General features: G+C 41.8%; 2 protein-coding genes across 3 annotated transcripts; one reads left to right on the forward strand and one right to left on the reverse strand.

Moving 5' to 3' along the window:
• The first annotated feature begins 1,813 nt into the window (after positions 1 to 1,813).
• On the forward strand, positions 1,814 to 32,282 carry SYTL3 (synaptotagmin like 3). Its single transcript, XM_086461158.1, has 15 exons — positions 1,814 to 1,933; positions 3,324 to 3,539; positions 6,827 to 6,891; positions 9,495 to 9,546; positions 10,908 to 10,980; positions 11,947 to 12,019; positions 15,411 to 15,535; positions 19,767 to 19,910; positions 22,637 to 22,815; positions 25,043 to 25,145; positions 27,199 to 27,369; positions 27,578 to 27,677; positions 28,859 to 28,967; positions 29,894 to 30,099; positions 31,188 to 32,282. Exons 1-15 carry the CDS (start codon positions 1,824 to 1,826, stop codon positions 31,316 to 31,318), a joined length of 1,857 nt encoding a protein of 618 aa, XP_086317284.1. The 5' UTR covers positions 1,814 to 1,823; the 3' UTR covers positions 31,319 to 32,282.
• A 1,021-nt stretch (positions 32,283 to 33,303) lies between these two features.
• On the reverse strand, positions 33,304 to 50,818 carry EZR (ezrin). Of its 2 annotated transcripts, XM_009953143.2 has the most exons (12): positions 50,741 to 50,818; positions 46,486 to 46,581; positions 45,510 to 45,784; positions 44,646 to 44,729; positions 43,873 to 44,019; positions 40,577 to 40,673; positions 37,331 to 37,494; positions 36,256 to 36,386; positions 35,387 to 35,547; positions 35,001 to 35,093; positions 33,804 to 34,055; positions 33,304 to 33,468 (listed from the first exon to the last, which is right to left on the reverse strand). In XM_009953143.2, exons 1-12 carry the CDS (start codon positions 50,801 to 50,803, stop codon positions 33,304 to 33,306), a joined length of 1,728 nt encoding a protein of 575 aa, XP_009951445.1. In that variant the 5' UTR covers positions 50,804 to 50,818. The 2 variants fall into 2 exon arrangements, with proteins under 2 accessions (XP_009951445.1, XP_009951446.1); XM_009953144.2 differs by lacking the exons at positions 45,510 to 45,784; positions 46,486 to 46,581 and having other exon boundaries at positions 50,741 to 50,799.
• Positions 50,819 to 71,756: the final 20,938 nt, after the last annotated feature.

The raw sequence follows: 71,756 nt of genomic DNA on the forward strand, positions 1-71,756 counted from the left end.
TCTTAAAAAATTGCTCAGGCTTGTTACATTTCAACTGAGTAATTTCCTGTGAAATTGCAGTTGGTAAGGAAATAAAATGTGATTATGCCTATCTCTGTCTTTTTTGTTTCCACAGGAAACCAATCTTTTTTTTTTTTTCCTTTGTTAACACTGCTTCTGTGAAATGGTTTGTCCTTTTGGACCCTTGTTGAAAGGTTTTGTGAAAAAATAGAAAAGAATGGAATATGTACTGTTTATAAATACAGATTATCATCTCCTGCTTTTTTATTTTAATTAAGTAACTTAATTGGGGAAAGATGTATGTAAAATAATTCCCTGCACTGACAAAAATACATTGTCACTATATATCTGAAGTTTTGGTGGATTTGTTTTGTTTTGTTTTAACTTAAAACTCACAGTATTTTAGAATACTGATCCAGCAATGCAGATAGTTGATCAGATTCTAAGCTGAGGTCCATCAGTGAAGCATCAGTCACTGCTTTGGGAAAGCTTTACCCTTCTGTCCTAGCATCTAGACCTTCTGCCTGGAGCCTGACTGTGTGTATTTAGTTCAGATTAAGTTTGAAGCACTTAACCAGTTCTCAGATACACATCTTTAATATTTGGTGTTCCATAAATGGAAATCTCTTACATTTCTTTTATTGCACAGATGCTAGACAGTAGTATTAAAAGTGAACATGGTGTGTAAGCTGAATTATGCTGAATAATCATTTTCTTTCTTTACTTCACTGAAAAGTTTATTAAAATTATTTTCTGTTTTAGTGGGAGCTTTACAAAAGTGAAGGTCACAGAATATATCTAAAATAGAGTTGTGCTTCTGTTTTAATTTATGCTTCTCATATATTTGTACATTAACATAATGAGTTTGGTGCCAAGATTATTAGTGTACTGAGCTGGAAATAACATGTATCTTAACTTTTTCGTGTTTGTGTATATTGACAAAGATAATAGCATTACTGGGTATTAAACTGTTTATCTAGACTTAACAGACATAAGTAATTGATAGAGTGACTCTCAGAGGGTGTGTTTCCCTTTTTTCTCTTAGTCTTGTGATGTTTTGTCTTTCAGTAAGATGAGAATAGAAAAGGATACTTTTGTCTCAACTAGTATGACTTTTCCAGTCATGGGGCCTGTCGGCCTGTGTTCAAAACTGACCTAAGCTTCTTTATTGATTAAGTTGCGTGTACAAAAAATGTGAAGGTGCATGGCTGAATGTTAATGGACAATATGGCAGGACTATCTTAAAACCTCTCCTATATCTGAATTAGTGCATGAAAGGTCTGAGTATAGCAGAATGTGGTCTTCACATGCTATTTGAAATGTCTTGAAGAGGTGAGGAGAAGAGATAATAACATGTACTCTTTTTTTAATCTAGGCCCAGAAATCCCAAACCTACAAGACCAAATAAAAAAACCCCCAACATTCTCCCCACTCGTTTACTCCATTGAATTGTCCCTCTGTCTGGTGACAGTTAAAGCCCTATCTGGGACCTTGCTGCAAGCTCTCATCTCTTTTGGAACTGCTCTTGGCAAAAAAAAGAAAAGAACAAGAAGTTCTTTCATGTGAGAAGGACAAGACTGCTGTGACCTTGCTAACTGTTCGTATTTCCTGGGTAGCAGAGACACTTAAATGATGACTTACGTGAGGAGAGACACAGTTGTTTTTCTCTTCAACGGTATGACACAGTGAAACGTATCACCACTCAAGTAAGAGCGCAAGCACTTAGTAAACTCTCAGACCACGTTATACTCAGAGTATCCATCGTTCTCGATGTAGTAGAACCGTAGGACAGGAGTCTACAAAATAAGTGAAGTCTGGGGAAAATGGCCTGTGAATTTAATCTAAACTTCCTTAAGGAACTGGAACGAGAGGCTGTTCTGCAAGTCCTGTACCGTGACCAGATTGTGAGAAAAACAGAGGAGGAAAGAATAAGGTACCTCCTGTTCTCCTATTTCTGCTCCTTTTTACTCAGAAGTACTCTTCTTCCTCTTTGCTGTCCTTCCAAATGTATTCCGTTCTTTTTACTTGTTAGCTAATGCCTTTTTATTCTTTGGGAAAACTAAGTTATCCAGAGCCTCTTGTGTTTACCATACTACTGGCTAATCTACAGTAAAGATGAGCCAATACTGTTCAGTGAATAATCTACTTGATGAATTTTACTTCTAGCCTTCATAGAAAGTTCAGTTGCTGCCTGTATTTTTTTTTCTGTGAAAGCTTTATGGCATTCTCGTCGTGTTCCTGTGTATGCCTATATATATAGTCTTGGTAGCACAGAACATGTTCAGGTCTTTGGCTGGCTTAGTTAACTTATGTTAAGACTGGAGTTAAGAATCATTGGATAGCTGCTCATTGTGCTGAATCCATCACTGTCCCTTCTCACATACAACAGGTAGCAAGCACACCACACTGTCTCGGAGGTTGTTACTAGTGTCAATAGTTGTCATTGGTTAGGAAAAGTATTCTACCTAATTATTTCACAGTATGCAAGTATCTCCATTGTGAAGGAAAAGGGAAAATCCTCTAGCATTTTATTTACGTTATATCAGGATACCAGGGCTAGGGCAAGGATTTCCTTGCAGTTTATACCCTGCTTTGTCACATTGCATCCCCATGTAAAACAGGGTATTTGTGTTGCTAAGTTAGAGATTTTTAGTCTCTTAAATATAGAAACTTAAACTTTGTTTACAGCGAACATTTATGTAAGTTTTACTGGACATATTAAATGATTGTGAAAAGTAAGTAAAGGGTTATAAAGAAAGTCTGAATTGGTTGGTAAATCCCTTTCAACTGTTGATGATGTAGTCAACAATTAAGAACATAGATCTTGATTTTTGGTACATGTAGCAGAAGCAAAGCTGATGAAAGGGAGACATTTCGATACACCGGTCTGTGATTTTTATTTAATTTTCAGATGATGCGTTTATGATTATTTTTAGCTCGTAGAAGATTTGATTCTTGGATAAATATGATTAAAAAAATCATCAAATGAAAGGGAGCGTCATTTAGTCTCAGTTTTTGTATGTGAGTACATAATCACTTGCATACACTATGCCCTGCGTGTGCATAACTGACACGAACAGAGCCCCATTTATACTAGACTGTTGCTCTGTTTGTATGCGCAGTTGCGGTTGCACTGCAAAAATGCTGTGTGTGGACACCTTCAGGCAGTGCTCAAATGAGGTCAGACTTGAGGACATATCTCCCACTAGTAATGATATTGCACAATCAGGGTATTAACTTGTGACTTACATGGGAGTTTTGGCCTATTTAATTGTTTGTTGGTTTTGTTTTGTTTTAATTTTGTTTTTAACCTGGGGGATTAGGAAACTGAAACTGCAGCTGCAGCAGCTTCGGTGGAAAGGGGCAAGAAATGTAAGCCATGAATACCAGGAGAGATCTTGTGCTCGCTGTCAGAAATCACTTGGGTTATTGATGAACAGAGGTGCAGTATGCAATGGGTGCAGTCATCGAGTGTGCTCCGAATGCCGTGTCTGCCTGAATCCCTGCCTTTGGAAGTGCACCGTTTGTTACGCTCATGGGTAAGAAGTTTTACTGGTTTGGATAAGCTCTGGTTTGCACTGGTTATCCAGTGGATGCACACGAGTTTTGTATGTATCTGTTGCTTTAAACAATGAAACAAAGCCTCTGGCAGAATGAAAATGTTGGATGAAGTCCTGGTAGCAATGAAATTAATGGGAATTTTGTGTTATACTTCATGTAGTCAGGATTTCCCTCCCTTTATTGGGTGAAATAGACCCCCAGGGTAGGCCACAGGTAGCGTGACAAAGATGGTATGGGCAAAGCATAGGAACAGTCGTTAGTTTCTGAGCTGTAGATAGAACTCCTTCCCCTGACTCAATACTGAACCAGCGCATCCTAACAAGTTGCTGAAGGTGCTGTGCAGTATAGCCAATTTCTTGACAATTTCCTAATCATGATTTTTTTTTTGCTTCCTACTACAGGAGTGAGGAACCTGGATTGATGAATAGTATGAAGCCATGTTTTACATAAGTTTTTATTTCTGGCCACATTTAAACAGTTTCTATATAATGTTATCAATGGGTTTTGCTTTGAATTAGTTGTTTTTTTTTTTTTCTTTTACTGTGTCACCTTGTTCTTGTTTTCCAGGAAACAATCTTTCTTTTACTGTATTGGTACGAGTTTTATATCAAAATAGTCCGTCATAGTCCAATCTGTTCATCAGAAACATTCTAAACCAAACAGTTTAGCTATATTTCCACCTTTGATGAAAAGTAGTATTATGTAGGCAAAGAGAGTTAGTTTTGGAAATGAGTTAGCAGCTGTGCTGGATGATATATATCCCTGAACAAAGAGTGAGGATTTGGATTAAATTTTCCTTTATGCCAACACAAGATTAATATGCTACTTCACTTCCTCTTAAGATGCTGAAATGAGATTTAAATAATACCTGGGAAATGTAAGGCAAGGTACTGGTCTTAAGCTAAATGAATTTCTACTACTAGTTTGAAGTAACTTTCTATAGTTTGGAAGAGACTATACACTATCACTAAAAAGATGTTTTCTGAATCCTCAGTTTATTTTGCTGTTTATACATAAAATAGGCAGATTAGCTTCATCAGTATCTGATACAAAGCAGTCACTAGATTATGGTGACTTTTAGATTTTTTTTTTCACTGTCTGTGCTTCACGCTATACACACTGAATGGAACAGTCAAAAAGTTATCTTTCTGTATCATCCTCTAGGTATCTTCCTCCACTTCCTCTTCTTTTGAATTGGTTTCAAGTTATTTGGTGGCCACAGTGGAAGTCTCCTATAGAGAGTGTCTGGTTGTTAAGCTGCCTTGTATAGTGCTGTGCACCCTTAATTATTTCATAAGCTTGTCCGGATGTTTAATGGTAAAACCAGGAAAGCATTATTTAAATGAATTTAAAGATATTTTTACTTTTCTTTGAGGAAATTGCTTTTTTTTGGTCTCATTAATATAGAGGAATTCTTCAGGTGTCATTGAAATTCTCTTTATAGCAAAAAGACAGCATGTTTGATCTTGTTTTGTTGTGATGCAAAGTCCATTAAAATTGGTCAGACTTCTTCCATTGCCTTTAGTGAGCTTTACATCAAGGCTGCAAATCTGAAGAAGGGTAGGGAGTGCAGCAATGTGGTAAATGCTACTCAGGACCCTTTATTTGCCCCAGTGAGGGAAAAATAGGAGGACTGTTAAGAAACATAAGAGCTGATTTTTCAAGTCCTGAGCAACTGTAATTTTGAATCTTGGTTATGACTCAAGTATTTTTTCCTGAACAAAACATAATCAGCAGGAGCACTACAGAGATTCTCTCCCAGATGCTAGCGTGTTTGTAACGAACGTGCTTAAATGCCTCTGGGAAGATAACGCTGGGTAGTGGGAATAACATAAAGGGAAGGCTGGAGATGAGAATCGAGGCACGATCAGTGCACTATCTAGTGCAGCCGGAGATCTCAGACATTTATTAGTTAATAGATCTACACCCAAAGTAAATAAGTATGCTGTCTCAAAGTTATTTTAATCTGATTGTCAAATTCATGTGTGTTCAGTTATGCACAAGGATGTATGGTTAGGCATGAAAATAAATAGTACAATCTACACAGGTAGTGAGTTTTTAATATTCTGCATTGCTACTACCAAAGGTTTATTTTACATGCCTAAAATGCCTTAAAACCAAGTCATAGAAAGAACAAATGGCATCCTACCTGTAGTTTGTCTATTTTAACACAGAGTAAGTTAAGATGTGAAATGGTAGACCCAGGGATTTTGTTGCCTGGCCTTTGGTAGAAATCACTATAGCTTTCGTGTTTGGAGATTTTGCTTTCTTAAGGAGGCAAGCCCTACATGAATTTTCTGTATGTTATTGCCAATTTCAAGCAATTTTGGCAAGGGAATGGTGATAAAGAGTTTCATTTCATAGAAGGAAATCGAACTACTGGGTGGAGGAGAAAGTTTTAGCAGTTCCTGCACTGAGGAAACTTTTGCAGTGAGACTTCATCGTTTAATAAGCATCAGAAAATCCACAAGGAACAGAGATATTATATATACACTAAAAATTAGTAAGACGTTTAGATGAGAATTTGGAACCTGAGGACTCCAGAGAATCTTCTCAGTTAAAATTCTTTTTGTCTCTGTGATAATGGATGAGTTCAGATTGCAGACTTCATCTAAGTCAGTTGGAGCCAACAAAAAGCAAGAGTCAAATTTGCTGAAAATCTGCTCTTGACAGACCTATTTAGTCTGGTATAATTTTATACTTGTTAATCATTAGTTTTCTGATCCAGTGATCCTGGTGCTTTTGTGTGATATTGATGTCATTGAAGTTAGTCTCCACAAAATGGAGAGAGATGGGCCATGAAGCCATCACACCATTGGGGTTGTGGAGCTCAGTGCTCTGTGGTAGCCATCCCAAGTTCTGCTTGGGAGCGTGTCCTCTGTCATTGATTTCCCCACTTCTCAAGATTAGTCTGCAGCTGTAAGCAGTCAGCACGAGTGCCTGGGCTATATTGCAAGCTGGTTGTATAGACTGGAGTGGACCCCAGGACTCCTGGCTTCAGAGCAACACCTAGAGCAATATGTGTTGCTTTCCATGGGCAGTCCTATATAGCAAAAAGGGCAGGGGGAGGGCGAGGAGGGAATGGAGGGGAGGAATCCTTTGTTTGCAGAACCGCAGCAAAATCAGTTAATGGAGTGAGCAGTCATGAAATCTTAGTTTTATGGTAGGATTAAGAAAGATTGTTGGGTTGTTAAATAGTTATCAAACATTTTAATCAACATTTTCCAGAGTGCATTTCTTCCAATGTCTTTTGCTTGTTTTTCAGAGATGTGAAAGTAAAGGCTGGTGAATGGTTCTTTGAGGAACGAGCAAAGAAGTATCCGGGTGAAGGTAATCACTGGAACAGATCATAAACTGCTGTGTAATGTGTAGTCCTCGTCGAAGTGAAACATAGAATGTAGTCTGCCACTGTATTTAGTGTTTCTTCCACTTGGTGAGAGATTTGTCAGAAATTATCATGCAGTGTATGTGTCTTTGAACTAAACAAAACATGAACACAAACTAGGAGGATGCATTCAAAAGTATAATTTATTTTGTATGAATAATAAGAAAATTACTGGCCATATCAGTTTGAATTAATGAGTGTGTAAGGCTTCTAAGAAATACAATGACATGAAATAAATGTAGAAATGTTAAAATATATGTGCAGGAAGGAAATGATCTTGCATCCATTGTTTGTCAAAGTTAAAACTTCAATTGTTTTCACTGAGAAAGTCCTAAACCTTAAAGAAATGATAGAATGGAATAAAACCCCCCACATTTATAGCTATAAATCAACAGAGAGCTAAACACTTACTCTTTCTTTACTTTCAGCCGGCTTTGCCATTGCCTTGTGTTCAGTTTTTTCAGTGCAATTAAAAATATAAAGCCCTAAAAGAAATTATAGAGATGCGGATGGATTGCTCTATGGGGAATGTCTTTTGCTAGCCAAGGGGCTGTTAGTCTTTGTTTTCACCTATGATGACTAATGAGGTGCAGAGGTTTTCCTTCCTCTTTCCCTTTGAAGCACCACTTCAGATAGACAACTATTTCACTTTGTGCCTGACTGTAGCTAAACACACAGTTTCACTTCCAGTATCTGCATCACATCTAGATGTAGGAGTAGCTGGCAAAATGGAAGGCACTGGGCCTTAAATATCTCTTGGGAAGCTTGACTAGGAAGAAGTTTATAAATGGAAGAAGGTAATCAGACAAATTTTGGGTAGTAAGTATCCATGAAAGACAGCAGGTACCATATTAAGAAACTGAACTACAGTTCCTGCTAAAACAATCCATTTAAAAATTGAAAGATTTCACTGAATTTCATTCTAGCTAACACAATTTCTGATTTTAAAGTTATTAGTTGACTGTTTTTTTTAAAAACATGGTTGTATCCCATAACCATTGTTAATAATTTTTCCTCGTATTCTTTTCGGCAAGTCTAAAGCCGGTAATTTTAACGATCTCTCAGTTATTGGAAAGTGCTGTGTTGTTCTCAGACACTGAATTTGATACTGCAAGGTACTGACTTTCTTTCCAGTAAAATGAGTTATCACCTTGCATTATCAAAGCTTTGTGGGTGCTTGAAGCGTTTTGCTGAGTTAGTCTGATAGTAATATTGTTGAAGTTGCAAAGATCTAAGGATATACAGAAGATAAGCCTGCAGGGAGAAATATGTTTTGTTTAGTTCCTTTGATTAGACCTACTGATACAACTAAAGGGGTTAAAAAATGGCAAACTGCAACACAGCAGCCGTTGTAGTCAAGTATCTTTCAAGCCTGGAGAGACAGTGCCCTCTTTTGGTGTGAAAGTATAACACAAGCGAAGTATTCGCTGAAAAAATACATGTTGCAGAGTAAAAAAAAAGTTAGAAGTATGCTTTTTGTTAATTTTGTGTAGCTTCTACCTAAATAATAAAATTAATATTTTCATAGAAGTGGTAATTGCCTTTACTGACTAATAAATTAAAAATCTAAGAAACTATTTAATGCTGCGATAAATCAAGATAGCAAATATTGCTTATTAATAACGGAACATTAAGCCTGGAGTTCTGACTGAAATTTGTAACGTCAGTAAGTTGATTATTGTTTCTACCACCACCGAGGTCTACTACTGTTATGTAAGTAATTTGTTACAATTAATGACATCTTCAGCAAAGCATGGATCACATGCTGCTTTCTGTATTAGGAATGGTTGGTGATTAAAGCCACTCCAGATATTTTCAGCTGGCCATTTGTTACATGCCTATAACCATTCTTTCTGTTTGCGATCACTCGGGAGCAAACTACGTTTTTATCAGTCTTCATTGTTCGTGCCTGATGGAGCACTTGCTCCTTGGTGTTCTTTACATCATGTGGCTGCTCACCTGAGGAACGTGACATGGTTGCTATTTCCCCACAGAGATGTCCATAGCAAAGGATTTTGCTCGTGTTTGTGAGCTAGTCATGTGTTTTCATGATTGTTCAGGTAGGAGCAATCTAGTAGGAAAAGTGAAAAGCATTTGTCATAAGATAACCATGTGCCTACTCTTGTACGCGTTTTCAAGCTTTCTGTAGTGTTTGAGTTTTATGGTTGAAGTGTGCTTTAGTGCAGTGGGCCAGTGCACTACCTGCCTCCTGGACCTCAGCGGCTTGAGAGCACTTGGCAACCTGTTACCATCTGGACGTGGTTGTCCTCAGCATCTGAACATGTCACCTGGAAGAGGTGAAGGTGAAATCATGATACATTTTGTGATACAGGAGAAACTTGCGTGTTGCTTGGCGTGTATGCCGATATGGCAGGTGGGGGCTGATTTCACTCCTTTCTTGCATTTGCATCAGCTGCTGTAAATACAGGCCAGTTCCTGAAAGGCACTGATTTTAAAGTATTACACAGGTGTTAGTAACTGCTGTTGTTGCTAAATGACCTTTGGGTGGGGTGTTTTGTTTGTTGTTTTTTTTTTTTCTTCTTTACAGGCAGACATGAAACAGTTGGTGCAAAACTCTTGAGATCCTATCAGAAACTGAGGTAAGACTGATAAAATGACAAATGCTCCTAGGATGCTGAGAATTTGTATAGGCTATATATTGTATGTTATAAACCAGCAAGCAGTCTGTAGTTTTTTATTATGAAAAACAAATTTCAATACTTTTGGAGTACAAATGATAAAAGCATAGAAAACGTGCCACTTTTGTCTGACAGCAATCCATAGAAAGGGTCTCAAGTACAAATGAGTGCTATGTTTAGAGTAATAGTGTCTTACTTACTTGAAATGAAAGGATGTGAATTATTTGTTATATATGCTTATATTTTTTGCATAGCTCTTTAAACCATTAACTTTCAAATTTATACATGGCTTTTAAATGATCTAAGATGAAAATTATTTACTGAGTATAATAGCAATAGCATCGTTATTTGCTCAGTGGGATATATTGCTGAGTTGATACCTTCAGAATACATAGTAGACAAGAAGTACTGTATTTAGTAAGACATTTCTAATTGCCAGTCTTACAACAAGTAAAAAATCCAGTTTAAACTGAATAAATACTTTGACTAGAGGCTTAAGTATGACCATACTTAAATTATTACCAGTGACATATAATGAAATATGTCTACTTAAACTATATTGGATAAAAGAAACCCTCTTCCTTAAAAAAACCAAACCCTAACCTAAAATAAGATACAAAGAGATGGCCTCTATTTTATGATAATTACCTGGCAAGGCATACCTGCATAAGACAAGACACTTATAGTCAACTAGATGCAATCCTAACCAGGGCTGCATAAGGACTTGCTTTTACCTAGATGTGGTAAAAGTGAGAAAGAATCGAAAAGGAAGTTCGCTGGCTGCCTTCAGGGTCCGTGATTGTGCTGTGATAACAGATTCAGATAACAGATTATTTTTTTTTTTTACAGACTGGGGCTATTTACAGCAGATGAAATGGCTGGAATGCTGTAAAGGGGCTCTAACAGCTCTGGGTCCAAGCAAGGAAGAATCCTTTTAGTATTGTAAATAGAGATGACTGTTTTCTGAAAACCCCTCTGAAACAGAGATGGGGTGTGTTACACAGGAATTGTGTTTTAACACTCAGGACACAGACTGTAATACTGCCAACTATACAGAAGTCCAAGAAGTCTGTCCCAAATTAGGTCTTTCTGATTGTTTTAAATTAATAACTGACCAGGGCAGCCCAAGATTGAGAAGACAGAAAGGTAGTCCTAATTCTTACAAATGGGCAGTAAGCTTGTGCTGCAGCTCTTAAAGACACAGGATCTCAATCCAGATCTTCAGACAGCAGGAAAATATTGTACACGAACGTGTCTTATTTATCCATATATTAGCATAATATATTAATTGTTGCACTGTTTATTGTTTCTTAAATTTCTAGTAAAATTTCTGTTGTACCTCCAACTCCACCTCCTTTCACAGGATCCACAGCAGGAAGCAACGTGATGGTAAATGTATGTATCTGCAAAATAGACGTACACGTGCACCTCTTAGTTTGTCATTCATATGAAAAGGCCAGCCACTGAAATGCAGTAAAACCTGCTGTAGCATCATATTGCAATATAAATGCTGCCTTATGTTCCTTTGTCATTTTTTTTTTTATGCTACATTGGTGGTAGGAGAGAAAGGTCGGAGGCTATCATCAGGAATTTTTCATTCAGTTTTTGAGGGAAGTGATTAACCACTCTACTTGGCACTAGAATACTGCACCTGGGTTATGGTGCCTCACTACAGGAAGGCTGGACTGAGGTCTCCTGAGCTACCCTCCAGCCTGAAGGATCATCCCATGATCCTATGATACTCGGTAGTCATTTATAAAGTGATCACTCCATGGGTTACTTTCATTACTGAGTGAAAAACAGTGAATTTGATGGTTGCCTTTGCATGACACTTTCTAGTGGACAGAATAGTAGGACATGGCTCAGAACTCATTGAAATAGCACTAAATTACTATTTCAGTTCATTTAGGACTGGGTCCTCAGGCCCTGGTTTTGAAGCTCATTGCAATTCTGTAAAAATTCTAATATGTGCTGACCTGGAGTTTGATGAAACTTGCCTTTGATTCAGAGGCACAGGAGCATCTGTAATAGGACTTTCCTACCTAAAGTATTAAATACGTTACCACAAATCAGTGATGTAATTGGTTATATTTATGAAATTGCTGTGTGATCTTCCTACAAAGAGCTCCACTTATATCAAAGAGTATAGAACTGAAAAGATGATTTTTCCTTCTTCATGGATTAACGTGACAGTTTTCAACCATGTTGGCATATGTCCTCAGATGTATTTGTCTAAAGAAGTGAGCAAAGGGCTGCAGCCTTACCATCTGGTTGTTATGTGGTCTGTAGATATGTGATCATGGAAACTTTAAAACAGCAAATATTTTGTGGTTTCTTAATCTTGGCGTCTCCCATTTGCAGGAACTCAAACAGTCTAAAAGTTTTAATAAATCCGTGGAAAACTTGTTTTTGTCTTTCACAACACATATAAAAAGTAAGTAGCTTTCACTGCTTTGTCATTCTAGAGTAACGTAGTCAAATGTTTCATTTTTTTGGCCAAATTGTTGGCTAAAAAACAGTTATAGAAAAAGAGTATTCAGTAATGACTGAAATTACTAATGCCAAGATGGAGGCAGCCTGAAAAATAACACAGTAAGTCTGAATTCTCCTCGCTACTCTGCACGTTGTTTATCAAGCTGATGATGCCAACCCAGAATACCTTTCTTGTGAAGATGTGAAAAGACTGTATAATGTTATTTTAAAGTTTACTGGGTGCTTAGATGCAGTATATTTAACTTGCGTTAGCACAGCATAATAACCACTTTCTACTGTAGTGATCTTCCTGTTATCTACCTGCCTGAGCCCCAGCTGAACCTGTCAAAGAATCTACCATCTAATGGAAGTCGAGTTTAATAGTTTCATTCACTGGCAGTTTTCAAGAGGACTTCCTTCCTCTTTCTCTTTTTTTCAGTGCATACTTGTAAGAACGAGCCGGTCCTAACAACTCTTCTTTCATTCTGATACTTTTGGTTCCTTCCATTCACTTATGCTGCCTGCTGTTCTTTAGGGTGCAGACTGTGTATGCACCTCCAAGGCTAACTACACTAAGGACAGCCAGCCCTTGTGAAGAACAAATTAAAGGCATCAGTGACCAGAGGAAAACAACTTTTGAGCCTTATGAAAATTACAGGGCTTGCAGATATGCATGCATTTGAACAAATGTTCGTGTTGTCTTACTAGCTTCATCTTGGACAACCCCAAATGTGAGATTAGACCTGAATAAATTTGGCTCTAGTGCCTTTCTGACTTCCCCCCTAACTCTTGTCTTAGCTCTTGTTTGGTCTTTCCTCTAACTTCTTCCACCCACCCTAAAGGCCTGTTCTCCTTTAACTACACAAATTTAATGTTTGTGTGAACACATATTAAAGCTGTGCAGAAACACAATGGCTGTCTCGGAACAGAAGTGTAGTATAGGGTGGTGTAGGATGCTTTGTTACTGGAAGCAGGTAGCTGAGGCAGACCAGAATTGGATGCAAAGCAATTTATTCTGCTTTCTGTTAATTTGAAGCCTGGTCATATCCCACAGTTACTGGTAAAGACTGTCAGGACTGCAGCAAGCTAATTTAATAGTTCACTGCTGCCAAAAGGAAGGTCCTACTCTCCCCCATGTTCTGTCTCTGTTTCTGGCCTTGTGCTGCCATCACTCAACATGAATTAGCACCAGTGTTTTTGGACCCCTCTGGAAACTTATTTATCTAATTAAAAGGCCAGAACATTACCCAGACAAAACACATTGGTACTTTTCTGCTGATTTAGTGAATTAAATAGGCTAAAGTTAGTGTATGTGTTGGAGCCTGCACAACAGAGTGTGCTGGGCCATGTGGCCAGGAGCCAGGGATTAAGGAAGGAAGGGCAGTTGTTGCAGAGGGGGATGGCAGCAAGTTGTTGGCTCAGTTCAGTGGTATATGAAACCCCACTCAGATGCTATCATCCTCAGGGTAGAACCTCTTAGTCTGTAAGAAAATAACAGGCTGTTGCAATCACCGAAGTCAATAATTAAAAAGTATAGGAAGTCTTATAGAGAGAAAGTCTTGGGCCTCTTGATTTAAGAAAACAGCTCTTTCAGACAATGCAACCTCTTAATGAAACCTGGTGCTGTGCTGATAAATGGTTTTGATCACGAGTGTCTGAAGTTACTACTCTATATCTTATCTAGATAAAAATGTCCTGGTTTGCAGAGGTGTTTAGTACACCCAGCTCTTGCGTATTGCAGTAAATAAACCTGGAGAACCTTGTTATGCCTCTGACTCTCTCTGGAGCCAGGGGTGTGTGTGTGTGTGTCTGAGAGGAGTGAGAACAAAGGATTAGCACGTGCAGCACAATGCCGCTGTTGTACAGTCTGCTCTTTATGCTGTTACCTCCTGTTCCAGCATGGTTTGGCAGCAACAGGAGATTGTAGTCCAATGGTTGCCATTTGGTGAATGTAAAATGAGTTGCTGGTTGTAGCTCTGTTTGCAGTGCAAAATCACCCATGTTGGCACTAGAGATATGTCTGTCTTACTGAGCGTTTGGGTGGAGAAACCAAAGGAGGAACAGATATGAAAACGGAACAATCATTTTTTTTTCTCACAGTAACCTGTTCTGTAACCTGTTCATTTTAAGAGAGTGTGAGGCAAGCTTGTGTTTCTGCTTCTGCTGCTGGTCAAGCTATTCGGATTGTATCTCCTCCATTAGATCTCTCACTCCAGTCTCTCTTATGATCTCTGATTTCACTGTGTGTTTTAAAAACCTGGTTTCATTTACAGTCAGAGGTGACTTAATTGAGCCTGACTATGAATATGTCACATGATGCCTTAATGGTGCACACAGTACAGTAAACATCTGAGGACTGATTGCTGCTAAGAACAAAACTAACCCAAAGTGGCTTTAAAAATCACACTTGAGAGTGCCATTGTTTCTGAATACCATAATGATATGTTGTCTGCTGTCTGAGGTTCCTCCACAGAGGCTCATGTTGCGAGAGAAATATTTATTTCTTCTGTATGAATTAAACATATGATAGCTATTTCATGTGCCACTTATAAGTTATTAATTCTTCATGAGAGACTATCTGGGGTTTACAGCAAAGTGTCTGCTGCTGAGCCTGCTAGTTTTCAACTTCAGAAATCATGAATGAGTGCTGCCCATCCCTTTAAGAGAATTTATGACTGTACCCTGAGGAATAAGGAGCGAAAAGTGGTGCACTAAATGTCCAGTTGTCCTATAGACTTATTTGACGATAAACTAGATATTACTGAAATGATAATTCAATAAGGTACTTAAGTATGGACATAAGCTTATCCATATGAGTAATGTTATTGAAGTCAACAAGGGCTACTCATGTTGTTAAAATTATATTTGGTTTGGGATGAGAGTATGTAATAGCTCTCCTTCCATCCATATTTTGGATAAATTTCTAAGTATTTTCCTATATGCCCTGCTTTCTAACTTCTATTGTTGTTTCGCTTTATGTTGTTACAATGATCTTGCTTTTATCCTGAACCAAACTGAACTGCTTTACAAATCAGACTATATATAGGGACTATAACAGCTACTTCTGCAAGGAAACTGTATTTGATAGCATACACCAATTCCTTGCAGCAGCTATAATGATAGGAAGCAAGGAGTATAATTTCCAGTTGAAACAACAGGGAAGATTTAAGTAGGCACAATATAATTATACCAAATGGGACAAGCATTTACCTTTCCATCTGTTTCTTACTCTTAGATCAATACTGAAATTGCAGGATAAAAGTTTGAAAGCTACAGAATTAGCCTATAAATCTACAGGATTGCTTGCAATGTTTGTTATAATGACTTTTCTCTTCTTCTTCTCTTCACTTCAGATATCTCTAAGTCCCAGAATGATATGGCTGACAGATGTCTCCTAACCACAGGTTATGGGCACGATGTGGAAAGAAGGAAGCAAAGAAGGAGCCAGTCTGACACTGCCATCAACATTACAAGCAAGGTGTCCATATTATTACACACAGTCTCTAACTGTAAGGGCTGTTTCAGGAGTGGAATATGTTTACAAGAATCATGACCTACACAGTGGTATTTTGCTTTTATTATACAAGCAGGGCTTAGCTGATCTTCACTGACCGTGGCCAGAATTCTGATTCTTCTTGAGGCTTTTGACTGAGCCTGCACGCTTGATCTCAGCCCAGAGCTGAAATGTTAGACTGAGATTTTCCAAAGACGCTCACATAGGGAGGGAGAGGATGGGTCGCTTTGCTCTTAGGTGCTCACAGACTCTCTTGAGGCTGATTGATGTCTGCTTTGTGCAATTGCTGGGCTGTAGGGAGGTGCTCTGTCTCTTGTCTTCCTCCTGCCCATCTTGTTGCTGAACAGGACCAAGATATGACCATCCAAAACTCATCCTGACACTTTCTGAGCACTTTTCAGTTTGGCAAGGAGAAAACATTGATACTGCTGTCAGATGTTGGGCAACTTCCCTTTTCCTTTTGCTTTGGTTACAGTCTCTAGCTTTCAGTGTTTTCTCGAGTAGTTTGAGAAAAATCCAGTCATCTGTTTTTCCACAAATTGTGCAGGGCTGAAGATGATGTCACATATCTGCTTTAAAGTTACAGTGAAGATTTTGTTTGGTACACTTTTACCTCTCAAGTGGCTGAACTTTGTCCATACTTAGTTTTCCACATGGTAGGTGCTTACTGAATCGCCTTGCTCATCTGAATGAGGTAAATGTGGTCTGCTAAGTGCCTAAATTAGATACTGAGAAAAGCTTTTGCTTTGGGCCAGACCTCATGGCAAATATTACTCACAGCTCCCTTGGTGCACACTTTTCACTTTCTTCTGAAGTGTTAGGTGTTGATAAATGGAAGAGACAGGATGTCAGACCGCGTGGACTAGTGGTTTGAATTGGCCCAGCAAGGTCTGTGAACTCCACGAAATTAGTTCTGGTGTTTTTGTATGCAATTATGTTATAATCAAAATTGGCAACAATTATTAACTATCTGAGCGCTGCTTTCATTGTGGCAAAGCACACTTCAGTGTTACTTTATTCTGCTGGCAGAGAACTGCTCTTTTAATGCACCAGAAAACATCAGAGTTGGAGATAATATGCACTTAAACTATGTTTCATTGCATGCTGATCGCACACAGCCTGTCATGTTTAAAAGATCAATAAGGATTCTTTGGACTGAGGAATGTATTAGTAGGAGATTCCAGATTATTTGTGGGGGGTTTTAATTGCCCATTTAAAGATTTAGGACTTGTCTACCCTTTGCATTACAGATTTTGAAAGATAGATTTCAATGTTTTTTGTGTGTTAGAGCACTATTTCTCTGAGTCGGGGAGGTTTTGTTTCATTCAAACAGTTAGACTGTGTTTAAGCTAGAATTTTAGTTTTGCTGTAATTATGTAAGCTTAAGAAAGACACAGACCTGCTTGAGCAGGTCCAGAGAAGGGCCACAAACATGATTGAGGGCTGGAGCACTTCCCCTGTGAGGGCAGGCTGAGAGAGTTGGGGTTGTTCAGACTGGAGAGGAGAAGGCCCTGGGGAGACCTTATAGTGGCCTTCCAGTACTTAAAGGGGGCCTACAGGAAAGGTGGGGAGGGACTCTTGATCAGGGAGGGTAGTGATAGGATGAGGGGTAATGGTTTCAAACTCAAAGAGGGGAGATTTAGATAAGCTATTAGGAAGAAGTTCTTCACTGTGAGGGTGGTGAGACACTGGCACAGGTTGCCCAGAGAAGCTGTGGCTGCCCCTCCCTGGCAGTGTTCAAGGCCAGGTTGGATGGGGCTTTGAGCAACCTGGTCTGGTGGAAGGTGTCCCTGCCCCATGGCAGGTGGGGTGGAACTAGATGGTCTTTAAGGTCCCTTCCAACCCAAACTGTTCTATGATTCTTCTGTTGATCTTTTTTTTTCTTGTGAATGTCATCTTTGCCATTTAGGTTTTATAAACATTGAAGGAAATTTTACTTGTCTGTCCCTGCACTTACATGATAGCTTTTTGTATCTTTACTGTGGTTTTTAAAATAATTTTTAATCTGTCGGTGGCATTATTGCATTATTCTTCCATTTATTCTTTTCTTTTCCATCTTTGCTTTCCTTTAATAAAGGTAGCTGTTTACATCTTTACTAGAACTATGACTTATGTTTAGGGACAGAACCTGTTTTAAATTACACTTGCAAAACAACTAATTACTCACATTTATAACAAAATATGATGCAGAAATCTTACTTGTTGTGACTTCCACCCTAGAAAGAACTTTCATTTTCAGAGACTGAATCAAAACAGCATTTTTTGTCTGCTAGAAAGTGTGCATTTTTCTCCTAGGAACGACTGGGAAGTAATAGCTGTAACTGACATTTTGAATGTGCAGGGTGTAAGACTGGGGCACCGCTTCAGTCTCAAGAGCGCTATCTGTATCTTAAGTAAGTTTTCCAAACTTGTGATATGTTCTGAGCTTGGTTCCTTCAGATTGAAGTTGAAAGAGACTATATTTAACTTCAGTAATAGTGAAAAAACAATTCAATGGCAAGAACTACCAGCCAGTGTAAAAATCTGGATTTAGGAAGTTAATTGAATAGTGTTTTCTAGGTTCTCTCACCATCAGAATCTCTAAGTTCATTAAGGGAACTGCAAATATACCTGCCTTACTGGGGGAACAAGACATGAACAAGCTTCAGAAGCTGTTTGTGGTGCATTGGTAGCTGTGGGTTACCCCTCCTGTGGCAGCTGCTGCAGACGTTGGAGCTGGGCTAGGTGGGAGTCTTGCGTATGTGACCTGATGTGAAGTTTAGCACTGGTATTATGTTGCCTTGTCAATCACTTATGTTCGGTTTAACACAATAGAGAAGTCTTTATGATCCAAGTAGAAGCTAAAATTCAGTGTGAAGTAGGTTTTTTTGGTTAGCAAGTGAAATTGGTGGTGGTTCAGACTTTTATAAAGCAGAAGACCGTTTCTCTGTAGAGAAATGTGATGTTTTGGTTTTGTTTGGGTCTTTTTTGAGGCTATATTCTGATTGCATTTTCTGTCTGTTTCCTTCTCACAAGAGAACTTAATGTATTCTTACATCTATTCTTAAGGTAGAGCAGTTATTACGCGTAACAATTTCTGTGTGTTACAATCATAGCATGCTGGTTTGGACATTGCACATACTGCTTTTTCAGAATCTCAATATATGATCTCTGTTGTACTCATTCGTTAGTGCTTTCTGCTGCTTGTGCAGGAGGGGTTCCCAGGTTTGTTAAATATGTATTATCTGTTCCTTTTATGCAAGTAAGTCCTGACCTTTTTTTGTTGATTCAGTCGCACTACATTCTTTCTAGTCTTTCAGGTAATCCCTGTTACACAGTTTTTTTAAAAGAAATTATTTTCTTGGGTCCTAACCATGTAAAATTTCTTACCTCACTCTTTTCCTGCCCATTGAACTGTGAACATACTTTTAATAGGTTGTGTTGTCCAGGGGTAGTGGTATGCCAGAACGAGCTAAAAATCTATTTTCAGCGTATGTCTAGCTATATGTGTTAGTCTTTTGGCACTTAATTCTGTTAACTGCTGTTACTGGTAACAGAGGTGGCTGAAGGTGAATCTCAAGGAGTTTTGTTACTATGTATCTTAATTTTTCACAAATTATCAGAGTTTTTATGGGAAAATTGGAAAGGTGAATGGAATTAGTTAAAGCAAAGTCAAGAACACCTCAGAATTTTAAACTTTTTCTATAATCAAGGCTAAATAAGAATTTGAGTCTGTGTTTATTTTCAAGTCTCTTTCAATTTACATTAATTCTTGCATATGTAGACATGGGCATGTGTATACATATTGCAAAATACTATTTTTAATTTTCTGGAAGCAAAAGTTGGTGTTTGGCTGTTTTTTTTTTCTTCCAAAATTACTGTTTTGATAAAGGCTAGCAAGGCCTTTTTGTATACTACTAATTTTGGTGTGTTGTGAGTAGACTGTTGTTAATAGCTGCTGTGGTAGTGATCCTTAGATTAGGTGGTGGTATCTCAATTTTAGAAAATTATGAATATAATGAATGTACTGGGATGAGAGCACCGTAAATCAACATTTAAATTAAGATACTACATTGTCTTTGAAAGTGTGCCACCTGTGTGATAGTGATCAGAGTGAATTGTAGCTATTTACTGTATTTTCTTCTGATAGTATTCCTAAAGGAATCAGGGCATTTTTCTTAAATAAAAAGAAAATAACTTGCTGAATTTCTTACAGATGAAAAGTACACCCAGTCTTCAACAGCTCATCGCTGGGGCCCAAAACGACAGTGAAATTCTGACTAAAAGGAATTGTAAGGAAGAAGAAGACATTACAACCAGTCCCACAAGCGATGCAGTTTTCTGTGATGGCAGAAAACGTGTAAGTTAAAGGGTGAAGCACAACAGAACAGGCGCTTAGTGCGAAAAGATACAAAAGCTAAAATCTTGTGCAAAATGTTGGTGTATTTTGGATTATATTGTAAAATTAAGTATTTCGCTTGAGTTTGTATCATCTGTTGAAAGACTGACTGCCTTTGGCCTGGTCCTTATAGTAACACTGTGAAATTTTTCAGCATAAGCCAGATCAAATTAATAATGGATAATTGATAGATGGATATATCCATTAACAATGAATAATTGATAGATCAGCTTCCTCTGAATTTTGCAACTGCAACTAACATTTTTCCCATTTTATATTAGGGTTAGGATCAAGAACATGGTTCTTTCTAACCTAGTAGCTGGCTTTTTCTCTTAAAACTTCATTTAACAGAAGAGGTTTGTTATTCTGCAAGAACTGTGGTAATGGAAATGTCAGTGGAAATTCAAATGTCAGAATGTCAGTGAATGAAGAGGAAGCCGACAGTGATGGAAGCCAGGGGAGCAGTTCATAGCTTTAGGGGATGGCATTGAATCATCCTCTGATGGATGGCATTTTGAATACTGCAAATAAGAGAGAAGGAAGCCAGATACAAATGAATTCAGCACATGCTTTAAAGCCTCTGTGATTAACTGTGGAAGCTAATTTCTATGTATTAGTGATGAGGTTAAGCAGGGTGAAGTATCCAAAGAATCCATGACTGATGTTGTAAAGAAGGGAACTAGAATTACTTTTAGGGAATCAAATTAAACCAGCCTGCTCACTTTGCAGACACACATAAGGACCTTGGCGCGCTCTCATAGTTTACTGCACTGTGGAGTCTGAGGTGTTAAACTGACAAATGGGTAACAGTTTTGGATGACATTTGTGATTCTAATGACAATCATTTGAACTGGGCTACAGACAGCCCAAGCTTAAAGTGGAAATATTTTCTACTATCTTATAAAGGTGAAGGTCAAGTTCCATTAAACTTCCTTTTATGGGTAAGTGTTGGATGTTGATGACCACTCCGTGAAAATGTGTCTTCCAAAGTATCGGAAGGCATTGCTTCCAGTCATGCCAGCACGAGTGACATGAAATCATTGCTAAATCCCTGTTCACTGAATCAAAAGGATGATTGATTTCTACGTGGAATGTGTGTGACTCCTGATCAGGTGGGAGACATATGTAGTGATATTCAGTCTGAACATCATTAATCAGAACATCTAACCAGCCTCTCTAAATAAATAAGAGGTTTTGTGGAATAAGTTATAGGCTTTTGCAGAACTTTTTTTAGGATGTATGAGCTAAGACAAAAATCTGTTTGCATTCCTTCGTTATGAAGAATTTTGGTGGAAAATAAGCATTTTCTGCTCAGATGAATAAAAATATGTCAGTGAGTGAGCAGAGCTGAACAAAGCTGCAGGGGAGACTGATTATGTTGATACACATCTCATGGAGGGAACAAGATTAAATGCAAAAAGCATCAGGTCAAAACAGGCCTAACACTTCTTGTGACTTCCTCAGTAAGCACTCTGACCCTTGTTTTGTCAAGTTTGTGTGTTACTTAGAGCTTATAAGATAGAGTAGATAGCTTCTTTAACCTAATTAAGCTGTTGGTGTGAATTTTAAAATGAATATTTGGCAAGCTGCACAAACGAAGAAGAGTATCTGCCTGGAAGAGAGATATGATCTTATAAACACTGCCTTGCACTCTTAGCTGCTGGGTTGTGCAATGCAGAACTCCTTGGTTAACTAGTTCCCTGTGGGTTGGTGTTTATTTTCAGAGGGAGGAGCGATCTAGCACAGGTATCTTGGTGATCTAGGGCAATGTTGCTGTGAGATTAATCACAACAACAATTGTGTCCCTGTGACATATGTTACATAAAAACTTTCTAGGGCTTACCTTAAAGAATATCATTATAGATGAATGGAGACCAGACTGTTTTAATTGAGTTGATAACTTGTTACAGTGAAGGCTAGATAGCACTATATGTTAGTGCTGGGCCACAGAAAGGATTATAGCCTCTTCCTTCATTGCAGTTTCATGGCACCTGTAAATGCTAGTAGACACAAATACTGTTTATATATGTGGATGGACAGTGTCCAAACCTTTGTCCCGTAGATGAAAAGAAAGTGCTGAGATGAGCTGGGAAACACCTTCTTTATGCACCGACACGTAACAACTGGATGTCTCCGTATTTTAATCTTTCCTGAATGGTCTGCTGCAGTATGGATTATGTCATTTTTATATGGAGTTGGGGCATCTTGTAGAATATTTACTGGATGTGCAAGGCCACTTCTGTTTCCTTTAATGAGTGATAGAACTTAACGTCTCTGCAGTTATGAGCTGTGTATAGGGAAGTAATATATAATATCCAGTCTAGTTTGATGCCTTGCATGTTCTTTCACTCTTCTTTGCAGACACTTATACCACTTTTCTCATGGGAAGCGACATAGCAGTTTTGTTTGGAGACAATTTCTACATCTAGAAGTTACCTAAGAAAGCATTTTATTAGCCTACAGGGCTTACTGAAGAGAAAAAGGCAAAGCAGTAGAATTGCAATTACAGTTATAATTTTCAGGGCTGTTATGGAAGCAACAGAATGTTATATACAGGTTACCTTAAATCTTTGTGACTTCCAGTAGCTCCATGGTCATGTCTGTAAAGATACTGACCTTTGAAGGAAATAAATGTTTTGTCCTGTTTGATCTGAAGCTACTTTTCCCAAACGTTTGTCTTTTCTTAGGGGAGTTTGTATAGTCTTAACAGCACTTGCACTGAGTCTGGCAATTTCGGCAAGGCTAACGTCACGGGAGAAATAGAGTTTGCCATAAGATACATCTTCAAAGCTTGCATCTTAGAAATTTGCATCAAGGGGTGCAAGAACCTGGCTTATGGAGAAGAGAAGAAGAAAAAGTGTAACCCGTAAGTATTTTGTAGAGAAGGAGGAAAAAAAAGAAGGAAAATACTCTGATTTTAAAATACTTGTGCATGTTGTGATTGAAATTGATTGATATATGATGGTATGCCATATTGGCACTTTCAGAACATCCAACATACATGCCAGCCCTTTTTATGTATACATGCTGCAAGACAAATAGGTTTCATACAGCGCTTACTCCATTCCGATGATTTTCTGCTAGTAATTGTCTTAGCCAACTGCCTGTGACCCGTGTTGCTGAAGAGTACCTTTGGATTTCAAGAATAGCTGTTCAGATTTTGGCTCTTAAGTTGTGCCTGCAAAGTTAATACATAAGTGGCTAAAACATGAGATGTCCTGTTCCTGATTCACCTACTGACTCACTTGTGGGTCACTGGGTGATTGCTGTACTACTTCTGCCCTTCCCTCTGCTGTGGTAAGAACAGAAATTTCAGATACTGCGACACATTTTAAAATCTAAAGTCGTTCAATAATTATGTATTGTCATGAGAAGAAGAAATACCTACTTGTGTGGATAAAATATGCCATAGAAATGTTTGGTTGGATAATTAAGCCTTGGTGATTTGTCTGGTTATTGGTAAACGATCTTCTCTGACCGTGCAGCAACCGTTCATAGAAAATCACCAGGCGGAATACCTAATTGACTGTTCTTGCCCCTGCTCTCACACGGTGTTTGAGCACTGGAGTGACCACGTTGGAGTTGTGGAGTGGCAGTCACCCTCACCCAGAAGGACCGTGGCTTTTCTGCATGTTGCAGAGGATGTTCATAAAGATGAGCTTGGTGGTGAAAGGAGCCTTGCTGTGGCACAGCAGCTCAGGGCAGTTTGGGAGCACTTCAGAAGTGGGTCAAGATTCTTTAAGTCCCCTGGTAACTAAGCCAGGCAAACAGTTGCAGGAGGCCTGAAAGGCAAGGTGGGAAGTGCTGTGTAGTGAACATTATGCTCTCTATTCGTATACTTTTATATATTTCTGTTGGTTTCCAAGCCAACAGAAGAAGTACAGGCAGCATACTCACTTAACACACTTGCTGGAAAGCAGACGTTTTACCTGATGTTTAAGACCTGTTGAATTACTTAGCTTGTTGACGGGTTTGAAGTCTGACTGGCTATTTTTTAATTAAATTGATCTGCAGTGATAGAGCAAGAGGCTAAAACTTCTAGTACCTGAATATTTTAAAAAGTACTTTTATTTATGGCTAAGTTTGGAAAGAATAGGGAAGGTGTGTAAGTTCCGCACTGACGATATGAGATACAGCTAATTTTATTTACACAGTTAAGTTAATCAAGAGACTGTTTTAAAATTGGTTTAAATCATAATATCTGAAATGTATACAAAAATTTTACATTTTTTTTTTAAAGATAAATTTTAAAAATATTTAGCGTTGCGTTATCCATCACTCCTTTCCCTGCCAGGCTGTGAGCAGGCACTCTCTATTGCTAATACTCTTTAGTTTTGAAGCCATAACACAAATACAGCCTGCTGAACTCATGGTAAGATGAACATTTAAGTGTTAATGATTGTGCGACCTACACATGAGAAACTTTGGGTAGGAATCATTGGTGCTTGATATTGGTCCAACTCAGCTTCCAGAGAATTTTTTTGCTGGTTTTCCTTGAATCAATGTTAGGGCAATTTTGATCAATTTAGACAATCTCCCACTTTCACTCTTGTGGCTATTATAACAATTGGTGTTTGTAAGAGTTACAAATTATTGTGTATTATTTGTATGATTATAATGTTTTTTGCTACATGGTACCTGGTGTTGTAAAGATAAGATTTTCTACGTGAACAAGCAGCAGTGATCCTAAAGTTGAGTATTTTTTTTTAATTTGAGCACATAATATGCTGTTTGTTTTCATCATAAAACTGTCACTACAACTGATAAGGTGACTTCCTTGGTGGCTATTTTATCAGAGGCCAAGAGTATGAAACCAAAATACTCCTATTCAGATCCTAATCCTTCCTAATTCTTTCCCCATTAGAATAGAATTGAAACACATTAGCTGAATGACATACAGGGATCCTTATAGTCTGTCCGCTTTTATTGAGAAAGGATATAAATCGTAATTTGCCATTTTATTGCTTGGAAAATTACAAAGTCAATAAGATTCTTTAAGAATTAAGAAAAAACTCTCATCTAGTTAATTTTTCTTCTTCATCCAACCCTCCCCTTCTGGTCACATTCTATATATCCTTCTCTCTATCTACAAGGTATGTTAAGGTTTATTTGCTTCCTGATAAATCTCCTCGGAGCAAGCGGAAGACAGCTGTCAAAAAGAGCACAGTGGATCCAGAATTCGATGAGACTTTGAAGGTACCGTTTGCAATTGTGTCCCCCACACGCGCTTTTCTATGGCGATGTCTCCATCTGTAAAGGACAATCCTGCAAGTTCAGAATCGTCCTGATGGGGCAAATCTAGGAGTCACTGACGGCAATAATTTAAAAAATTATGTTTTTCAATCCAAATAAGAGAAAATGCTTTTAGAGTTAAATAGTAAATTGCAAACCATCCGAAGAGTCTGTCTGTGAAAACACTTTTAGTGAATGCCAGTGTTGTTCTGAGTTACCTTGTGGCAAAAGCAAAGTGTCTTCCATAGACACATTCTTTTGTACATTCAGGAACTGGGTGTATTGCAGAGCAGTTAGTATCTTACACAAGTATCCCTTTCAACTGATAGCCCTTTTGCCAGTGCTACTGGGGGTGTCTCTCTGCAGCTAGCCGAATGCTAACCGAATTCCCCACCTCTAAAACACGGTCTGCTTCCTTTTCCCTGTGCAACTGATGCCAGGCCATCTCTTTGTAGTGTCTAATTTCAAACTTTAATAACCCTACCCAAGAACAGTAGTTTTTTTAACTGTAATTCCTTAATGCCTTGCAATATTACTTCTTGCATCCCTGTAAGAACTGTGTGTAGAAGGTAGGAGCCATTATTCTCACTTCACAGACACTTAATGAAATGTGAAGCTGAGTAGTGTCAGCTGGGAGAAGCTGGATTAGTTTGGTTGTTCCCAGCCCCAGTTTTGTATTCAGAGCACTACAAACCCATTTTCGGTGTGCATCAGCGAGTTGTGGTAGCATGTAAGATGATGAGTTCCTCAGTTGTCTTGGAAGAGATGGGAAACAAGGTTAATGGAGGAACAAACTTGTACTGCTGCTCCTTGAACTACATAAAAGTTTCAATGTTACCCCAGTCTCTCGGTGTGTATGAACATCAAGAATTTGTAGTGAGTGAAACAGGCAAAATATTTTAAAAGTCCATTGTTTAAATTTGATAACAACAAAAAAGTTTTATGTAATGTATATAATGCTCCTATAGCCCAAAGTCTGTACACAGGCTTTAAGTTGGGAGAAATAAAGAGCCTGAAGTTGGAATAATTGGTCCTAATTTTATAGTCCGTTTTCAATGCCAGAGTTGGGCAGAACTGGAAAAGGGAGAGTGAGAGCCATGTCTGAGCTGGTTGCATGAACACTAAAGGTATTTTAGTTAAAAATCTCTTAAATTAGTGTGATTATTAGTTTATCCAGAGTAGCAGAAAAGGTCAAAAGAGCACAGTGCTAGTGCAGGTAAACTACATCATGACCCTGATGTCCAACTCAGTGGGGTTCAGCTGCAAATTAAGAACCTGCATTTAGGCAGCTGCATGTAAGAGGTGTCTAAGTGCTCTTGGGAGTCACTGAAGCCCAGGGTGATTAGCCCCAGAGCCTACACCCAGCTTGTGATTCAGCAGCCTACGTGTGGGGAGCCATGTCCTTGTCCATGCCATCGCCTCCAGCTTTCAGTCCAGGTGGGTGCGGGTCACCTGTAGGCTGGGTATCACGCTTGCCAGTCTCATGTGGGTGTATTAGATACCCAGCAATGTCTCAAAGGGCTCTGACTGTGTTTTGGAGCAGATCAGGGCTTTAATTAGTGGTCAACTGAATTACTTCCTTGCCCCTACTGACTGCACTGAGTAGATGTCCACTGACCAGAATGGAAGTTTTAGCACCTTCATTAGGTGTCTTAACCTTGAACTGGCCTCCAGAGCAGCCAAATTCTGCTGGGAGGGTAAAACAGAAATAAATAAATTAAAAAAAAAAAAAACAAACCAGCAAAAATGGTCAAGAATTATTTGAAGTTCTGAATTAATAATCCAAATCTTTGGCAAGGCAGGTCAAGGTATCCCTGGAATGTTGTTTCATGTTTGGATGAGCATTATTTAGCACTTAAGTAGTGGGGTGATGTGCAAAGCACATTCAGACAACATGGTTCTGTCTGTGTCCAGGTGCCTTCAGCCATGCTGGGCTGGGCTTCCTTTGAGCAGGTTATGTGCATAAGGCCTGTGTTTCTCCTAAGTGTCGCTGTGTAAATGCTGTTTATCTTTCTAGTACAAGATCGAATACTCCCAGCTGGGAAGTCGGCAGCTTCAGATCTCTGTGTGGCATGCAGGAGCACTGAAATACAGGGTGTTTTTGGGGGAGGTGGTGATTCCTCTGGCAGCGTGGCATTTCGAAGAGAACTCGATGCAGTTGTTCAACTGGTACCAGCTCAAACCCAAGGTGATTCTTAGTTTTTGTGCTTAGTTGTATCTTAAGAGCAAGACATAGTGAAAGCTATGAAAAAGATCACTGTTCCGAGATCACTGAGGGAAAAGTGCTGTCAATCCAGCCCGTTAGTAAGATGTGTTGTAAACATAAGCAAGCTGTGAGAAAGATGTGGAACAGAACGATGGCGGTAATGCAGACTTCTGTATGTCCCTTTCTTCAGCTTGAAAAGCCTGAAGATTATCTTATCCAGTACAGTGGTGAACTCCTTGTTTCTGCAAGACTGTCGGTACCAGCCCGGTATAAAAATTTCCAGTTTGAAGGTATGAAATGTTTCATCATGCATGAATCCCTTGGCTAGAAAAGAATTGAGATCGATGAAGGACTGGCAATGTGTCCATGTAATATTCCTGTTTGGGGTTTGTGACAGCTGCTGCAAACGGTGGTTGGTGCTGTCTTTGTAATTAAAATCCAAACATTTGCCGACTTAATCTTTTTGGGTTTCATAACACCAACAAAAACTGCCCATTATAATGGCAGCAGTATGATGCATCCAGCTGTTTGGCAAGCTTGTGCTTGGCGTGGTGTTGCCAGTAGACCTTATTTTGGAGGTGATGCAGCAGTTTTACTGCCCAAGGTAGAGACTGCCAATTTAGGGAAGCGGTGGAAGGAAAATGGCTGCAAGGGTGCCAGAGCAGCACCCTTGGCTTCCTCCAGTGGTCTTATTTTAGAGAGATTGTTTCACTTGGAAGATGTTGCGTTCAAAATGTACAGTCAGGATTCAGTTTTTGGTAATAAAAGACTTTCAAGGTACATTAGGTATTGCTGTAGTATGTCAGAGCAAGCACCTGCTGGTTGAGTAAAACACATACTTTGTGGGGGAGGGATAGGACAACCTCATTTTCCTTACCTCTCTAGATCACAGAGGGGTTTAGAGCTCTAGTAATGCTCTCTGTGTCAGGACCATAGCAACAGGTAGAGACCAACAGGAGGATCTAATTAGCTGTTAGATTTATTTTGTTTCTTTTTCTTTTCCAAATGCCCCTGAAGTTACCCGTTTGCTTTCTTCTGTTTTTCTTCCCTATGCATGCCTGTGTCTTGGGTCTCTGCTCGGTAACTAGAGCTGTAGCAGAGGAGCGGTATCGCACCGTGAGTTTGGCTGTTTCTCCTGCTTCTGGCTTTGTTTCAAAGAAACACTCCTGTGGGTACTGCCCTGTGTTTGCTTTTCACAAATACAACAGAAAGCTCTGTCTTTGGAACAGGAATCACAGAACAACCTGCTACTTGTTGCTTGGGTTTGGTTTTTTTTTGTGTGTGTGTGTGTGTGTGTGCATGTGAATCATACACTGCACAAGCGATTAAAGATCTTTCAAATGATCCTAATGCAGCACAAGTCCTTATCTCAGTTGTACCACTTGGGCATTTTGCTGCTTACTTATGGCAGTATCTTAAGCTATCAGCTGACCTGACTGGTTATTTCATGTGATAAATGCTTCTATTTCAGGAAAAAAAGACCAAGGAGTTCCCAACTGCCAGCTTCAGGTTATGATATTTGGGGCCAAGAACCTGCCCGTGCTGAGAGCTGCTGGAATGCCGAACTCATTTGTTAGAGGGTACGTATGAGACTTAGTGCTTCAAATCACAAATGTCACAATGCTTCAAACAGAAAATTGCACCCATGCTGTGCACATGTAGGTATTAACGTGCTCTCATCGGGAGACTGACCTGGGAAGTGGTATTGTCCATGCTCTTAGTCAGATTTCCTTGTAATGGTGGCACTTGGGTGTCTGCATAACAGCAGCGCTCAGCAGGGCAGTGATGGGTCTCACCTGCTCTTTGGGTCCTGAATGGAGCTTGAGAATTTACTGATGTCATTCAAATTTAGAGTTTGCTAGTTTAAGTATCTGTTTTTAGACGTTAGGAGAGGAAAACACAAAGTGCAAAGCGGAGGATATTTCCATTCCTATTTTCCGCTGTGCCTTTGCAGAATTAGATACAGCTTTGGCTACATTGAAAAGGAAACTTCTCTCCTCTTCATTCTAGACATTTTAAAAGAGGAGGTACTGAATTTTTCTTCAATGTGCTTAGTAGCTTGTATGTGGGATTGTTTTACTTCCTTACTGTCAAGCATCGGATGCCATTGGAAGTGTGATACTGGGGTACACTTACAACATCTCATAAAGCTATTTCACCTGCTGTGTGGCACGTCTTTTCAGTGAAATGGATGAGCATTTTAGTTGCTTAAAGGCAAGTTTCAGGCAGTATTGAGTAACAGAATGGGGCGTAAAGGCTCCTTCAGCAGTCAGTGACAGCAAAGGAAATGCAGACCAGAAGCGCCTACTTGCACCCACACTGAAGGCAAACAGGAAAAGGAGCAAGTCCCAAAATAAACACAGTAGCACCATGTTCTACCTTGCACTTAAGTTGAACTTTTTTGCTATTTAAGGCAAACCAAAGGGCCTTAGTTGATTATTGCAAATGTTCCATTTTCTGGTTGAGAAATCAGTAACCTTGCTGAACTCTCATTGTTTTGGGGAAGTTGCCTTATCCTTCCAGATCAAGCAGAGGTAAAGCGAAAGTCTCCTGTCCTGAAGAAAGAAACCTCTCCCCAGTGGAAACACTTGTTTGTCTTTGATGGTGTTACCCCAGCTCAGTTACAGCAATCCTGCCTACACTTGACTGTCTGGGACCAGTCAACTTTCAGCTCAAGTGATCAGTTCCTAGGAGGGGCCAAGCTTGGTGCAAGTAAGTTCTTTAAGAATTGAAGGAAATTTGGGAAAAAGTAAGTTTATTTAGAATGTAAACTACATTAATACTCTACTATATATTACCTGCTTCCATGTGCCTCCACATACAGCCCCAGCCCCTGTCCTAAGCAACTTGCAATCTTGGGCTTTGATTCTGCAAGAACTGATGCGTGTGTTTCAGTTCAGGTCTCTGCAGAAGCTCAAGGGTGTCAGCAGGAATTTTCAGGAATGTGTTAGCAATTTGTTAGCATGGTAACTTTCAGGGCCAGAGCCTGGCCCTGTTAAGACAGGTGCAGAAAAGTGGGGTGGAGTTGACTCATCTAGAGCTCCATATGTATTTTTTAATATTATGTTCCTTAAGCTGTTTTCTGTGAGTTGGCTAATTTTCAATACTGTCTCCTCAAAAGGAAGCACAAGAACTAATGATTGAGTAGACTCCAACTTTGCTCATGTTTGTTCTTACTATGTTACATCCATAACTCAATTCGATCAGTGGGAGATACAAAAAATGAAACTTGCTCAGAAGGGGCTGTTGCATGTCTGCGGTTTGCGCTCTGTTCTAACACAGGAGCCAGCGCTCTTTCTCAAGGCTGAGAAAGTTCCAAGAAAGGCCCTGCTGAGCGGGTAGTTGAGCAGGGAAGCATTGTCATTTGAAGACTGCCTCAGGGAGTCTCTCACCCCTGTCTTCCCAGAGAGGAAGTGCTTTGGTTTCAGTATTTGAGATGAAAGGCTCCAAAAGATTGAGGCTCGGCCACTTCTTTATGGTATCAGCGTGCATGTTGGAGGAGTATTATATCTCAATGCTGTGCAGGCTTCCTCGTGAACGTGGGATTGTCCTACCCGGCATTTTCCTTTCTGTTAGAGCTGGGACTACCTGCTTCCGAGTGAAGATGACTATCCAAGCCCTAAGTCTAGTAATGCATTAAAGTCACTGGAGATGAACTTAGTGCCATTCTGCAGTTGTTAGTACACACAGAACAGCTGAAATTGCTATAGAAGCAGGTGGTTTGTTACCTAGTCAAGGGCCAGAAGTCAGGTAAGGCCAAGTGAAAAGTAACTGTGCCCTTTCCCTTCGCTTTCTTGCAGAGGAACTGTTTGGCTCTACAGACCTTGTTTCTGAGTCAGTGCTCCAATGGGAGGAAGTGCTCCGCAGCCCAAACGCCTGGATGGACTTCACACTTATACTGCATTCAAACAAGGAAAACTTTAAATCATGAGAGATTACCACACAGCAACATTTCCTTCCCCACGTGTGATGTTTTAAATTCAAATGGCACATACCTTTCGGGTCTGGGGAAGGGTTCTGTATGCAGTTTTCCATTTCTGGGCATAGCAGACTGATTATTTGATTTGATCACAGATAGGAATACTTCTTAGAGAAAATCACTTTAAGAAAGTTACACGCTTACATTCTGATCTTGACTTTTTATACCTGTTCAGAGAGAGCTGAAAACTAGCTTATCTTTTGCTGCAGAGGGGTGATGCCAACACCTCTGTGCTTCAGAATTATCTACAGTGCCACTGTTATTTTACATGACCCTAAGCAGCTTTGGCCTGTGGCCACATGCTTCTCGTGTGTGCTGTTTCTTGGTGCTTAAAACCAGTTGTTCAATGTATAAATTCTCCCTCTGTGGGGACGACAGCTAACAGAACAAGTGCGGCTATAGGAAGTTCCTTGTTCTTATCAGCTCTCTATGTATGATACCTCTCATCCTTACAGCAAGCATTCTTTCTCCCTTTCTAGGCCAATACAGCTTTTAAGGACTTCAGAGTTAAGGACACAGGGACTCATATGCTAAGCTCAGGAACTAAAAGAGCAGTAGCACACCTTACACAAAATACACTCCACACAAGAAACACTTGACTCCAAGTCCTTTGTTACTTTGCAGATCTTTTATTTAGATGTTTGCTGCTGTAAATAAAAAACCCACACAAGATTCAACTCAAGTATAAAGCAGCATAGATGTTGTAAATGGAAGAGAAGAGCTGACAACATACTGTATCTCACTTTCTAACAGATTTTCAAGGAAAGGGGGAGATTAGTGGGGAAGGAGTGGTCACAGAAATGCTCTCTACTAGAGAGAATACAACTGTGATATAAACAAGCAGTCCCTTCATCTTTGGAGTCTGAAACTTTAAATCAAACATTTAAAAAAATTAGAAAATTTGTTAGAAAAATAGGTGCAGTAAAATTGTATATATTGGATCATGTGTACATATAACAGTTTTCATTAAGTAAAAAAGTGATCTTTACAAATAATGCTTTGTAGCAAATAATCGGCTTCACTGTATCAGACTACAGTGGTGTTTAGGCATTTTTACAGATGCAAGTCTCATTAAATCTGAAAAGTAACAAAATATACAGAGCAAAACTATTTCCCTTTAAACTAGTATTGCAATCCACATATTGCATGGTTTTTATATATATATATAAATACTACACTATAACTGATCCGTGATGAAGCTGGAATGCAAACACACTGGCGTGCTAGATTCCAGCAGAGCATTTGCCTAGTTGTTACACGAGGAGGGTGTCAGGGTCCCTACGCCACACTTCTGAGCCATCACTGCAGAATTTCTCCAGCTGAGAACAGCTACCAGAAAAGCCCTAATTTCTAAACAAAGTAGTTCTGAGGTGGTGTCAGTTCTTTCGTGTGCAGAGGTGGGGGTAGAATGTGGGCATCCAGAGCAAAACCAGGGCATACAAACACATGTACACACATACATACAGGTGCCTGCAAGTCCTGAGTTCTACAGCCTGTCTTCTCAGCTGTTGGACTTTGCACTGTGACTAATAATACAAAGACATATGGCACAAAATTCACCCCCAGTTGCTTATTTTTAGACCAAGCTGAATCCAGCACCTGCACAGGGCACGTATCTTCAACTAGAAGCACGGCCTATTAAAATTTGTCTTGCTTAAAGAGAGATGTGACATAAGGCCTTTTGGCACTAAGCAAAGGCATGAGCAAGTTACCAGGATCAGTGGTACAATGAGTTTAACTGTACCAAATTTAACAGAAGGTATGGAATAAAAGGGAGATTCAAACACCTCTGGTTTTAGAGAACATTTGTTAAGTGTCATACAGCGACCCCTCCTCAGGGAAAAAAAAAAAAAAACCACAACAAAAAAACTCCAAACCAAGAACACAGCATTAAGATCTGCCTTTCCCACAGTCCTGCCTTCTTGTTACAAGCATCACTACATCGCCTCGAACTCATCAATTCTCTGCTTGGTGTTGCCTTGCCGGATCTGCCGCAGCGTCTTGTACTTGTCACGGCCCTGTCGCATGTTCTCCGAGTGGATAACATCATTGTGGGTCCTCTTATTTTCATCTCTAGCCTGGGCCAGCTCATCTGTCAGTGCCTGCAATATAAAGAATATTAAATACAGATTATACAGGAGAAGCTTTCAGCTCAGGACAGTCGTGTTCTTTGGTGAGAGCTGAGGTTTTCAGATGACTGGGCACATCGGTGCTATGGGTACAACGTACGCTTTCCATAAACACGACGGATGACAAGTAATCTCAAAGCCTGAGCAATGGCGGTATCTCCATCTACCTTGTCTTTAATTCAAACTGCCTATAGGAACTGTAAACAAAGAGAAACTATCATGCTTGGTGTGCTGAACCCAGTGGTTAACGGATCTATTTCCCAGGAATGATGTTTCAATCACTCCACCTCCTCCAAACGTTGTCTTACCCTCAGTTGCCTCTGGACACGCTCGTTCTTCTCAGCCTCAGTAACGCGTTTCTCCTCATTGCGGTCGTTCCTGATCCCCTCGCTGGAGAACTCCGCGCTGTAGGCAGAGTACTCGGATCCTTCATCTTGCAAGTTATCGTGGACGTGGTAGTTCACTGGCTCAAAGACAGGCAGCGGGGGTGGAGGCGGAGCAGTCATTACCAGGTGCAGCTCCTCCTTTGTCTTCACCAGATCCTCCTGGGCTTCCTTGGCCTTGGGGAAAAGAGTGAAAAATATTTTAAATGCATTTCTTACTAAACCAGCTTATTGGACACTTTGATGCTTATCTTCCCAGTGTTTTCAATCTACTATGAAAGGCAAGAAAGAGGGAGTTAAACCTCTGCAGCTGACAGTACTCTGGTACAAGGCTCATGCAGAACACCTTTTTTTTCCCGCTAGTGACGCTGTCATCATCCACTGCGTAATGCGCAGGGGATCTGAACAAAGAAGCTTCTTCCAACAAAACACAGTCTAGGAAAAATAGTTCTGTGGGAAGCTACGGTTACCTCCATCCCGTTGTCCACTCGAAGAACTGCAGGCTGTGCACACGGATTCCACAGAGCAAGAACCCAGGTTCCCCAGCTGGCATTTCTGACGCCCTTACACACTAGGCAGGCAGCTTCCTCGCTGCTTCCGCAGTTCTGCCCTCCCACACGGTCTGCAGCGCCAGTTAGAGGGCACGGGGAGCACCGGGCACTCCAAGCCTTGCAGGTTTTGGTTTTAGCACATCAAATTATTAAACTCTCCCAACCCAGGTACACGGAAGCCACTGACAACAGCACACACTCCTCAAGAGCGTAGGCACCTGTGGTGTGGCTGCATTTCCAGTGTTTTCTCTTGATTGATGTAGTGTTTTCAGACATTATGTGATGGATTAAATCCATCATTTATACAGGCACCCCTTCCCCTCCATGGCTCCAAGATGATGATCACATTTTTAGGTTTTATACTGGCTTCCACTTTGAATTTTGACTGAAGGCTTGTTGGAAGAAAGGTGCTTTCCAGGTGTATTGCACATTTGTCACAAGCCCGCCCTTCTCTGCTGTTGTACAGGTGTTTGTCTCCACATTGTTTACAGAAGCCATACCAGGCCAAGCACCGCAGTGCGCTCTGCTCACGTGTCGAACTTCAGAGCAACTTTGTAAAGCAGATACTCACTCTGATTTGCCACTCTTCAACCTCGCTCTCTTTACGCCTCCTTGCCTCTTCAAGAAGTGCAATCTTGGCTGTATACTCTGCAAGCTCTGTAGCCTGTTGAATAATAAAACTGGAATTATAAGAACTCCTAAAAAACCAAACACAACAAAGAAACACAGTTGACTGAAAAAAGACCCGAGTCTTACACTCTGCTGTAATAAAGACTGAATAGGAAGTTAAGAACAAAAAAGTAGATTGCTCATGACGGAAGCTAAGTCACAACAATGCTATCACATGGTCTAGTACTTCACTGCACTACATTCTTCCCCAGAGAACAAGGCTCTGCCTTGCTCAAAGGGCACAGTAACATTGCTGTATATCTTGTCCTCAAAATGACGGGGTCTTACCAGCTGTTCCTGGCTCTTTATCTGGTCCATAGTTTGTCTCTCCAGCTCTTCCTTGGCCTGCAGAGCAGCCAAACGGTCAGCTTCCAAGCGTTCTGCTTCCTCCTGGGCTCGTCTCCTTTCCTCCTCCAGCTGAATGGCTCTTTGGATCTGATCCGAGAGCTCTGGAAAAAGACAGATCCGTGTGGTTAGTCCACAAGCCCGGTCAAAGCGAAGGGACTAGAGACAGTCTCTCAATAACTGCAGAAGTCACCACAAGCACTTCACTCCAGCTTGCAATGTCCCTTCACTGCGCACCTCAAAGTGATTATTTGCATAATGAATCAAATAACTGAATTCAGTGGTAGTCAGCTGCACGTTATAATTAAATCTTCTGCAAGATCTTTGCACTGAAGTCTGTAACACAGACATGACTCTGCTGCCCTTAATTGACAGTTTACTGCAAGGAGCAGATGTTGCTGTCTCCAGTCTGCTCATCTGTCCATTGGAACAGAAGCTTCTGTTTTGCTGGAGACACTTGTTCCCAAAGTACTTTTTTCTGTTAGGAGTTAAATAAAAAGCACTTGAGAGCTGAGCTCTCCCTCACTGCTGGAAGAGGCTATGCTACTTAAACCCTCCTGGCAACAGGGCAAAGCAGACTTCATGCCCTTCAGTTCCCAGATCCAATCAGCAGATTTTATGTTACTTTCATGCTTTGGATGATCTCCGCAGTGTGCACACATGGGTGTATTTCTCCATATAGGTAGGTATTAACAAGCCTTGCCACGGGATCCCAGTGTCACCAGATTTAGGGTAGGTGTAGGCAGCGACCCATATAACCCTTCTATGGAGCACAATACACATGGTCTGGTCAGCCAGTACGTGTTCTTTACCTTTCTCTGCTTTCTGAGTCTTCACCTCGTACTCTTGTAGCCTCACCAGCAGCTCCTCCTTCTCCCTCAGCATTTGCTCTTTCTCCCTCTCAATTGTCTCCCTCTTCTTCTTTTCATTTTCCAGTTGCTGCCTGTTAGAAACAGATTTCATGCTTGAAGCTGCCTTTCAGACCTAAGCTATAGCCAGGCAAGAAAGTTGGCTGGGCATCTCTCCAGGCAACTCAATGGGAAAAGACTGCCACAAAACAAGAGCCAGAAGATGGAAATACTTATAGCCTGTTCCTTCATAGCTTCAGAATTTTTGATCAGTTTTGGATACCCTGTTTTGTAGAAATTTTCGTATTTTTGTTGCCCACCGCAGAAATTTAGAACAGCAAACAGCTACTAGATGCGGAGAGAGAAAACCAGGACTCTGTACTGCACAGCAGAGGAGATTTAACTTTGTTATCTCTGTCACAAGGGAAGTCAAGGAGGTGTGAAAACAAGAGCACTAAAGGGAATGAAGACAAACAAGGCACGAATACAGGAGAAAAGCAACGTGATTTCTTGAATCATAAGTAACCTACAGCCAGTGGTAGATGTTCAATGGAACTGCTAATCCTTTTTCCTCGCCTGTAAGAGGTCTCCCAGTCCCCTTTTCTCTCCTCGCAATGTACATACGTGCTCCCTGTGAAGGTTCCTCCCTTACTCCCAACAATCCCAGGGTCCAACACAAAAATCGGATCAGACACTCAGAGGCCAGGAGAGCCCCCCTCTAGGTGTGCGCCACCACGCAAGAGCCCACTCTGCCTTGCCCTGCACATCTCCTTGCAACTCTCAAGACCGCAAACAGGCCAGCAGACCGCACGGCCAGGAGTCCGAGCCCGAGGAGTAATGCTCACAGACCTGCTGCGGGATGCCCCGCGTCCAGCCCTGCAGGCCAGAGCTCTGGGGCCACACGCGCGCCTTACGGCCTCGCCCAAGCAAAACCCACGTTACCGACTGCTGCCCTGCAGGGAGAGCTGCCTGCTGGACCCTGGCAGCTCAGTGTCGCTTCTCTCTGCCACCCCATCGCCGCTTCTGTATTCAAGCTCACCTTTCCAGTTGCTTCTGGTGCTTCTCCTCCCGGGCCTGGGCTTTCATCTGTTGCACCTCAATGGTGTCGGGCTTCCTGCGCCGCATGTACAGTTCATGGTTGCCCATGCAAAGCTGCAGGATCCTCTTGTTAATTCTCAGACGAGGGGCGTAAAACACAAAGTCCTACAAGAGAGACACCACACGGTCAGTTTCCCAAGCATGCTTTCTCTTCTCCCAGCTAGCTGCAGATGGATCATCTTGCCACTGATTTCACTGTATTTGAGACACATACTCAGGCCATATAAATATAGCAGCAGGGACCGCCAATATTGTCTGAAGCCAAAACAATTGTTGTTATTTACATTCTCCATTAAAGCCTACATAGAATTGACAAGCTGTTCTACAAAAAGTATCTTTTAGAGAAAATTAACAATCTCCATTTAGAGGAGACTTTGTGGAGTTTGGAAATGTTGCAGAAGATTCTGGGTTGGCAGGTAACAACTCTAGGATTGAGTAATTAGTTTTTAAGTTTGCATGGTTTTGTGACTGAAAGATAAAAGCATGAAACTAAAAACATATTGCAGACTATTAAAGTAACTTTGTAGAATTTCCTAATCTATTTGAATCAATGTTCAAGGCACCATCTGTGTTTTTTTCAGCGAAAGAGAAGAAATACCTTCCAATATCATTCTTTCCTCTCCATGGCCTCTCCTGGTTAAATTCACTTAGGCTGCTACAGGAGTGTCAAATGAAAGCTATTTTTTTTGAACCACCAAACATACAGGTCGTATGGAATACTGTGTTGCAGGCAGTAACGAAACACAAGATATTCTAAAATTCCTGGTTCAGCAAAAAGAACAGCCCTAAATTTCTTATTATCTGTGTTATAACCAGCCTTTTACAAAAACTATACACCAGACTGGATCTTCTAGCCTGAAATCTGCTAAGAAAGAAGCCCAAGTTCACTACCCGCCTGACGATTTTTCTGAGTCCACGTTTACAGCGCAGCCTGAACTTACACACTGGACACGCTCTGCATGTCTGTGCCTTTTTCTGTGTCCTATGCGCACAGCGCTATCGGCAGTGGGCAAGCTGCCAGATTACCACCATAAACCAGTACCCATTCCTTAGAATCACTCTCCTGTGGATTGCCTCTCTGTCAGCGAGAGGCGGGACTGGGAAGGGGCACACAGCTCCACACTTTTGCGTGGCAGCGGTGACCACGGTTTTCAATCGCCTGAGCTCAGAAGCACAAGTTGTGGCTGCCTCTGTCAAAACCAGGAGTCACACTAGAAGCAACAAAAAGCTCTCCGAGTCCTACTAAGATGAACACGAACATGCTGACAAAGCCTCAATGCATTTTCCTCATTCACACGCTGACCGCAGAAGAGGCAATCAGCGCCGAGTGCTGTGCTCCCCCACTAAATCCTGCCAGAGCCACCCGAGCTGTACAGGTCTGACACTGCTAACTGTACCTGTAAGCTACTCAGCCGAACTCCTACTTCTGACAAGTAATTTTAAAAACAAACAGTCTGTTCACATTGTGACAGACAGGTCTTATCCCGAGGCAAGGTTCACTTACACGGAAGTAAATACTGAGGGCATGGACGGTGGTTGTGTTTTGTCATTTAAGGCCATGACCAAGGGACATAACATAAAAATCCTCTCCTGTCCTCAAGCCCAACCTCCCCCTGGTCTCGCGCAATGGGGAGAGCATCACAGCTCGCGATTTTAAAGACAATGTGCTGCGGATGTTGGGGTATGCAGGCAGACAGGCCTAAAAATTAAGCAGCTTATTCTAGGCCACAGGACTCTGCCCATTACATGAGTGTCCATTTAAACACTCACATGCAGAATGCTCCAAATTAAAGGAGAGTTTCCAACCCACATCTTGGGTGGACTGAGTGTTCTGCTGTAGTTATGACACTCGCCTTTTTAAATGGAGACACATGCACATGAAGAACCAGACAACTTCCTGAATGCTCAGAATCATCGACCAGATAAATTCTTCTTTCAGGCATAGCTTTAGACACACCACCACCCACAGGGAAACAGACAATTGACACAGAGGAAGGAAACATAATTGGGGATTTCAACCTTAACACTTCTCTGCATCAGCCTCTTGAAAGTCTCCCATTTCAAACTCAGTCAGATTTACTGCTGGGGAGTGGATGGAAAGGTGTGATCCATCAACAGGAGACTAATATTTTGTAATATCCACCACACGTCCAAGAGGCTCTTCACTGAGAAAAGCATGCCTGACAGACCAGCTTTCTACCTCGATGGAGTTTTGTTGGCTTTCACTAACAGCATGACAGAAAGAAGCTCCTCTCCCCCCAAACCCCAGGCTGTTATCTGGACGAAAGCCCTGCAGCACACTGTGCATTAGTATCCTTTAAATTACTGGGAGGATCTTTTTCTGTTAAAGAGATTTATAAGCCATCACCCTTTGCTAAAGCCAAACTGCTTATTATTTCCCAGGGCTGTACTTACCCACCAAAGCCAAATACTGGGGTGGGGGAAGAAAAGAAGAGGAGGCCTTTCTCAATTATTCCTATAGTTTCAGAAGACCAACAGAATGAGATCCACCTATACCAGTTATTCCACTTTTTGTTCTCAACAGGTCAAAGTTGTTAATTCTTCACTAAATAACTCTGAAAGTATTAAAAAGCAACATTAACGGGTAGCTACCTTTCAGTTCTCCACAGAAATCATATCCCTGCCATTTACCCTAGAATGGTCAATGAACACCATGGTCCTTAACTGGCTTTTACTCTTTCAGTAGTGCAGAAGTGAGCAGTGAGCACTAACATGGGAAGACATATGTATCCATGTGGTTTTGCAGCAGTACTTGAATGATTTTTGTGGATTTTTTTAATGAACAACAGAAAAGCCAAACACCAGCTTCCATGCACTGAAAGAAAAGGGGAGAGGACTAGTCTGAGTATAATCTGGCTACACAGAAGACTTTCAGAACTAGCAAAGAATCTCAGATTTAAGCATATGGCTACCTAGTTTGCTACAAAAAAAAAACAACTCTGCAGTTGTAAAATCCTTGTCTTTCTCCATGTTAGATATCGCCATAAGCCCTCTATGTAGGCTGTGCAGAAAAACAGACAGCTCTAAATACACCCTAAATACTAAGGCTCATTTTGCATCTAGGATATCTGCAGCTCTCTGCTCTCCAAAGACGACGATATTTTGAGATGAAACACTATTCGTCGTTCATATGAAGTATCCAGGAATTCGTTCTAGATATACTTACCGGTGCCTTCTTGTCAATAGGCTTTATAACAAACTTCTTGTCATTGAAAGAGATGTTTCTGATTTCACTCCAGGGGAACCCAATCTTTGGAGTCAGTCTGGAAAGAAGAGAAATATTTTTTAAGAGATGCTGCCATGAACATCTTTTTTCCCTCCACAGCTTCTAACACACAGACTTGGGGGATGCAACACTTCACACAGCTCTCCCACAGAGAGAAGACAGTAGTTGAACCAAAAACCCACAGGGAGTAGGAAAAGAAGCCCAGTCATCTCCCTTAGAGAGTCTATTCCCGTTTTGGTCAGCCACCCTACTGACCTTCGGCTATGCAACAAGGACAGTCTCTACTGAAGCCGCCTGCTCAGCTTTACCAAACACTTGCTTTAAGTTCATTTCTTTGAAATCGGGGCCCAAAACCCCCAGGTGCAGACTAGGTATACATGCTGGCCTTCCCAGAGGCTTCTCATACATCATGGGAGCCATAAGCCAAAGTAACTCAGCCACTCCCCACAGCTTCCAGCAGACACAGAGAAGTCTCCCCTGCTGTGTTACAGCTCGCCCAGTTACCTCCGCACTGCCTTCACTCCTGATGTGCTGGGCAGGCACAAACACAATTGGTAGAAGCAACTTCTTGCCCTTTGTTTCCTCCCCTAGATTACAGGCAAGGCTGGTAACAAAGAGCCCGCTCTTCCCTTCCGTGCAGACTGCTCTTTCAGCCCATCCCACTAGTCACCACGCAGAACTTTACAGGTTGGCTGTGCAATGAGCTGCACCATGTGGCGCTCCCCTACTGGAAAGCGGCCCTACGAAGTAAAGGGCAAGATTCAGACTCCCAGCTTTTCCTCGCTGCTTTGGAGTTCAGGTCGGTTGTTTGTTTAAAATCACTTCTTTAACCTTCACTAACCATTTGAGATTATGCTCTGCTTTAATTTCTCCAGACCCTTGCATATAAAAAGCATCAAGTTATTAATGAGATCAAATGTTTCCAAGTCATTCCAGTACTTCACCCTTACATACCCGCCCAGCTCTGCGGGAAGTTCCAATATTACAAGGATTTGTGTGTTTGACTGTAACTAACTCCTTTAATTCCCACCCAACCAAATATTTCTAATTTTATGTTTAATATCACATCATTATTCTTTCATTCTTCTCTTGTCAAGGGAGGGTATATTCTCCAGAGATAGTAGCTAATGATTAAGAACTGTGTCTTACATAAATGACACAAATGACCAACCAGCAATCTTCTTGTTATTATCTAACCCCTCCAACATTTGTTGTCTCTGACACGCACTGAAGTACTGACAATTATTTCTAGCAAATGGTTTCAAGACACAAGTATTTAGTGTTTAGCACTTCAACAGGCACCTATCATCATGGTGAACCTCTCAAACTCTGCCAGAATCCTTTCTATGGATCTCACTGGTTAAGGAAAAAGCTGGCAATTTTGGAAGAATTTGAGTCATTGTCACAGACATGGAAAGCTGCTACATAGCATGATTTTGCTGGCCCAAGCATAAAAAAAAAGCCAAACCAAAACTTGCTTCATTTAAAATCAGACATCAGGAATAAAATACATCCTCTTCAGAATTTACCTTTCCCTAACCTTTAACTCAACTGTGAGATTATGCAACAGGGTGTGTGCGCGTGTGTAACATTAAGTAAGAACTGTAAATAAAATGATTTGATTAGTCTAACATTAACTAATTACTCCAGCCTTCATCGTATTAGCTTAAGTGTTTTAAACCTAGATAATACAATAACCTAGACAACTAAAAATAAATAAAAATAAAACCTAAATTAATTAGTTCTATTGCAGATTCTCCTCTTTAATAAAAAAAAGCTTGAAAATACGTAGAAGCGGGACACTGACATACACTGCAGTATAGAGGCTCACACACCTATAGCACGGTCTCATTTTCCTCAGGCTGAACTTCAACAATGAAATCTTTGCCTTTTCACCTTTGCCCCAGTCCCCAAGTTTTGCACGCACAAACCAGAGGAGAGGTACCTATTACTATTTTTCTAGTCCCCGTATCTGCTCGAAAGACTTAATTACATAGTAGCAAGAGTTACAGCAGAAACAAGCAGTTTATTCCAGCAAGGTATTTGTTTTGCAAAACACTCTTGATAGCTCTTTACAGCCAATGCCTATATTCTGCCTGCTTCTGCAGCTAGAAAAACCTGTTTGTGTGACCATGGTTACATAGCAAGACTAGTCATTCAAGACTGAAGTATTACATGAGCGAAACTACTTTTCTTTCAAGTGACACTCCTTGTTTTCTGGGTGACAGCACATATTAGCATTGCAGAAAAGACTGAATTTCTCTCTGCCATCTTAACAGAAGCTCCAGAGAATTCCAATTAATATTTGGGTTGCATTCAAAGCTTTTTGGAGGCAAAGACGTAGAACAGGTGAAATCCCTTCTGTATTACAATGACAGTCTATTACAGATTAGTGACATAAGACTGACACTTGGAACACAGGTAAAAAAAAACATAAAAAAAATAGAGCAGCAGTCTAGACAGCAACACTTCATCTAAAAAATGCCATTTTAACTCCCCTTCAATCCTGCAGTTGTGGAGTATTAGAACAGCCTAGGAGGCTTAGACACAGCTGTCCTCACCTTCCTTTTACGTTTATTCATAGATGTAGCCTATCATTTCCCACCTACTATCCAATTAATAATGACTCTGCCTTTATCAGAAGGGCTGATTAAAACTATGTGTACCTCATCAAGATCTCATGTCATTCCTCGTTCGTAGTAACTATATACTTTAACTCCTCCCTGGGTTCTGGGTGTTATCCAGCTTGCGTTTCATGTCCACCCCGTAATCTGTCTTTTTCAAAACCAGGCAGTTGTACACACATCTACCATTAACTTCAGTGTAGGAATGGCCTTAGATATCCAAACACTCTGCTGATACGTTAGCCTATCTACGTTTTCGTATCGTATCCACTGCTGGCATACCTGGCAACCTGACTCAAGGAAAATGTTGGTAAACTCCTTAGTTCAGGGTTCAGCTCTGCAACGGTGCACAAGTTACGAGACGGCACTGCACAACTGACGCCTCTTTTTATATGGTAGGTAGCGTTGGCAGGCCGGGCTACACAGGTCAGGAAAGTCATGAAAGCAGAAACGATGTGAAAGCTCACTTCCTAGCACAGCTTCACCTACTGATCCAAAATTGGAAGATAAGCAAGTTCTAAACCTCGCCCTGATCCTGTAAATGAGAAATGTCCCTTGGCTCCCACACCAGCCCTTGCTCTGGGAGATCGGAGGTGAAAACAAAAGCCTTACTTATCATCCTTTTCATAGATGTTGAGCCCCAAGGCATCAACCCCCAGCCAAAGGTCAGTTCCTTTCTTATTCTTGATTTCGAAGTAGTTGATTCCATACATCTCCAGGTCTTGAGCAATCTTCAGGTATTCCAGCATGGCATTCTCTCTAGTTGAGACCGGAAGGAGAGCAGATGTTAGCTTCTCATTTACCTGACTATCTTGGAAAGCGTGAAGCCCTCAGAAGAAACACGTAACTTTTCCTAAACTCACAGACCAAAAACTGAGCATTCACCACTTGGGATTCACTTTAGATGTTGTGGTATTATACCTATGAACACACACACACACGCACATTAACCAAGCCCTAGTATTTCCAGACAGAAAATTAACAGCATTCATCTCTCTCAGCACTCATCCGTGTCTCAAGGTACCGTCAGTAGGAAAGGTATAGTACCGGAACTTGCCCCACCTGTCAAAGCAAACACTTCAATGAGCATAAGGTTAGGCATACACCTTCACTTTTTTTCCCCCCACTCAAACTCATCACTGATACACTGTACCTAGGTCCAGGATCTTCAGGAAGCAATCCAAGACACTGTTTTCAGCAGCAGTGCAAATACCTTACTGAGTTTTACCATGTGATTCAATGCTGGACTAGAAAACACACACCAAGAGTTCCCAGACACAGGCGACTCTCAGAGTCTATTTCAAAAGCGTGTTGTGGAACTGCACGCTTAACGTAATCAACCAGCAACAAAGTGACCAGCCTAAAGACCAACACAAAACACTCACTTGAGCATGCCACTGTGTTCAGCATGCCACACCTGGATCCGTTCTTCCCACTGTTCTCTGGAGAGTTTATGCTGGTCCATCACCCTACACAAGGAAAGAGATGTTAGCAAGATTAGACTTCATGTTCCGTAGCATCCATTGACTCTGATCTTTCTACAGTCTTACTGAAAAATCAGTCCCACCCGTGAAGCCTTACTGAAACCAAGAGGAAGATCCTACTCAGCCCAAACAGATATCTGTGAAGCAGAGCAATTCAGAATGAACAGAAGCTGCCTGCAAAGCCTTTCTGGTCACTGACCAGAGGCATGAGAGGCGTAAGCAGAATGCTGCAAAAGAATCACATACACGCTGTAGACACCAGCAGGTCAAAGCAAAGCAGAAGTTGGTGTCATTCCTGGAATTACACACTGCTGCAGTGTCTCACCAGGAATTGTAAACAGAAGCCATTTATTTGTTTGATAACAGACACTCATCCTGTGTGGGGATGGACTACGTAGCCTCAGACATGCTTTCCAGATACAAGATTTTTAGGACTGTACATTAGGATTAAGGACACGCAACCCAGCCTTCTCCAGGGATGACACGTTCTTGACTGAATGCTGCTCTTTTCTTCTCAAAGAGGATACATTGATACTGCCAGTTACCAGCACGGCAGCAATGTTTAGGAAAGAGCACAAAAACATACAATATGACAGATAGAAATAACAGGAAAACACCCTTCAACTAAAAAAAAAAAAACCCTAAATCATGCTTTCAGTGAAACTCTTTGTATTTAACTAGAATGCAAATTCTTTAAAAACAACACACAAAAAACACACCAAAAAAACCCCAAAAATAGGAAACTGCATCAATCAACTCCTTCACCTTTGGGGGATCAGACGCTCTGAATTGAGGTATCCAGGCTTGTGCACATCTTTGCTGTAGTCTCCGAATTTGGCCTGCACAGCGTAGGAGCCAAGAAGTACTGCTGTTTCAGGAGGACAGTAGATCTCATCGCTGAGGATCCCTTCCTTCACCTGCAGGAAGAAGAGCTTCTGCGTAATGTCCTGGATCAGCTCTTCAGACACATCCTCTGGGAAGAACTTGGCACGGAATTTGAACTGGAGGGGATTCTCCTTTCTGATTTCTTGAGCAGAAACCTGAGGATGGAGGTGACACCACAACTGAGCAGGGTTGCAAACAAAAGAATAAATTGCTTTTACACAGAAAAAAGGATTTGTGGCATCTGCCTGAAGAGGTGAGTGAATGGCAATTCTTTACCAGAATTCCTTAATTCTGGCCGCTTACTGGTATGAGAACACAGGGGAGATGCATTACGTTTTCCAACTAAGCCAGTAAAATTCTGTTTGCACAGCACACCTTGGTCACTGGAGAATGATTTGCCATGCTGTATCAGCCAGCAAACCCATCCAGTATTGTATGCATTCGGTAGAGAACAGCCCCCTGACATTAACAGGTATGTCACTGACTGCCCCATCAAGAAAAACAGTCCATACCCTCATAAGAGCTGCAAGTCCACAAACAAGGGCACACCAGAAGCACCAGCAGCCTCTGTTACAACACACAGCTGCTTCTACCCAACAAAGTACAATACCAAACTGCTGCTATACAGGTTTCTACAATTCACACAGAGAGAAAGGGCAAACTTCCACAATGCCACACCTCATCCAAAGAGTTCCCGTGGAGGTCACAAAATTCTCTCTAAAAATAATCCTAAGGTTATTAGAATTAACAAACAATCAACAACATGTATAAGGTTTGTAACATTGCAGCCAGTAACACATCAAGACCCACGTGTAAGCTTTAATTTTTGTTCAGCAATTATCTCAAAATCTGTTACCTTTTTATCAAGCTTCAGCCAAGTCTGGAATCCTTTGTTGTCCACATACTGAAGACCAAAGTACCACACTTCTCGCAAACCTATGGTTTTAACCACCTGCGACAGAAAGGTCAAAACCAAAGTTATTGTAGGTAACAGTTCATTTGAGGTTCAGGTATCCTCTCAAGTCCCGCGTTACCTGTGGGTACAGGCAACAGCCTAAACCAACTCATCTGGCACCTAATTTCATCCTGTAGACAAAGATATACAGCTGCCATAGTACAGGACAGCAATGGCACAGCCTAAGCTACTTGTCCCACCCAGTTCCTAGGATGAGACAATTCTGGGGAAACTGGGAGACACAAACAGGGCAAGTGAAAGGCCACCAGATGCTAGACTGGTACACTGGCAGCAGGTGGAGCTTCTGCTTTCTTCTATCTACTGGCCCTTCCTAAAACTGTAATTGGTGAGGCAGACAAGTTACTTCTCTCACTAAAGCTTACGGTGAGATCGTCTGTAATGGTGATAGTACTAACTACAACTAGTTAGCAGTACCAGTGGCTCAAGCGACCTTGTCTGCCAGTCACCAAAGATTGTTTGGCTGGAGGAAGCAACTGACAGATGCTTCACACAGCTACTGCACTAAGCTCCCTGTGAGGTTTTGGGAAGTAAAACAAGCTGCAAGTAATCTCAGTCAAGGGTATTCTTCTTTTAAACTCACATGAAGCCTGGTTTTGAAGGACAAAAATATACTGATGGCCCAACATCAGGACAAATTTCATTTCATATATTGTAAATACTAACCAGATGAAAGATCCAGAAACATGAACCATTGACTGGATGGCACACTTACTACCGAAAATGACCCTGTTTGGACACATTCCTTTTCCTCAGTGGAGGAGAGAGCCTAACACATTCCTGGCCTCCTCCTACTCTTGATTGCCCAGTAGTCTGCTACCAGCTCATCTACCTGTAAAGCTGTGCTCTAGACAGAGCCGAGATCTGGAAAGATCTACTACATACATATCCGGATCACTTCACAGAATCACAGCATGGCAGTTTGTGCCCGTTGCCCCTTGTCCTGTCACTGGGCACCACTGAAAAGAGCCTGGCCCCATCCTCTTGACACCCGCCCTTTAGATATTTATAAGTGTCGATAAGGTCCCCTCTTAGCCTTGACGTTAACACATCTTCCTTGATGTTACTTGCAGAGCAGACCTTCAAAAACTGATGTAGGCATCACCACAGGGAGCTGAACTGAGTGGAAGGCAAGAGCTTTCTAAAACTACTTTGCAAGTTTAGAAAGTGTGACAGACTTGAGAGGGTGTAGTTACATGTGCTTCAACAAGTCTAAGATCTCAACCAAGGATCTGTTTCACCCTCCCCATTTATAGTATTGCTGGAGACACTCCGGCTGGAGAGCAAAGCAGACTTGAGACACACAATGGTTTTTAGGGTACTCAATTAGTTTTTGCTGGAATTTCCCTTAAATTTTCTTTCTAGTGAGCTACAAGCCAGCAGGCCGTACCTGGAAGCCAGAGCTTTCTGGGGTTGGTAAGGGAGACGGGAAAAACACTGTTCTGGTTAGCACTCTGAGAATTAATGTTTGTGTGACATTGTTGAATAATGGGCAATCTTTACAGTTGAGTGATACAAGCAGAAAATTGCATAGTAGTATGAAAAATGTCACTGAACAAATACAATTTTTAAGGATAAAGAGGTCAGCACCTAATAGTTGAGGAAATGAGATAGCTTCATAGCTACACACTGTGGGCTGCATTCAGCAGGCTACTGTTCATATATTTTACTTCAGCAGGGCGATAAGTAACTACTTATAACTACCTAGAAGTAATGTTAAAAAAACCCCACAACCCAACAAACAAAAAACCCCAAACCCCCCAACTTTTTAAAAAAGAGCTCTGGTCTGAAAATACTTCAGCCTTTACCTGACTAAAATTCCTTTTACCTTCTCCCCCAAAGTGGCTTGTTTCACCACAGAACAGGTAAGTTTCCTGACAGCTAGACATATTTTTAGAACGGTCAGAACTGGGCTTTATCCAGTCTAGCAGAAAAGCACAGGTATGTTGAGCTTAGTACTTCCCGTTGCACAAAAAAGTGTTGCAATTTCGTTAAAATAAAGAGTTGCATAAATCAAGCAGTTATCGGGTCAGTATCTGTGAATGTCTCTTACAACAGAAAAAGTACAATTTTTCTATAAATCAAGTTAGAAAGCTTGCAAGAGTTATGACCCCTCAAGTTCTTCCCAAAATCTAAAGGCAAGGAAGAAGAAAGTATTAAGCTAAACTTCACACTGACCACTTGAGTTGCAATACAAAGAACAGAGACATGAATGTTTTAGCCTTTATTCTGGGCAATGGTTTGTAAACTTCCTCCATAGCAAAACAAGGAACAACTAAGCACCAAGGCGTTATATTCAAGATGGGAGACACATCATATCCCCGCTTCCCCCCACGGCCGCTTCAAAATGCATGAAGCGGCAAACCTTAAGTCTGCCCTTTCCACCCAGAAATGCATTCACTCCCAGAAACTGCCAGTGGCACACTTGCCTCCATTTGAATTTCTTTTCTTTGTGGCCAGGATGGCATGGCACACAACTGCCTGTGAGGTACTCCAGCCAGCTGCAGAGCCCACTGCTTGGTTCTCAGGACACCTCGGACCATTGCGGCATAAACTCTGTACAGGTCTGGCTTGAGCAGAGTTGAACTCACCATTCACAGGTTTCCACCAGGTATTTTCTCCTTTCTATAACAGGGAGCTATAATCCACCTTATATGCAGGATACACTTATATTAGCAAAGCCTAAAGCACAAGGCTACTGCCTGAATAGTTTCTGTAGTTGACAGCCAGGCCAAGGAATCATCTTGTGGTTTTTAAAAATAGCTTGCTTCAACACCCTTTCCCCCCCACAGTGGTTCTGCAGTTCAAGTTGGGCCACTCCCCACACCTTTGAAAACCTGTTCCCTCCATAGGCTTTATCTGAGTGTAAACTCCACCTGAGATAAGGGCCCAGTAAAAAGCTTGCAAAGCAGAAGTGAAGAGAGGATGTCAGAACAGTCGCAGCTAAACATACAGTCTTCACCTTCCCCAGTTTTGTGCTGCGCACTTCTACCTTAGTCTTCTCTTGATATGCAGAAGCACACCCCAACAAGGTATGGACTATGGAGAAGAATTTCCAACCACAGGTTTTAAACCCAAGCCATAGGATCTAAGGAGCCAATCTTTGTGAGGTGATAGTCTATCCCAGTAGTGCTGCAATAAGCAGTCTTCAGAAATCCAGAACTACCTAGACAGCAACCTAGAAGTATCTTGGATCTGAAGCACCCTGCCTTTTTCCACATCCTCAGGATTTTCTGCTTCTCAGCTGGAGGTCAAGAAAGTAGTTTCTCTTCTATCAAAGAGATGACCCTCACTCTTTAACAGATGTGAGCATATGGGGGGTAGGAAGGGAAAAGTCCTTATTGAATCCTTGTCATCTCGTCATAAGGAACATAGGAACATGTTACACTGTCTGAGCCAAGGCATTGTTTTATAAAAACCTGGCTTTTAGTAATTTGGCTTTTTCTACCCTCAGAGACAAAACCAGAGTTTCCTCGTTTGGGTTAACATGGAAGGGGCTGGGGGAGGAGGTTACCCTGATGCAAATGTGATCAGCAGTAAATGAAGGCCAAACACCAAATGCCGGTTCCATAAAAAGGCAGGTTTCATGTGCACTACACCAAACTGCCAGTCAATGAATACTTGACATTTATCCCAAGTTGCTGCATGGGGATCACAAACTCTTCTGGTTTTCCAGTAATTTGGGAAACTCAAACACCTGTGGCAAGTGGCTACCTCCAATTCAGCTTCTGAATGAACGTAGCTAGCCATCTGAAGATCTGATTCTGATGAGTTTTATGCACAGGGACAGTATTTTGACTTTAGGAAATAACTAAGAGCTAAGCGGTATTTCAAAGCAAGAGGTGCATTTTTTACATGCTACCTATGCTGCCTAGACATTTTAGATCCCTTATGACATTTCATCACCCAATGCTGCTAGGAAGACAGGTTTCACTGGAACATAACATACCTGGAATTTTTTTTTTTTTTTCTTTTACCGTGGGGGAATTTAGAGATCTTAGTTCAGACCAAGGCCCTTTGATTATGGGGTGGAGAAAAGAAAGGTAGGTAGGTTTGGAATCCAGTCTTAATAAAACACTACAGTCTGAAATGTACTTAAAGCTTTAACAACAAGAGCCTGTACCAACCCTTCACTGACCTGGTCAAACAGCTGTTTGCCTGTAGTGTTTGGCTGGATGGCAAACTCCAGCTCTGCATCCATAGTAACAACTCGAACGTTGATCTAAGGAGAAAAAACAAAAAGCATTGTTTAAGATGTATTAAAAGCTGTTTGTCAGTATTAACATAGTACTGTGTACAACACAGCCTCCACGCTTTGATGCACTGACGTAACCTCTACAATATACACACTTAAGCCCCAATGAGATTTGTGTTATCACACCAGCAAACTTAATTGGGCCACTGACTTTGCCGTCTGTATCCATATTGCTCTGCAGGTTTTCCTACTCAACACACAATTGGACTGAGCTTCTGGTTAAATGAGAGGGCATTTTAGAGTTGAACATTTCCAGGCCTAAATCCCCTTGGAATAAGAGCTCCTGTGAGTGCACAGCATAGCTGCCTGCAGGCCATCCCTTGGATTACAAAAGGCACTAATGACTAAATTAAATTTAAGACTTATAATTTAACTTCCATTTATATATTAGAGCTGGAATTAATTTGAGATTTTAAAGGCAAAAGACTGCAAATTATTCTTATGAAGCAACCAGCATTAACCTGATAAACACTCATTCTTTTGCTCATAAAAATCTACTCAGCACATAAAACCAGCAGTTACAGGTACTGAATGATACTACAGGGCAAGAGTTCACCAAGCTATTGGTGTTAAGTGAAGAAACAACATAACCAGATTTACTGCAATGGCAGAAGTAGACTGCAAGACAGATGTTCCTATTGTATGCAGAAGGCAAGAGTGTTTAATGACTAGAAAAAGTCTATTAGCAGTTAATCAGGAGGCAAAAGGAGCAACTAAGCTTGCAAGCAATAGCATAAGAACCAGCAAAACGGCAAATCAGGAAAGGATTATCTCCAACTGTTCTGACTACAGCAGACTATATTGCTTGCTGTGTTATACTATGTCTCAATAAAAACGACCCCAAAACAAAATAAAAAACCCCAAACTGGGACGATTCACATAGTATAGCTCTACTAACAAGTTAGATTTGTAGCTTGATATTTTAAAAGAAAAGAGAAGAAAGTGGACATGTAAACACAAGGCCAGACAACAGGTGAGTTACAGACATCTTAGATTTCACTGCAATTTCCCAACATTTTATAAATGTCACATTACAGAAAGCCAAAGCTAACAGACCAGGAGAGCCTGCTACAGCTGCAGCACTGGTGGCCAACACAAAGGCACACATTTGAAGCAAGAGGAAGGGGCAGAAGAGGACTAGAATCACTCACTAAAAAGCCTTTACACTGCAGCAGTTTCTGGCCACTTTAACTATGTATATTTAAACTCTAGGATAAATGTCAGGTAAACCAATGTAACAGTTAACACAGAACTGTGAATAAAATGAGTTGCCTCAGCTAGTTTTAGTCAAATATTAGCAATTTTGCATTCCATTTTTAGTGAAACACGAAGGCACCAAGTATCTTTTAGCCTTTACAGAGCTGTTTCTTTCTCCTGAACTCTCCCAGAGAATCCTCCTATAGAAAGATGACTGAATGCAGTTTCCAAGTCACAGAACCCCAGAACCGAAGCAGAGAAGATGACTGCTTAGGTGCCCTGTCACTTTCAAGCCCTATTTTTAGAGCACTGTCCTTTAAAGCGCTCTAAAAGCAACAAGAAAGAAGCAGTAAGGAAGGTTTTCCAAGAGCTCCTTTTCCAACTGTAGTGTTTGGGATCTATAATGCAGCATGGAAGTACGCTTAAGGCTTTCTTTCTGTGCCTTAAGAACCAAAGGTTTCCCAAACAGCACCTCCAGTGTAGGAAGGGAGGTGAAGTTCAGATACCAAATTCTCAGGAACAGCAAGGCTGCAATTTGAAGATGTGACCTTAAAAAGCTCCTGTTGCTTAATCCCTCTCAACAATAAATCCCTAATCATATACTAATCCCTTTCTACCCCCTTCAAGAAAACATATGTTTGTAATTCACAGTTCTGTATTGTGCAAATTATTTGTGCTTCTGGCTGAAACACCACGGTGGGTGTAAAACAAGTACCACTTTACAAGCTAAAGAACTTGAAAGGATGTGCTTCCCACTGCTTACCAGAAAACCTGCAGGATGTTGGCTGAGCACTTAATTCCAGCTGGTACCAGTACATTCTTCTTCTACTCTATCTCCTTAGTGGTTATTTGCTAGTGAAAAAAGGTAAACTCCCTAGGCTAGGGGAATACCCTGCATTACTCCAACCCTAAAAGACCCTTCTGAATACAGTCCCCTTACTAAAGGATCAGCTACCTAGTGAGCCATTTAGTGCTGAAGCCACCTACCTGCTACATCTTTTAAGAATTATTTTAGTATTAAGAACAAAAATTGAAGTAATCTGCTTTCCACTTTAATCATTTAAAGCCATAAGCATGCAGGAACATGACTACTGGGTTATCCAAAAAGCTTTAAAGGATACTTGGGGCATGTGGTAAAGGTTAATTTCTGTGTTCTTAAAGGGCTGAACAACCAGTAGGATAAAGAGGAACTCCCTGGTGTGCCATCAGACAAGCTGCTAGCCACATGACAGGCAGAGCAAGAAGAGACATGGCCTCAAGCAGCTGTCACTTCAATGAGTTAGTGACTGCCTGGGAAAATCCTTTGAGTCTCCTTCCTACCATATAAAGTCCTCTTGCTTCTCATCTCCAAACCTTAGCCTTGATTTCAAGTAGAACATAATGGTTTTAACAGCGTTTCTAAACAGATTGCCTACAACCACTCCACACAAGCTCTTAGCCACAGAGAAGCTGGTAGTGAAGCAGGTAGTGAAGCAGGCCAACAGAGCTTAACCCACCTGAAACCCTGGTTTAGACAGTCTGAAGAAACTTTGATGTCTGTTAGGCTGAGAGACAGCCAGTTTGGCATTCAGCTCAGACCATGTGAAACACCCCGTGGCACCAAGACGACTAAATCAAAACCTGAGGTGCTAGCCAATTCAAGACATTGTTGGAGAGGAAAACAGGGAACAACTCAGGCTAATTTCTATCAGCAACAAAAAGAGCAAGACACAGCCAAGACAACTTTCACAAGTCCTGCTTACCCTGTGTAGGCAAGGCAGGTCATTTGTAAGATCCCCTACCAAATCCTGGCAGTACCCCAGGTCAAAATTGAAGCCATAACCAAAAAGAAATCAGTTTCTAATTGTTTCAGAACACAGGTGTGTGGAGGGGAGAGGAGAGGACATGGCTGTTATACATGAAATGAGGGGTTTTAAATGCACAAAGCATGCTAAAAATCCTAGAAGGCAAGCTGTAACTTCCTTCTCAATAGGTCAATGCATTAACGCTTTCTGATTATACTTTCATGTCCGAGACTAACATACTTAACATAACTTCTAAGGTTTTGCTTGCGTGTACTAAAACATCACAGAGCACAAGGTTTTCCTCTTCCCCTGTCTTAAAAAGTGACAGTGGTTTTAGTTTGATGGGGGAGGTGATTGCTCCTGAGAAGGTGCTTCAGTTTTGCAAAACAAATATATTGATGTTTTAACAAAAAAGTAAAGTCAAAATCTCAATATTGTGTAAAATTTGCCAAAAAAGAGCGAATCACTGTGAATTGCTTAACTACCCAAGTGAAAGGGAATGGACAGGAGCCAGCACCACTCCTGCCAGAGAGACACAGAAGCACCTACCAGCTGGTTATAGGCAAAAGTCAGCATCTCTCTCCATTTCATCCAGTGAGTCTACACCTCACAACACAGCACTGTTCAGTGGCAATGCATCACCCACTGTAATTCCTAGTTTTTCACTATTCAGGTTAGCCCTTACAACCCACCCTCACAGCAGTGCAGTCAGTCAAGCAGGGAAGGTTCACCACTGGCTGTGGAAAGCGGCGAAAGAAACTGGGGGAAGAAAGTAGCAAGAAATTTGAAAGGCATCTAGGGCACTGGATATTCTGTTCCCTACCAGATTCAAAATTGCTAGCAAATTTGATTCAGAGGAGGAAAACCATGCCATTGAAAAGGCAATGCCATTTGCACTGAAAGAAAAAAAAAATCCATGAACCATAAAAGACAACAGAAACCAAAGAACTTGCCACACCGAGTGACTGAACACTAATTCCATGACTTCAGACTGTTCAGCGTGGACTGTAACATGTTACGTACATTTCCAACTGGGACAAGGAAGTAAGATGAAAGACAGAACCAGAGAGAACTTGAGAATATTGTTTAAATAATCATAACACTATGGAAAGTTCTTGTACTAGAAGTTACCATAGTTAGAATGGGATCTTCCTTGCTTTAGCAATACCCTCAAGTCATGCATTTGTTCTTACTTTTTTTTTGTTTTCTTGTTAAGACAAGATCTCTTCTAACGCTAAGTCAGTAGATTAATCCATGGGACACTGCAGCCTTTCAGAGGCCATGCACCATACAGTATCTACCTTGAAAAACTAGCATGTCATTTGAAAAACATTCAGAAAACATTGTCTCTTAAGGAGGCAACACACTGCCAACCAGCTGAGTCGCAACATCATCTCTGTGTAGGATCCAAGACCTAGACATTGCCTGTTCAATCCCTTCCTCTCACAAATGCCCAGTTTCCAAGAGTGATGGACACTATGCATGCACAGGTAGGGTTTTTTGGTAAAGTTTGACTCTTGAGCTACAGCCTGTTGGTCTAGAATTCATATCTGGTTGCAGGCAACATGGTACCTTTGAAGTTAACCATCCTCCTCCAGATATTGCAGTTCTACTGCAAAATATCCTACATTGAAGGGGGAAAGGAAGGCAGAACAGGGAAAAACCCACAGCCCTCACACACACTAAGTCATCACGGATATTTTGCATCCTGATGCATGAAATCTAATAGCCCTTAAGTTCATTTGCATAATAAATAGTTCAGTGAAACCATGAAGTTGTGCAAGTCATTTAAAATACTATACAATTTATTTCCAGTGAATACATAAGATAAAGGGCAGTAAATACCAACTTTTACCCATATACACAAGACAAACCAGTACTTAACATGTTGCGTGTAATTATCATTAGGCAGCTCTAAATGCCTCAGACAATGCTCAGGAATGTTTTCTTCCTCCTTCCAAGAAGGGATAAAGACCAGAGTCTCTCAAATAGCAAGTTTACAAGTGCAAATGCTAGTGAAGTATCTTTCCAAGTGCTGGTAATTAGCAGTATCATAGTGGAGAAACCCAGACAGGCATGCCTGCCTTCTTCAGTCACTGGATGTCTGGAAATCCCAGGCAAGTAGCTAGTACACTAAGCAGATCAACCACAGAGCACAGAGAGGATAAGGGTTTTGATGTGCTGTACCTGCACAGGACATATTGTGAAAAACAGCATGCAAGCCTGTCAAGGTTTCCTGCACATACGCAAGCCAACTGTATAGCACATGGACATACTTGTGCTGAAGGAATACGGCAGCCTTAGCAATAAATAAGAGAAAGCAGTGGCATTAAGAACACCATTAAGAAAGCAGCAGTATCAAGCTTGCATCCTCACTTCCACAGGTCTACTCTTCCACCACACCTGCAGTAACCAGTATTGTACTTGTAATAAATAACAGACAAGCTTTTTGCCCTGAGTTGCAATGCATCTGCATGGACAAAGTAAGCTCATTTTGATCTTAGCAGCCAGACCTGTTCATAGACACGTGTAATGACGAGGTACCTGGCACCAGGAAAAGCAATTTCATGTAGCAGCATCAGAAGGGCACTGAAACTGCTCTCTATTCTTTCATCTTCCAAGCATTACTGTTCGTTAGTTCCAGGCCCAACAATAAAGAAAGATATTGTGCTAATTGACGGAGTAACTGTAGTACCAGCTCCTGGAAACTATTTGGGGAAATTTTTCAACTTTGATTAGGGAAAAAACTGCTAGAGGCTCCAGAGCTCAGAGCTGACCTGCTAGCACTTCTGTGTCTGCATTTCTGTCCTCCACAAGTTACTTAAGTCAACAGCTAATGGTTCAGAGACTATTGAGAAGAGAGGACAACTCTGGAAGGGCAAGTAGCATGAATAACCCAAGCAACTGGAGACATATTAGTCCAATTTAGTACTGATGAACACCAACACATGACCGACATGGCACTTAGAGCCAATTCTGTTTCTTGTCTGACAGAAAAACCTGCCTCATGGATCAAATCTCATCTAGTAACATACCCGATGTGGTCCCATATGACATAGACTAGGCACACAACAAATCCAAAATTACAACCAAATGACAAGTTGTGCACCTAAATTCTCCATAGCTTCTGTCAAAGCAGGAGACAATGTCATGAACATCAAGCAAATGATCAACTCTATTTGCTGCTGCAGGATTACCAAAGCATGACTTCACTCCCAGTTTGGCTCAGCACCTTCATCTTGCTGGAACTACTGTAGGGACATTATTCTGACCTTGTCATGGCAGGCCAAGGTCTTGAAAGGGGGCTGCAAGTGTGGTGGGATGGAGGGAGTAAGAAAACACAATTAAGTACTTTCACGGTCCCTGGAAGACAGAATGCACTTACAAGTTCACAAACAGCACCTAATCAAGAATGAAGAAGCAGCTGATTAGGAGGACAGGGCTGAAATTCAAAGATCTTGGTAGGTCTCAAATAGTTACGGGTGTTACGCTTGGAGAGGTTAGAATGGACAAGAGGCAAAGAGATGAACAAATTACAGGCTTGCAAACAATGGGCTACAGCAGGACTGTAGACAAGGATGTGGTCTGTTATAATCTCCAGAAAAACACAACATTTCCTGGTGTGATGCTATTGCATAGAAGGAAAAATTACGTTCTTGAGTGTATTTGTCACCAGAAGCATTACAGAAGGTGACTATTCTGTTCTGCTTGCCTGATGACTTACTAGCTGGAATGCTGTCACCCAAAATTGAATGCTTCTTTTGGAAGGGAGCCAATTAATCAAGGAAAGTCTGCACTAACCTGCAGGTCAGGTGTTTTGGGGTTGGTTGTGTGGTTTTTTGGTGGGTTTTTTTTTTTGGTTGCTGTTTCAAACTGGAGTTGATTTGTTAGTATGGCACTGATCTCTTCCAAACAGAGCTGTCTGAAACATGAAGGGTTTATAGAGAGGACAGCAACTTTTAAACCCAAAAAAGAAAAACACCAAAAAGCCCTCTGACTTTGCAGGCTGGGTAACAGGAAAAGAAACAATAATTGCTGGAGTGGTAAGATACTGGGATACATACAACCACTTCCATGCAGCGTTCAGACAACATGGGTTCACGTCCTCCCCAGTCCTACATTTTTATGATTTAAAGGATCTCAAATACACTAAAATGAGAACGCAAATGACAAATCTGCAATTTATCTTTTGTGAGAAGGAGAATCTGATTCTTAGGAGAGTGGGAAAGAGATGCACGGCACAACACTGAAGAAAGCCTTTCACTAGGATTCACATGCTCCTCCCCTGCTCCCATGCCAGAATCCTTTCTCCAAACACCTAGCATTTCAGAAAGGGCAGTGGCAGCACAGCAAAAGTGTCTTGAGCATTCGCTTCCCCACTGCGGAGCACACAGTTTGCTGACATGGGAGAAAACAGCCTCATCAGTTCACAAAACTTGAATAGGGGATGGCCTCATTGGCATCCACTTAACTGACAAGGCAAGCTCATTGCACCCGTTTAACTGACCCAGTTTCTCAGCATACCGTGTTAAATCAAAAAGACCCGACTGTGAACCGAAGGATGTGTTCCATTTCAAATCTCATTGTGTTAGACACTGCTTCCTCATTGCGAATAAGTGGGAACATTAAGTCACGTTCCACTGGAATTCCTAACACAGAGGTAGGTACTGCTGCATTTGTAACAGGTAAAATTAGAGTTGAGTAGGCTGGTCTTTGTTCCTTAAAACCTTACTCACCTTCCCAGGAGGGGGAAAATACCACTGAGGGTAAATATGGCTGTATGTAATAACTCAGAAGGTAGTAGTTACTTTAAAATTGTCCAACATGGTTGCAAGCCTTAACTACTAGTCAATTTTAATGCAACAGCTTGTACAACCATTATTTTTGGTAGCAACCCTCAGTATGTAAGGAGCAATAACTGTATCAACTATACTTAACTGAAATTTAAGTTTACTCAAGGCAATAAAAGCCCAGGTATTTGCTGCTCTCATGTAAGGTGAAAAAGCCATATAACAACTTACGTGGAAATTTTTCTGAAGAAAGAAAAAGTACTTTAAGGGGAAGCCAAGAATAATTTTGAAGTAAAACCTGAAAGCTAGGCTCTTTTGGATGAAGGCAGGGGGGTGGCTCATGTGGGCAGGAAAACCTTGAACACCCAGACACATCCAGAAATTCCAGCTTTAGCAAAGCAGGCTGAATTTTCAGAACAAACTTCCCCTTTCCCGCCAGCATATGCAAACAGATCAGAAGAAAGCCAACACATTCAATTTGGTTTTGCAGCCAAGTCACTTGACTCTTCTTTGTGATATAGCATGAAACCTTCCTTATAATTAAACACGAAGACAATCCTAGAATGTAAACTCAAACTTTTTCAGTTTAGGTGTGCAGAAGATGCCATACTAAATTACATGGCTATCTCAGTTTCCTTAACCAAAGCCTGATATATCTTCTGTCAGCATATAATAACTGCACAGCAGGCATCTGCGTGAAAAGCTGAGAAGCAGCCACGGCTGTAATTCAGTTCTTTATCTTAGGTCAAGCAACAGCGCTCTGCATGCCAGAAGATCACGAAGATTTCAAGCAGGTGTGGTAAGCACGCATGACGCTGCATCTCTGACAGCCCTGGTTCCCTAATGCCTGGGCCTCAGCCAGACCTCCAGCTTTCTCCATCTCTGGTCAGCTCTGTAAAGTTAACATGCTCAGTCAAACAGCAAAACCAAGCAAGTACAAGTGCAAACAAGTTTCCCCCAACCCTTTCCTAACAAGCAAACTGCATCATCCTGTCTCAAGTTCGGAAGAAGTTGAAAAACTGAGAGAGAAGGGGGCCTTTTTAAAATGTTAAAATTCAAATTTTTAAACAAATGTAAAATTACCTAGACACAGCCCTATGTTCTGGCAAGACATAAAGCAATGCAGTTTAAGCCTGAAAGGCCCCAGGATATTGCCCTTAAACAAAGCCCCGTACACTTAGGAAGCCTAGATGTTTTTCATGCAAAACACTTGCTTTCACTTTCTGTGAGGGATGGTTTACTCTGAACACAGACAATGTTAGGAAGCAGCAGGAGGGTTTATGGTGTTCTGCTGAAATACATTTAACATTCACTTCAAAGACTCTCCTATGCTGTATAATGCTCTGTTAGCATTGCCGGAATATCTGCGTATAAGCAGCAGTCTGTTCTTTAAAGAAGGAATGCCTGCCAGCAGGCTCAGGGCAACACCGCTGCTTGGATGAGCCATTTGCCCTCAACGGATGTTAGGATGGCTTTAGGAACACAGACTGCAGCAACAATAGGCCCTTTGTACCTAAAGGATAAATACAGAGGGAAGCAACAGGCCACTGGATCAAACTCCTTCATACACAGACTGTTTTATCATGACAGCTGTTGTATCTAATTAAACATAATGAAGTTGCGAGACTAAGGCTTTACACATGAAGTTTAAAGAAAGCCGCACAACCGATCCTCAAATAAGCTTTATCTCAAGAAGTCACTCAGAGTCCAGAATGAATCAGATTGTCTGTTTTGGTTTTCCACGAGAAACATCAGCATGGGGCCAAGTACAGATAATACAGAGGTTTAAGATCTCCACTTTTATTATAATTTCAGTCTTTTAAAGGAATTAACATCTCCAACGTTTATGTGAGCCAGCTACATAAAGTACTACGATCCTTCTGCCATCCCCGCAAGGGAAAACAAAAAAATAACTGAGTACCTTACAGTCTTGATCCAGTACACAAACACCCTTTCCTTCATACCTCTGCTTGGCTTTTTCATTTGGAAACAACTGGCACACAGCAATTTATGCAAAAGCTGAACTCCACAGTAGCAAGTCACAACAAACAGGGGTAGGGTATGAAAGCATGAATAATCTAAATAAAAGCTGTAATAGCCTCAGAGCTTCCCCTGAATCTGAGCACCACTATTGGTGCCTTTTATTCCAATGCTTATGCAGAGGCATAAGTTCTAGAGAGCAATGTGCACGGAAAACCCAGAGCAATTCCGAGGAGTCAAAAGTCTGACAGATACTCACCTGGAGACCAGGCAACACCACAGCCTGTCACTGCACAGCTCTCAGCACTCTGAACAGACACTATACGAACTGCACTAGCACAAGGTGCAACGATTGCTCTTCTGAGGTGGAAGGGCGGCACATTATGTTGGCACAGGGTGGGCTGCACGAACACAAGGAGAGCTATGACTTACTCTCTCACAGGACTATGCCCTGAGAGTTTAAAGGGACCAAGAATCTACTGTTGGAGAAACGTTCTGTGCTCTTCCCAGATGGAGACATTACAGGATGCAAAGCAGTATTTTCATCAGATGTGAACTGGAAGAAGCTCAAGGATGTTCAAATGCATGAAATTTCCATGCAAGGATCAACTAAGCTAGTTAGGACTTCTCAGTTTGGAATAAAATTAATCGAGGCTACAACGTAAGAGCATATAAATTCATGAGTTACATGAACAGAGTGGACAAAGGACCATATGTTTATTGCTCGACCAATAGAATAACTACAGGGCATCAACACTGAACAAGAAAAAAGTTTTTCAAACAGTTCTGAAGCAAGGAGTTTTGTAGGTAACTTTCCAAACAACATGAAGGTTATCTAGGACAGCCTTTGTTAAAGCATACTGTGGATGCTGGAGTTCACATGGTTTCAAGGGGAGACTGGACAAGTTTGCAGAAATCTATTTAGTAACTCATTATATAGGAACTTTCAGCTTCCAATACCACAGCAGCTCAGAGGAAAGCAATGGTGCGTATCTTTGAAATTCTCTTCCTCAGGCATTAGCTTTTGGCCAACATCAGAGTTATACTATTAGGCTACAGGGGCTTTCTGCCCGACCTAGCAAGGCCAGCCACCATCTCATAGAAGTCAAAGTGCAGAATGAAGATGAACTCCATTTACTTAAGGAGAAATAGCAGTGTAACAAGTCAAACAAAGCCCAGTAATGACGTATGTTCTTTCTGCATTCTAGATACAAATCCATCCGTCAAAGTCGGATTTATTGATTCAATACCCCATCCTTCTGTTTTACCTGTTCCATAATCAGACCCTTTCATTTTACTTCAGGGACTTTGGTGGAATGCACCACATGGCATTTGTGAAATTTATGAGCGGGATTACGTGATGTGATCACCTCTGACAGCTTGATAACCTGATCTACGTCCAACACACTACAATGCTTACACTTCACAAGAAGTCAGTTCAAAGAGTATGCAAGAGGTACTATTTGCTCTCAGATAAAGGTAGGTCATCGCAAGTCCTCCAATGTCACCTAAGCACCAAGATTGCTCTTGAGAAGTTATAGATTGTACAGGAAAAGCAACCGGAAGGATTGGCCAAATACCCCTTCCTGACCCCTAAAATACCTTAGAGGGCTTCTGAGCTTAAACTCTTCACATGCCCTGCACTGTAAAAGTGTGATGGCAAACAAATATGCCCCAGTGATTCCCAAAGTGTACCCAGAGCACAATGGGGGCAGAAAAAAGTAACCTTCAAAAGCTTGCCTGTACGGCCTTATCAGTTTTTAAAGGGGAAAGGTATTCTCTCCCACACCGAGAACATCAAATATCAATTATGCAAATCCACCCGCCAATTCACATCACATACTTTGTGCGCCAGGAACTTCTACAATCACTTATCTCTACAAAGACAAAAAGTTAAGCAAGCTAAGCTTTCACAATTGAAGTGTATTCAGCTAGATGTTAAAGAATAACTTTAGCTCCCACAAAGAACTCTGAAGCCCAGACCCTACAGTACAGACTTTCAAGTCTTCTACTGGGCTACACAGGCTAAATTCAGGCACTCCAGTATAAATGTGAGATTCTTTAATCTCTGCTTCTTCAGGTAGCAGGCAGCTCACAGATCTGCTCCACGCATCTGCAGAACAGCGGTCCCTTGGCAGAAGCGAACAGCTCTAGACCCATTTCATAAGCCTGCTCAAGATTCATCAACTGGCTGTCCACCCACTGGCATCCCCAGAGGAGCCTCTCACACACATTCTACCCTGAGATTAGAACAATCACAGCAATCATGGACCTTTTCATGCAAAATCAAGAGAGGAAGAGATGGTGACAGTGATGCCTCTGAGTTTTACACAATAGCTACAGTACTTGCTCATGAAAGCGGGAAGGAGAAGTAAGTGCACAATAACCCTCTCTCAAACAGGGTAATTTCACGCTCCCTCCTCAAAGCTAGCAGAAGGCTACAGCCCTTGTGTAGGGCTGCCAGCACCTCTTCCATTAAGCCTATACAGTAGGCAGCCAAATTCAAGTCCTTGGTCATCAAGCAACAGTTTCTCTTGCTTACTCAATTAGAAGATGAGAGTCCTGCACTTTAATTCTTGGACACAGGATTTTTATTTTATTTGACAGCTCATAGTACCAGGTGCTCATCAGCCCAGCTGAGCACATGACTGCTACTCATGCTCCCTCAAAGATGAGAGTAGGTGCAGAGAAGGCAGATGATTTTTCCCCACTACGAAGAAGGAACTAGAAAGAGAAACAAAACCTGAATCTGAACAGATGAGCAATATGGAGGCAATAAGGGTAGCTGTTACTCTGAGCTACGCCTCGTTTCCAGGCTCACATAGCAACAATTTAGACCTTTTCCTAGGGGAAAGGATCCCATACACTGCTCAGTAAAAGCCAGAGACTTCAGCTCCTTCTGCAAAGAGCTGTATTTCTCAGCTCACAGGCTAAATGTTATCTAATGCTGAAACCAGGCTTCAAAGCAAGCACACAACGCAGCTAAAATACATTACTTAACACCGTGTGCAGTGTGGTTCAGTGATCTTGGGCAGCATTGCCTTCCTTCAAGGTCAATTGAGTGATTATGGGATTTACAGTGCCCATAAAGCTCTTTGGACACAGAGTGCCAAACAAGAACGACACTGATGCGGGAATCTTCAGTGGTCATCAAGAAGTCTTATTCTCAAAAAGTCCTGACATATCACAGCTTTTTTTTTGTGGACAGAGGAAGACGTTCGTGTGGGCGGAGGGAGGGAGAAGAACAGGAAGGCTTATCCCCACCTCTGCCCTTTAAGAAGGCTAAGAAATTCTTTAAGTACTGACTAACATAACAGTTAACACCCTTGATTTCTCTGCAGCAGCTAACATCCCAGAACAAACTGCCCTCAGAAATGCTTACTCAGCTCATGCAGTAATTCAGGTTTTTGGCACAATTGTGAGCTCATATTCTTGTAACTTCAGTCATCTGTGAAGCACTCCCTAGATTTACCATTAATAGAATCCTCCACCTTCCTTTTGCAGCTATGAGTGGAAGTTCTCGCATTTGGCAAATGGAAGCTTCCTTACATTTCCATTTTGCACTACAGTATATACCTCCTGGTATCAAGTATGCCATACACCATCTGTTGTACTGCAATTGGTGCTTACAAGGAAAAGACAAGATCTTATTCCTGATTAAATCCATAGCTATCCATAAGCTGAAAGTGTTTCAATTATGAGCACTTAAGGGCACGAAACAATATTTTTATTTCAGCCCAGTTATAGCAATCTGCTGTGAAGAACTCAGAGATAAAACTGTTATGTGTAGTTAGAAGACACACAGTCAAGAATAAATTGGGATGATCTAAGAATAATTGTTATTTGTATTTAGAATAAATTCCTGTCACTACACTTACATCTCTTTGGGCTGGCTTATCATAAACTTGTTGAATTTTAATGCCATAATCTGTTCACAGACAGCTAAAAGTTTGGCAGAAGACTTGCATGCTGTCTTCAAGTTATTTGTTCAGAATTCATGTACATTCAACATCAAACAGGCATGGAGGACGTGTCTAACCACCTAATGCCTAGCACACACTAGCACATTATTAACACAGGGCTGGGAAAAACCTTTTGAGTCACCAGTTCCATCTCCCCACTCCTACAGGCAGCAGCATTGTGTCCTCATCAATTTTGTCCTTTATCTTAACATATATTAGGTCTTGCAATAGTCTATTAATAAGACCAACAAGAAAGGCAAAAAAACCCCGCCCACCATATACACTCAACTGCTCTTATGTTTAGAAGTCTCTTAAACATAAGTTCTGCTTAAAGCATTTCTTCCTCCCTTTTGGCACTTAAACCCCTTACCTTTTATACAGGTGAAGGAAGAGAAAACTTCTTCACCTCTCAGAAGATGATGTAACTACTTCTTTAACTCTACCAGGATAAACTAGCCAAGCACTTCCTTACTGTAAGGTGGCTTTCTGCCTCTAGTCATCCCAAAACCCTTCTCTAGGTTCTGCTTTGAATTTGTCTCTCCTGGACACAGATAAGTGCAATCTATATTCAAGGAAAGATCTCATCAGCACCTTCCACTAATGCTTTCTGTTAGAGAAACCCTATGCATTGCAGATGACACGGACAACGAGACATACTACCACTGACTAATCCATATCCTTCTATCCTATATAGTGAGAGACCTTCTTCCCCCACCTCCCCAGGTTTAGCTATTGCAATGGTACCGTATTACCCCAGTCCTTCAATCCCCTTTATATGGTGTCCCTCTGCATTAATAATACCTCCCCCTCAAGAGCATGGCATTAGCAGATTTCATCACTATGCTCAGCTTTCTGACCACGAGCCATTAGTAAAGGTGCTAAAAAACGGTGCATCTGAATACTACTCATTTGCACTTTCTCTTCAGCACCAGAAGCTGTTAGACTGCATTTACTGCTGTCCTCTTTTTACACAGTTTTATATACATGGCACACAAGCATTAAAAGCTGCTGTGTGACGCTACATCAAACGCTCTATGGCAAAGCTGACTTCCATGTCTTGTGAAGCTTTAAGTTTTTTCCCCCCAAGAGGAAACAAAAAAAAAATTCCACCTTTGACAACATAACAGAGAATGCTGGTAGGTCAGATCAAATTAACAGGTCTATAGACCAGAGATCACGTTTCCTTCTCCTTCGGTAAGTAATGTTCATTAGCCCACAGTCATGCTGTTCTAGCTACAATTTATTAGATTGGTTTGTTTTGCAAAAGGCTATCATTCAGCTAAAACACCATCCATTCAATGAGTCAAACAAAAATAATCTAGCAATAGGCATCTAGGAAAACACAGAGAGCACACAGGCACTCCAGTAATGAAAAGATACAAGGCTGAGCAAATAAGCTTATTTAGCATTTCATTTGTTTCCAGATCACACAGCAAGACCGAGACAAGATGACATCTTCTGCATTTCCTTACATAGTAATTCACCACCTGTGAAGCCTAATGAACCTCTGTACAGACTAGATGGAAATTATGTATCTGAACTGTTGATGAACTCCCAGCCCTAAACCCTTATGAACAGGGTACAAGTTATATATTTCTAGTTTACCTCAGCGAGACCTCGTTACTTTGTAACTGTTACGCATGGCAGAATGGCTGTGTTAAATTATAAATTAACACTTGCCTATATTAACAACTACATTTATTGCAGAATTATTTTCTGTACTCTTACTAAAAATCTATTTTGAGCACTGTAAAGATGTATCAGATCCAACTAATTGTCATTAAACTTTACCACAGAATCTGGAATACAGTTGGCTTTCTAGAACTTCACTTTGGTATTCAATTTAAATACAAAATCTCTAATGTTCTAGTGTTAATGGACTTACTATTCGTTTACTGTGAAAGAATAAATTGCAAACATGATCTGTAAGCTTTGTTTGTGCATGCATAATTTTTGTTAAAACAAGTTTCATACAAAGATTTAACTTAGTGGGTTTGGGGGGTAGGGGGGTGGTGTGGCCAAAATTTTGCTTTCTGTCATCTTAATCTTTACTTGTAAAGAACTGATGACTAGTGTTCCAAACTTCACTCACAGCAGCATGAAGTCTGCCAAGCAACATCATATTTACTCGTGCCATGCAGACAAGTGCAAGTAATAAATATTTAGTACCCATGTCAAATACCCATCAGAAACTGAAACTGCTTCCCGGTGAGTCCCAAGAGTTCATGCTATCATTCCTCAGGCATGCTGAAGGCTGCTGTCACGTTTGTCCTGAGCACAGTTCTGCCTCCAGAGCGACAGCTTTACATCCTCCCCCCTGCTCCCTGCAAACTGACAGGAATCCTATTTAGCTGTATTAAGATCAAATGAGCTGGGTTGGGAAGGATCCAAATCCAGTCTCAGTCTGAAGCAGTCAGACCAAACAGTATGTTTTATCAAAAATAACATCTGCAAAATTCCTCTTTTCAGTTTACAGTAAGGGGGCAGTTAGCTCTACTGAACAGCAGACTAAAGAAAAAGTTCTTATATTGTACAAACTATTGATACAGAGTCTGGTCCATAAATCCCAGCTAGTAGGTCACGTCTCAGAAATCGTTAAGAATTTAACTGTCCTTCCCCAGTGGAAGGTGGTTTACACCATCAGCCTTTGTTTTTCACTGGCTAGTTAGCCAAAAAACAAACATACACTACCATTTATGAGGGAATATGAACATAGCCGTGCCAGGTAAAAGGATGAACACAGCTGTATTTTTTTTTTTTTTTTTTAAGAGATTAAAGAGTTTTCCACACCTATCCATGGCTTCCAGTACGACTTAGTCCTAAACCAGGATTTCAGATTATTCTGACCAGGATATTTCAAGGAAGCACTCTGTAATTAGCAAATGGCTAATAAGACAGAGAGATTATTCACACACAACCTTTTATACCCATGCTTTGTAAATGATGTATTTGCTCCCCCAGTTACAGAAGGGTCCTTTCAGTATACATTCTTATATGCAGTAATATATCACCTTCTACTGATGAAATACACTCAGAGAGACTGAAGATTTAGCAGATCTTAAAAGGATTGAGCACTTTTTTTTTTCCTGTAGGTTTACAGAAACTGCAATGTAAGTTAACCTATGCATGCCTTTTTTTTTTAAAAAAAAAAAAGTTAAACTAATTTTATGGTGGTAAAACATCAATTGCTTATTACCATAAAGATAAGTTTGTTTACTCCCATTTCACACTGTGTAGTTAATACATAACTCCTTCGCTGCACTGCATTTTAAGAAATATTGCCTCTATTGAAAATAGATAGCAATAACAATCTGTTCTGATTAAGCTCTTCAGAGTTCAAAAGTGCGTCTGCTCCAATGACTGCTCAAAGCTTTGCATTATGCAGTTGGTTCCTCAAGGGAATCATCCTTTCTAACTGGCACAGTAGTATCAGACTTTAAAAGAAAACAAGCAAAAAACCCACTAGAAGATGGGCAGGGAAACGGTGGCGTCAAGAAAAAGGAGGGATGAAAGAGACAGCCAAGTTTGTTCAACTAAAAAAAAAAAAAAAAAAAAAAAGACAAAAAGAAGAAACAGGGTTTTGATAATGACTGGTAAAGTGCACTGTGGAGGACTGCATTAAGGGTCCCTGGCATTTAGTTTTAGATCACAAAGCTTGGGGGGTAAAAGTTTCTCCTGCGTTTACAGACACATACACGTTTCCTGCAGATAAGTACACAGGCCCCGCAAACGCTACATGGAAACCAGCTTTGCCATCTCTCGGTAAGTGGGATGAAAGCTCTTCTTTAAAGAGCTGCTCGGGAGGTCTGTATGTTTCCAGCACGGGAGTATTGCAGAATACGGAGTAATCCACCAGCTGACGCCCCAAGCACAGCTCCTGCGGCTCCTTCCCCATCTCCCCGCCGGCGCTGGGAAGGCGAGGGGCGCCCCCAGCCCCCCGGGGCGCCACCGCCCCGCACAGCCCCGGCGCCGCTCCGGTAACGGCCGAAGCAAGCCGCTCCGGCTACCCCTCCCGCCTAAAGCTGCTGCTAATTCGGTTCTGGAGCGCCTCTGTGAGCCGGAGGGGTGCCCACAGCTCCCTCCTGTACCGCGGAGAACCGCGGGCGCTCCAGCCGAAGAGCCCCGGCCCAGTACGGGGAGTTCTAGCCACAGGCGCGGCGGAGAGATCGACTCAGCCCTTCCACCACCGAGGCGGCAGGACCCCGGCAAAAGCCCACACCGCGGCAGCGGGAGGCGACCGCCCCGCCAGGCACCCGGGCTCGGGCCCCGGCACGGCCTCATGGAGCGCCTCCCTCCCGCCGTGCCCCACTCACCGGCTTCGGCATTTTGAGGGCTGCTGGTGCTTCTCCTGCTCCCAAGACAAACGTTCATGCAGCGGCTGCCTCGCCTCAGCCGAGCGCCCCGTGAGGAGGAGAACGAGGAGGAGGAAGGAGCCGCTCCCGGCCACGACGGCAGCGCAGCCCACGAGTGCGGCGCCGGCCGCCCGGCGGCGGTTAAGTACGCAGGTGGGGCCACGGCGGTGACTCACCGCCGCCGGCCATTACCCGCCGCTCCCCCCGGCGCTTTTCGAGCGCGGGACGGGCCTCGCCCAGCCGCTGGTCACCTCCGCCGGCCTCGCTTCGACGCCCTCGGGGCGCAGGGGGGACCCATGTCCGGAGCCCCTCAGCCCCCACCGGGTGAGAGGCGGGCGGAGCCGCCCGCGAACAGTCGGGCAACAGGTGCCGGTGGGCGGGGGCGGCGCTGCCGGGGTAACCCGCCGGCCACAGCCGAGCTGCGCCGGGGTCTCTGCTTTGCCACTTCTCCGTGCCCACCACCCAAGACCCCCTGCGGGGAGACCTTCACCTCCGGCGCCAGGCCCAGCCGCCCTGCGCACCGCAACATGGCCGCCGGGGCGAGCCCCGCCGCCACGCCCGCACCTGCCCCTGCCGCCAGCCGCGCCTTGGGCCCAGCGGCGCCCAGCGGGCAGGGCCCCGCCCGGCGCGGCGGGGACGGCGTTTCCCAAGCCGGCGGATGGCTCGTGGAAGGAGAGGAGCCTGAGGGAGGGCTGCCGTGCGTGGGCTCACCGAGTCCCCTGCCGCGCCTGCCTCCGGCCCGGGGAACGGGGCATGAGGCACTGCTGCTCGTAACGACGGGCACGGGTGCTTCTTGTGTGTGAGTGTCATCGCTAGTCTGTGATAGTCGCTGTGCTTCTCCATGCGCAAACTGGGGAGATCGGATTACTTAACAAAGCACGTTAAAAACGTTAAAGCAAATTTTCAGCAACGGCAGCGAGAGAGAAAAGTTTGAAAATCCAGCTAAGGTCAGACACTAGAAAGCAAAAAGTACGCTTTAGTTGGCCTTGGTCTTTTATCAAGACCAAAAAATCATGCAAGTAGCCTAGAAATTTGTAGGCATGCAAAGAGGACAGTCTGTGTCTCTGCCCCTTGTTCCTCCTCCCTTCGCATCCATCAATACGCTCCCGCAGGTAAAGTGACTGCCAGCTCTGCGGGAGCTGGTGGCCTCCCACAGCATCTCCTCGCTTGGCTGGTCGCAAGAGCACATTGTATTTACATAGTCATGGGCAACGGCCTGTAAGACACAACTCTTCCGCTGTGCCAGCAGTGGCACGTAGTTGAGCTGCAAGATTAAGGCACAGCCTCTACCCAAGCTGCTGTCTGCAACATCCGCACTTCAAGCAGTCTCTGGCTGTTTGGTCAGAAAAGGCATAGGGCAGGAACAGGGAGGCACAGAACAAGGCAAATAACAATCTGTTAAGTGGAAAATATATAGGGTGGTAGAGAGCCTGGGAAATAGCAAGGGATGGTAACAAAAAAGACAGCCCTAGCAATACAGGTCCTGCATTGGAGGAGACCCAAGTGGTGTCTTCCCTCACAGAGTCCACTAGGCAGCAATTGGCAGTGCCACATTAAAATAAAAGGTTCGTTACTGTATCAGCTCTGTGAGAGAAAGGGGAGGGGAGCCGAGTCAGAGGCTGAGAGAAATCTCGGTTATATTCCTTTCCTGTTGCATGATCCTCGGGGATTAGAGGAGGCTTTACCATCAAAATAGAGCCATGGGGCGGCAGCTTGCAACAATCAGGTGAGAAGAAAGAGTCTAATCTGAACAACTTCCAAGAAAAGGGCCGTGGGATCAAACATCTTTGGGAAACAGATACGGCCTCCATTTTCAGATGAAACAATTCCACTGAGATTTACTTGGATCAGGTTAATTTAACAAAATATGATTTGTGAGGAGACATTCTACGCTCTTGTGTTAAGCAGTAAGTTTATGCTGGGACTCGTCCCTTATTCAGTAGGATGATACTGGAGATGGACCAGACCAGATTATCACGGTGTTGTGGGTAGACTGCCAAGCAGAAGGAACAACTGTTCCAAGTAAGGAATGCTGTACAAACCCAGCTTTTGCAGAATCCCAAGTGGTGGATTTTTTTGGGGGGGGTGGCAAAGGATAGAGATGGGATATTTTCATTCTTTAGTCTTAAAATCCAGATTTTGGCTGTGATTGGAATAAAAAAAGCCAAAACAAGTGTGTGTGTCTGCATACCTTAGAAACAGGGTGTTGCACAGATCTAATGGGAAGCCCATTTCCATCCTGGGAGATTTCCATTCCCCAAATCCTTTCCTGTCCATAGCTTAACATGGGCTCAGAGACCATCATGTTGGAGCAATTCTATTTCGGAGTGATGCCTCATTTAATAGATCATAACCTCTTCACTATCTTGAATCAGTCAGGTAAGTATTTGTTTTCATATGTTAGTTATATATCCAAGCTTAAACCCCTGATTTTTTTTGCACTTACCATTGCTTCCTAACCACATAGACCTAGAGGCAAAAGGAATTTAGGTGACTAATAATTCAGTGTGGCAACATACAATCTTTAGGTTCCTGTTTGCCACAGCACATAACCTTGTGCCATTCTCCCACAGTCACCTGCAATACGTGGGGAAAGGTAGATACTTCAATGGTATCCATAACTACCAGCTTACTCAACACCACTCCACCCAAAACCAACCACCATGAACACGGTGAGCTTATACAGAATTGTCTTCTGTGGAAGGAACCAGAACAACTTCCAGCTTGGAGTACACCTTAGAGACCCTTCACCTCCTTCTTGGGCTTCAGCCTTCTGCTAGGTGCATTTTTAAACCCTCTTCCCTGCAGAGCACAGTGCTTTAAACGCTCGGTTA

The sequence above is a fragment of the Leptosomus discolor genome, chromosome 2, assembly GCF_034619465.1.
Source record: "Leptosomus discolor isolate bLepDis1 chromosome 2, bLepDis1.hap2, whole genome shotgun sequence".
Classification (NCBI taxonomy): domain Eukaryota; kingdom Metazoa; phylum Chordata; class Aves; order Leptosomiformes; family Leptosomidae; genus Leptosomus; species Leptosomus discolor.

Excerpts from the sequence above, each read along its gene's own strand:
- SYTL3 (XM_086461158.1), top strand. The coding sequence starts at position 1,824 with ATGGCCTGTGAATTTAATCTAAACTTCCTTAAGGAACTGGAACGAGAG. Across the intron at positions 27,678-28,858 it reads TAAAAATTTCCAGTTTGAAG|GAAAAAAAGACCAAGGAGTT; the intron begins GTATGAAATGTT and ends CTTCTATTTCAG. Across the intron at positions 30,100-31,187 it reads AGGGGCCAAGCTTGGTGCAA|AGGAACTGTTTGGCTCTACA; the intron begins GTAAGTTCTTTA and ends GCTTTCTTGCAG.
- EZR (XM_009953143.2), bottom strand. The coding sequence starts at position 50,803 with ATGGATGCAGAGCTGGAGTTTGCCATCCAGCCAAACACTACAGGCAAA. Across the intron at positions 44,730-45,509 it reads GAGCGTCTGATCCCCCAAAG|GGTGATGGACCAGCATAAAC; the intron begins GTGAAGGAGTTG and ends TTCCTTGTGTAG. Across the intron at positions 36,387-37,330 it reads CACCAGAAGCAACTGGAAAG|GCAGCAACTGGAAAATGAAA; the intron begins GTGAGCTTGAAT and ends TGTTTCTAACAG.